The 67165-nt window shown below is 39.6% G+C and overlaps 1 protein-coding gene across 1 annotated transcript; it reads left to right on the forward strand.

Annotated features, from left to right (window-relative positions):
- Positions 1 to 3520: 3520 nt before the first annotated feature.
- Positions 3521 to 42098, forward strand: LOC107722173 (BAH and coiled-coil domain-containing protein 1-like). Its single transcript, XM_016530426.1, has 27 exons — positions 3521 to 3581; positions 4302 to 4424; positions 4508 to 6493; positions 7066 to 7180; positions 7339 to 7529; positions 7720 to 7878; positions 11042 to 11238; positions 11806 to 12163; positions 14386 to 15171; positions 20569 to 20726; positions 21086 to 21222; positions 21577 to 21684; positions 28334 to 28448; positions 29468 to 29705; positions 29835 to 30029; positions 31676 to 31840; positions 31952 to 32187; positions 32286 to 32363; positions 33229 to 33376; positions 33507 to 33624; positions 33765 to 33840; positions 36480 to 36588; positions 36760 to 36876; positions 37005 to 37154; positions 38024 to 39237; positions 39333 to 39569; positions 39659 to 42098. The coding sequence occupies exons 1-27, from the start codon at positions 3521 to 3523 to the stop codon at positions 39866 to 39868; spliced, it is 7785 nt and encodes a 2594-aa protein (XP_016385912.1). The 3' UTR covers positions 39869 to 42098.
- Positions 42099 to 67165: the final 25067 nt, after the last annotated feature.

The raw sequence follows: 67165 nt of genomic DNA on the forward strand, positions 1-67165 counted from the left end.
TATATATATATATGTATATATATATATATAGGAAAGCAGGAAATCAGCATATTAGAATGATTTCTGAAGTTAGTGTTAATGGCTACTGAAAATTCAGCTTCGCTGTCCCAGGAATAAATTACATTTTAGAATATATGAAGATAGAATACAGTTAGAATATTCTGAAATAGAAAACAGTTAGCACCAAGTTTTTTTTAAATGCCTTGATAAATCAGTTCAGCTGCATGTTATCTCATTCCATTGTTCTCCAACTAGATTTTTTATTATGTGAATGATCCCTTAGGCTAATGAACTATATAACTTGCTAAAAAATAATGGTTTATTTCAATTATAATCATTATTATCATGCAACAATAAATGTAATAATTTATTGAACATTTGCATCTTTTATTGTGTTGGTCTTCTTGCCGTTTTATTAAAGCAATAAGGCACCTGAGGCCTTACGTTACAGTGGTTTTACCAAAGATTTTGAAGTAAAGTGGCCTTGTGTGGCTTTATTGCATCTTTTTTTTCCTGCAACCAAAGTGGCCACATTCTGTAGCTGTTGATTCAGCACATCTCACAATTAATGGAGCTGACAAGATCCCCTCCTCTCCTTCTCCTCTTCGCCTCTCTGTTCTGCTCTCTCCTCCCTCGGTCTGCCTGCTTCGTTCTGCCGCTTCGCTTCAATTAGAGGGTTAGATGGGCATGTTAGAGACAGTCCTGTTTTCTTTTTATATTGTATTCCTTTCTTTCTCTTGATATCAGTTTCAATGACAAACTTTTATTTTCATGACAAAATATGTATTGCAAAAATAAAATGCCAATAACAATATTTGCGTTACAAATAAAAATAAATACATTTAAAAAAAATATTTTTAATTAACAATTATCAATTAAGTAAAACAAAATAAGTTAAGTCAATTAAGTAAAAGCAAATCAGCAAGAAATAGATTATCAAGATAACAAATATTAAATATCTATAAAATGAGAAAGTTAAAGAAAAGGTGCGGTAATAATGAACTGTAACAGAGACATGTGTCTCTCTCACAGTCTCTCACTCCCTTTTCTTTGTCAGGAATCTTTGTTCACATATATATGATTAGAGAGGTGTGTGTGTGTCTCCATTGTCCTCTTCCAGTGGGTCGCACGACATGCAGTGGGTTTTGTACTGTACATGGATGCTGAATTTGTCATGCACATGACAGGCTGTAATCTGATGCGCTTTATTGTGCCTTACATGTAAAGGCATATAACTGTGTCATGGGTGCCGGTAGAACTGGTATTGAGTTACACAGGGAGATTCTTAATGATTGGAACAGATTGACTAGTTATTACCAATCCATATTTTTATTTTATTTTATTTTATTTTATTTTTTTATTTTATTTTATTTTATTTTATCACTGGTACTTTTTTCTTTCAGTGATTTAATTCTTTATATTAAACAGTCATGGGAATAAAATATTTTGAAATTAAAATGAGTACTATTTTAGAGAGAAAGGGGGGTAGGTAAGGTATGGAGTGGCAGCAAATAATTTGTTAATAATTTCTCATAGATTAAAAAGAAAACGACCTCCCTAAAATAAACATTGTTGCTCAGCTCACCAGTGTTAAGGTCTGTAGGTATATGATTGAATGGGTAGTTCTGTGTGGCTCCATTCCAGTACTCTCTCACTCTCTTTCTCATACACTCACACACACACACACACACACACACACACACAACCAACCACAGATCCTCTTTGACTTTGTTTGGGATACTGTCCAACTCTCCCCACCTGTACTTTTCACTGCTTCTCAGTCTTACAGAACAAAAACAGTGTCTTGGCTTCTGATCCGAATCTCAGTTTGATCTGGCACACTGAGCTCCTGTGGCTCCATCATTCTTCATTTAGATGAATACAGTTTTCATTCAGACTGGGGAGCTGTAGTTTACAATACGTGTGTTTGATTAGTTATGTGTGTGTATGTGTGTGTCTCGTCTCTCTGTAATGGTCTGTGCTGGACTGCGTTTATTGCTCATCATTAGAGTGTGATTGCTTTCAGACTGCCGTGCCGCTCTCCTCTAATTGTTGGCATTTAAATTAATTGTGGAAGCGAGGGTGGTGATTGTTGCCTCCTCTTCTTTTCTCTCCTCTGGTCTGACCTCAACTGTGGTGGTCTGGTCTTGTCTGGTCTGGTCTACTCAGTTCTCATATCCTTTCTGTCTCCTTTTTAAGACTGCACATACCGTTCAAATGTTTGGGGTCAGTAAGACTCTTTTTGAAATAAATTAATAATTTTATTCGGCAATGATGCATTAAGTAACATTAACGACTTTACATTACATTGTTACAAAAAAAAAAATCTATTTCAAATGAATGCTATTCTTTTGAAGTTTCTATTTATCCTGAAAAAATGTATCACAGTTTCCACAAAAATATTAAACAGCTGTTTTCAACATTGATAATAGTAAGAAATGTTCCTTGAGCACCAAATCAGCATATTAGAATGATTTCTGAAGGATCATATGGCATTGAAGAGAGGAGAATTGGCTTCTGAAAATTCAGCTCTGCCTTTTCTATTAAAATAGAAAACATTTATTTTAAAGTGTAATAATATTTCACAATATTAATGTTTTACTGTATTTTTTGGTAAATTAAATGCAGCCTTGTTGAGCATAAGAGTCTTTTTTCAAAAACATTTAAAAAATCTTATCAACTCCAAATGTTTGAACACTAGTGTAAACATACATATATGCACTCAAGCACACGCGTAATTACAAATGACTGTGCTAACCGTCCCTCGTCTTGCATGTTCACGGTTAATGTGTGCATCTCTCTGTATCTGCACATGCTGCAGGAGCTTGTGTATGTGTGTGCGCATCATGTATGTGTGTGTAGATAAAATTGAAATTCTGTGGCTGTAGGAAACAGGTGCAGCCAGAAGGCCTGATATTACACATCTGGACTCCCCTGTGATGTCACTGTCAGCAGGACGCTCCACTGGTGTCAATTAGTAAGAGAGGCAGGAAAGGGGGAGATCTCCTTCCCTACTCCTTTGTCTCTCAATCGCTCTCTCTCTCTTTCAGACACACTCACACATGTACCTACAGACACTTACGGTCTGTCTCTCATAATCTGCCTCTCTAAATGATATGCTCCGTCTCTATCACACTCGCACTCCCTTGTTCACATCTCTCTTTCTCACTTTTTCCCTCTTGCTCGTTATTGATATATGTGTTACACAAAGGTTTAATTCATGAGCCAAATGTCTGTTACTGTAATGAAATTCTTAATAAAGGTTCAGAACATGTGCATTCAACAGTTTCACCAACCACAAAACGGTCAGCCTAGACTGGTTCATGCTGGTTAATACTAAAGATAAAAGAACATGCACAATTAACTATCCAATATTGACGGTTACAAAAAAAAGAATCTCTAATATCGGCTGAAGATTCATTGGTACTGATATATTGTGCATTCATTTGTCCATTTGTCTTCCAAAGTGTCAAGTCAGATAGGGTCATGACAGTGTGTGTGTATTGTAGGCTATGGGACAATGGCTCTGTGGAATGCTGAGGATGAGCATTATGGACTGCTGTTTACTTTGGCCCCAGACCGTTAAACTTTTAACTGCATCCAATTAAACTGTGTGCAAGGACAGGTTCTCAAACAAATACATGCACAAACACAGGAACACACACTCAAAAAGACACCAGGATACTCTACCCTTACTTGGACTACCATTTTACTGACAGACAGAAGCACCCCCCGCCCCCCACCCCCACAGATGGCTATAATAGCTCTGTGATGTGGGCTGCTTAAGCGCATGACCCTTGTGTGCCTGGCCATTGACCTCTGCTGCTCTGTGGTTGGGTTTCAGCCATGTGCTTAGTTTAAACATAAATACACCCCACTGTAGCCTTCACTATCTCAGGACACAGTTCAGTGTCCTTGAAGATACAGAGTCAAACTGAGTGGCCATTTAGCTCCATCTGAACCAGTGGGATGTGCATGCATAGCTGTTAAAAGAGCATCTTGTATTACTGTGTATGTCTCTTTGTCTTTTATATATATATATATATATATATATAAAGGCTGTAATATTAAATAATTGTAAAAAGGAAGTTCTAAAAGCTCTTGTTTAGTTGAACTACTCATAAATGTCGAGTAAAGAACTGAACTTTTTTGTGCAGGGGTTTCTGGGAAAGGTTGTACCATGCTGTAGGGCTTCATGAACCTGCATCCAGCCACAGCAAAAGGCCAAAACTGTCACTCTCTTTTGTTACATTTGTTTATCCTGACAATATTCTCTCCCCTCTTTCCTTTCTCTCTCTCAGCCCCAGGGTATCCCCGCTTTTCAGGGAGTCTAGCCCACACCTTCCTGCCCATGAGCCCCCTGGATCACCATGGCAACAGCAGCATACTCTATGGACAGCACTGTTTCTATGATTCTCAGAAAGGTGAGTGAGGTTCCATTTCTTCTGTCAAGCAACAATAAACAGACTTTGCAAACGTATTTGTCTAAATTTATTTCTTTTCTAAGATTTCTATCTACGAAGCCTCCCATCGCAGCCCCACCTTCTCTCCACAAATCACAACCTCCCATCACTATCTAGGACTGCCCCTGCCCACCCACTGGACTCCTGCAGTCATGAGAGGGAGCCTGGGAGCACAGCTTCCCAAAAGAGCTCCAAAGAGATGGGTGCAGTGGAGCGAAGAGTAGCACCCGGAGGAAAAGAAAAAGAAAAGAGTAAACAAGAGTCCAAGCAGGATCGGCATCATCACGGTCCTCCCATCCTTCACCACCAGCACCAGCACCATCCTCAAGGCCTAGAAGAGGACTTCCGGCACAAAGACGACCCCAAGCACCTTAGTTCATGCCTGCTTAGCACCAAGACCCAGAATGGCTCTGATCCAGGGGCCACCACCAGGGGTTCCCTGCCCAGTTGTGTGGGGCCGGGGGCCTCTGTTCTGGGGACTGGCAGGCAGACAAGTGGAGAGAGTCACTGTTGCAAGGAGGGGGTCAGTGGAGAGATGCGAATTAGCGAGCCACCCTCAGACTGTCTTCGCCGCAGTGCCGTGCTGGGCCATGTCCATCCAGTGCCCTATTCCATGCCCCCTCCCCTGGGCCTAGGCTCTGCCGTGGGAGGATCCTGGCTGCACCCAAGTCATCCGCACCATCACCATCCTCATCATCCCCACCCTGATCTTTTCTGCCCACCACCCCCTGCTCCACTAACCATGCCCACTGCTCAGGAAAAGAGGCTTGGCAGGGACTCTGAGGTGACAGGGTCTACCTTTGTGCCCTCTGTGGGGCCACAGGGAGACAAAACCAGTGGACCGTTCCAGCTGGGGAACCCTCACTGTCGAGGTGTGGGAGGTGGGATGGTTGCGGTTGGGGGCAGTGTGGGGAAAGAAACGAAAATAAACAGCAGTAGCAGTGGAAGTCGAGTAGCTACCCTACTGCCTCCTCCGAGTAGCTGTCAAAGAAAATCTTCCCAGCAGCAACATGCATATAGCAAAGCAGACAAGAGCCCAGACTGGCCCCCAGGCCCCCATTCACGCACAAACGAGGTTCAACACAGTCAGAATCAGCATCCCCACACAGCTCGTTCATGTAGCTTGGACAGCAGTGAGGAATCTGATGCATTCCGTCCCTCTCTGCCACAGGGGACAAAGGGTGGCCACCAAGCTAAGAGTAGCATTTATGCCAGCACTCCACCTTTCCGGGACTGTTCCCACTCAGGTCCGTCAAACAGGACGTCATCCGAAGGTAAAGGTGCCACAGAAGCTGAGTGTACTCTTCAAAGGAACAGTCAGAGAGTTGCACGGATACGTCATCAGCAGCACAGTAACAGGGCTAGCACTGGTGGACAGGGTCCAGAGTTGGAGCCTGGCAACGGCACACAAGACAAGGGGAAGATGGACATGGAGTCAACATCACAGGGATACAGCGGGCATCAGACCGGCACTCATCCCTCCTCAGAGGTGCGAGGACACCCGGCTCGACTGGATGAAGAACCGCACAAGGCTTACAACTCTCTGGGTGCTGCTTCCCAGACTTCACATGGGGACCAAGGGCCTCCTCCTCCTCTAATTGCCCCACAGGAGGCCACACTGCGCCCACAGGGACCTGAAAGCAATGCCATGAGGAGTTTGATGAAATATAGCAGCCAGCAACCACTGCTGTTCTCTCAGAAGAGCCCGTTTGGTGGCCTAGGCTGCCTCAAGCAGGGGGCAGTTACTGGGGAGAGGAGAGAAAGGAATGAGAGAAACGGCAAAAGTGGAAGTGGTTTGAGCTATGCTCTTCAGGAGGCGAAGCAGACCCTGCCCCCCAGGAGAGCCTCGTCATCTGGGGAGAATGAGCGGGCAGGCAAGGACTCAGGGGACGTTCAGGGGGAGGGAGAGGTGCGACAGCCCCCTGTAGGGATAGCAGTGGCCGTTGCCAGGCAGAGAGAGCCCCCGTGCCGCCTGCCAGACGGGCATCCCACCCACAGCCACCATAGTAGAGTGATGCCCAGCATGAAGGGTAAGCGACTCTCAACGGGAGGTCTGGTGTTTGTGTGTGTGTACAAGTGTGTGTTCTAACAAGCTATATATAAATTTTCAGTTTACTGGATATACTTGATGAACTTTTGGAAACTTCATAGAAAAACAAGCTTGTGATTAAAAGAATGGTCACAAACAAGATATTTTTGGTTGTTTATCCAAATTATTTGTCATCCCTTGATATTTTGTAGGTATAACCTTACCATATTGGGTATTTTAGGTGTTACCGTGAATGCCAAATTGCTCTTATACTCTTACAGCCACCTGTTTAAAACACTGAGTAGCTATCGCCCAGTTGCAACACCTAATCTGTCTGATATCTGAAAATGCTGCTTTTTCAGGCAGTATACAGAGATAGAATGACAACAAGGCATGAATCTGAATCTAATAAGTGTATCTTTCTGTACCTTTGATATCCCGCTATCCTATATGTGTGATTTAGCATTTTATTGAAAAGAATATAAATGGTGTGTGCACCAGTGAAATTAGAAAATAAATTAGTTTAATCATTGGCGGGTTTCTAGATTGTGGTGCTGAACTATTCTGTGTTAGGTGTTGGACGCCCAATGTACCCGTTGGAGCGGGAGGTGGATGAAGACACGAAAAGAGTCTGTGAGGAACAGCTTGGACTGCCTCCATATGACAGAGAGCGAGAACTCATCCTCAGGTAAGGCTGTTAGTCAAATTGATCTTTCCAGTTGAATTTCTGTATTTACCACAATTAGTTGAATATAAACAAAGACCAACCTGAAGAGTTAGCATGCTGCACTGTAGTTGTAATGCCATAGAGATTAACTTTGTGCCATTTTGATGGCTTCCCTTCAGGGAAAACAAAAGCAGAGTTGACTTTGCCAGGATCCACCCCTCCAGTAGTTGCCATGGAGATTTGACCTCACACCTTATTGTGCCAGGCGGTAGCCAATTAGGCGCTGAGCCATCTGCTCACGCCCATCCCGCCCATCATCACTGGATGCCTCGGACAGCAAGTCCCTCCCTCTGGATGGGACACTCTTATGGTAAGCAAATGCCGTCTGTTTTTGCTATTTTGATGATATTAGATTACAATATACTTCACTGTCTTGTTGAATTTCTGCATGTGTTGGTTAATTAGTTTTACCCTACTAAATAATCAATGAATTGCCCATTAGTATTGAAACATAAGATAAAATCTTTCATCATTAAGCAGCTTTCCATGTCTCTGTTCAGGTCTCAATCATGCAGCATTGCACCAGAACTTGACCCCCGGCTTCTCTGCGACCATGCCCAGCCCCTTGCAACCAGTTTTGCCCCTGCCTCAGGACCCCTCTGCCGCCCTGGTGGTATTGCCTACTGAGCCAGCAGCCCACCCTGTCACCCATCACCTTGGTACACTGCCCAAAATTACTGGTATTTTATTTGGTTGTTGTAGAAACAATGTTATTAGGTTAAAGTACGGAGCAGTATGGAGGGTATTCAACTCCACATATTCTTTTTTTTCCATTTTATGTTTATTGTGAACATTCATTTGAGTACAATCATATAGCATATTTCAAGTCAGCTCCACAAATTCAATGACATATTCATATTCATTTTCATGAATTTTTTTTCACTCTGAAATATTTTTTAATTATTTGGTGCAGTCAACTTTTTTCCAGTGGAACACAAAAGATGATTTTTGAAGAATCTTCACCATGCTTTCCCCCCCCCCCATAAAATGATCAATTAATAACTAGAAATAAATAGAGATTTAATGTTTGGGTGAACTTTTACTTTTACAACCAGACAGTTACAGCAATTTGATCCATAGTCATTCTGTCCACTTTTTCTGTTCTGGAATTCGACACTGAATTCTCTTCCCCTTGGGTCTAATGTCCCTTCCCCCTCTGTACAGTTCCATCTCATCCCCTTCTGCCCCTGTATCATTCTGTAATCATTATTGTGAAACGCTTCACTAAGCCAAGCAGGCATTTACAGCACATTGTGGTATGGACTTAATGGGAACAGTTTCACAAGCAGCCCTAATGCACACTCTGAACGCACAAATTGGAATTATTCGAACTGTTTAAACAAATTATCATTTCAAGTAGATAGCTTGCGTATTTGACTTTGAGTGTGTGGGGAGGAGGGGGACGTATGCATAGATAAGCGTGTGCGAGCAAGAGAAATGGAGATCTAAAGTCACTGTGTGGGTGTACGTTTCAGGGTCTATTGGTTTAGATTAAATTTGTATGAATACGTTAGTGCTCGCACAGCAGCAGAATTGGCCCAGGTGGGTTTTTAGGAGTTTGTCTACTTTGCGTCAATGTGTGGAACCTGAGGAGGTAAGGGGCACAGGGGCACTGTGTTCGTTTAGCACAGTGGCACAGCATTTTTCTTACTTTAAATGTTTTTTTTTTTTTAGATTTTGGATTTACTTGTTGGTTAACATTATTTAATAGCCCGAGTGGCCTAGATGATGTCAACGGAAAAGGAAAATCATTTTAGTAGTTGTGGTAGTTAAATTTTTTTATAGTTAGTATTTACAGTAGTTACATTTTTCAGAAAGATTATGAAGGCAAATGTATTTTATTTTGGAATAAGTTATTATGCACTTTAAAACCAAAGGAATATTTAGGATCAGCTCATGCCAGCAGGTTGTGTCATTCTCTGATGCGCCATGCCATCTGAGCAAAGTTTGGATGTGGTATTCTTAGCATCTCTTTAATGGTTTTAAACTATACTGCGCTGTGCCTTGTCATGCCATGCTGTGCTCGGTTGTGCTATTGTGTCTGCACAGTTCTGGTATTGTGCTTTGATTTGTTGTGCATCTCTGAATGTCTTTCCACCCTATTATACTGTGCCTTGCTGTCCGGCGCATCATCGCATGGCTTTTTGCAGTATTGTGCTGTGCTCTGCTGTCCTGTGCTGTGCGCCTCTGTTCGGCATTTCTCCTCCCCACACTGGCTGTGAAATTTAATTAGCTCTCTGCTCCTTAGCGTCACACTCCCCTTTCCGCAACAAAGAAGGGAAGTGCATCCATTGGATCCCTCCCTAGGGAAACATAACCCTGTCCCAGTAATCTTTCCCAAACAAAGGTCCTTGCCATACATCAGAGAAGGAGGGGCGGAGAATATGCAGCATGCAAAACCGAATGGCTGAAAGAAAAACATATTGTGTTGAAATTTCTGTGGGCTGAGGCTCAAGGCTGAGACTAAGTGCTTTGCACAGCTGCGCTTCATCTCTCTACACTCTCTCCCTCTCTCTCCCCCTTCCTCCATCCTTACTATCTGATCAGCTCGTTTCAGAAATGACAGACTCCTTTCAAATATCCTGCTTGCTTAGCGATTAAACAGCACAAAAGTGCATCTGTGAGATGCCTAGTCACATGTAGGCAGACTTTGAAAGTCTGGTCTACCTTTCAGTTTATCTAATTAAAGGGATAGTTCACATAAAAGTGAAAGTTCTGGCATGATTTACTCACACTCACGTCATTCCAAAAAAACAGATGACATTTTGAAGAACTGGTTTTGTCCATATAATGAACATATTTCATTGTATTTCTTCGAAATAACTTCCCTTGTGTACCACAAAAGAAAGTCATACTAGTTTGGAACAACATGAGGGTGAGTAAATGGTGGCAGGTTTTTAATTTTTGGCTGAATTTTTGAAATATTTGATGTCACAAACATGGCAAATTTTGCCAAATCCAATTATTTATTTCATCCTCAAAACAAAAACGTTCCTTGTACCTTGTAAACAACTTTGTTTCCAGTTAAGTTATTTTGCATCACTAAGTTAGATTGGAACTGGCTATTTGAAGTTAAAGCATGCCATTTTTGCATGCAATATGCATCAGGCGGCCAGTGGGCGCTGCCTTGTGAGGCCGAAACAACGGATGACCTCAACGCTTCCGTGTCTATCTCCCCTCCTCAAGAGTTAATCTCGGGGTATAACATTTTTGCTCCTTTTTAAGGCCAACACCCATCACCTAACCATTATTACAGGCATAATAACTCAGCCTCAGCTCTTGTGAATGAGCGAGACTTTTGGGAGTAGACCCTTCTTGCCCGCCGCTCTCAGCAGGCTGTCAGGAAGATCTTGTCAGAGGAGCCACATTCATGTGACAGTTTGAGACAGCAGCGCTGAATTGTCTTGACTGGCACTGCGGCGTGCACAAGCCAGAGATCAGGCAAGTGTGGCTGGTGAGCTCACTGGTGACCGTCGTTTTGCGTTAATCCGCTGAGATATGACTAACGGTGAGTGCGAGGGACAGACATTGAAAAAAGGAGGCAGTTTGCATTCTCTCTTCGCCCACGGGTTGAGTGCGCTACATGATGAGGAAAGGGTTGTGGAAATGTAAGGGTTTTTTGCCCTGGGGACGGAGGATGACTTTTGGAAAGAAAAGAGAGAGTGGAAGAATAGAGGGACAGAAAAGGAGTGGAATCTTTTAGCCGTAAATCAATAGGCCTTCAGAGCGATAAGTGAGACTTGCCATGAGGCAAAAGAAAAACCTTTGTTCATTCTTTTCTCATTCCTTTCTCTTTCTCTCTCTCGGTCTCACTCTCTGTAGATGTAATGGAGCAGCAGGGACTGTGGCCCCCTGTTTACGGAGCCCGAGGGCCCGCCTCACACATGCAGCATCCTGCTGTCTACTCCCGCTGCCAGTTTCTACGGCAACAGGAACTCTATGCGCTGCAGCAACATCAGCACCAGCAGCACCGCGCGGCACAGGCGATGGAGCTGGTGCACAGACACAGTCACTCGCAGGTAACACATGAAGGAAAAAGTGCACGTACATCTGGTTAGCCACATTTCCTCATACCCCTCAAGGTGATTTCCCAACAGTTATTTCTCTACAGAAGCCCGGCGCCTTTCAGCAGACCTACCCAGGGTGCCTGAAGTTGTGAAAGGCCTGTTATTCCTGCTTTTAGAAATTCATAGCAGTTATAGCCAAAGAATGGACGGCTTTCATTTTCAAAGCACATCTTAATGTTGGAAGTTTTGAAAGAGTGGGATTCTTCTCAGGAACGGGGCAGTATTCGGGCTTTTATCTGACTGCTTTTGTACAAAGAAGCAGAGCAGAATGCAAGTGTACGATGGATCATTAGCACCCATTGTACTGCTTCCCTGGTGCCTGTCTTTACGCAAGAAACCTGAGATGACTGAATCATAACTAGCTCCATGTTAGCATCCTTTTTCCATTATAAATGCATTTCAGTTGTGAGGAAACTGGGAATAATATTGATATGCGTGATGTTTGACTTCCCAGTGTTGGTGTAGTACTCTGTGTTATACAGTCTCTGAAGCCTGTTTGAATTTCTTGTGTTTTTGCAGAGGAAACCTGAGGATCCCCCCATCGATCTGGTTGAGGAATCGTCTGAGCTCCGCACGTCCAATCACACTAGGCCTTTCTCCGTTGGCCCCTCCGCTAAACTGCCCCCCTCCTCCTCGTCCCCAGGGGGCTGCACTTCTCGCCTTTCGCCCTGCTGTCGCTTGCCCGCCCCACGGTCCCACCTCAAGAGTACGCCCTGCACGCCTTGCTCTGAGCCCAGCCCAGCTGTGGCTGCCCCTCGCTCCCCAGCACTCAGCCCCCCCCACGCCACCCCTCGCCACCTGCCAAAACCTGCAGAGTCTCAGGACAAGAGGAGCGAGGGCCAGCCACCACAGGACTACCCTCAGTCGCTGGAGCCTGGTGAGTGGGAAAATGGCAGCATTCATGTCTGTAATTTCAGTAGGATGAATGGTAAATGTATTTAGTGTACATACAGAAACAAACATGCATTGTAGAAGCCTGTAGTTTAACCTGTACCTGTAGAAACGTAGTTTCTAGCTCAGATGAGTACAATTGTGAATGCGACAGGGATATAGAAATTAAATAAAAAGTGTAAGGAAGACTCATTATGAGCCCTATAAGCTGGGCTCATTAATATTAATTAGGTTTTGTTATGGTGGCACAACTTATTTACTGAAAGGCAAATGCTAGTAAGTTAGCATTAGCCATAACATATCAAAGCATAAAATAAAATAAAATATAACATTAAAAAATATAAAATATAACAAAATATGATTATTTACATAAGCATGCAAGATATGCTTATGGTCACATCAGTATCATTTGATAAATTTGCTGATACAACCCAATAAATTATAGCCAATTGACAATGGGACTTCAACTATTTCTAATTGGCTTAGCTGTTGTTAAACTCATATAAAACAAAATGTTTACTCAGAGTCTGTAATATTTTTTTTATCCATGATACACTAGTATTTTGTAAGTTCTATTTTCCATTTGACTTGTATAAAGTAAAACCAGAAATTAAATGATCGTTACATAGAAATCTGTACTTTTAAAACAGATTTATATCTAATATCAGTCAATTGACAATCAGTTATTGACATAAAAATATTAATAATTATCAGCATCAGTTTCTGACAAAATTTCCATATTGATGAAGCCCTGCTTATTTCCCAAAAAGAGGGAGAACATACTTTGAAATTGCTAAAATAATGTTTGCTATGCCCCTGTATGGGCTTAGTATTTAAATCAGAACACATTCTAACATGAGTCCGATGATAAAAAAGCAGTGGATTGGTTTATTTGGACTAATAATCCAGTCTGAAAAAAGGGGTGAACAGAATAAAGCAAATAATAAAAGCCAGAATAGTGCTTTTCTCTAACACGCTTCCTATCCCAATGCCCTCGCATTTGAGTCTAAAAAAAACAGCGACTAGAGGAAAGAGGCTGGAACATTTCATTTCATTCTCAAGGTTAGGATCTTGCCATCGTGTCTGGCTCCACAAGCCCCTGGGGGAGAGGGAGTGAAGTGGAGGAGAGAAGGAAAAAAAGAAGAGAAGAGATGGTTGAATAGAAAAAAAGACCCTGACCACAGGGACAGTAAACAGAAGAGAGAGATATTTTGCTGCAGATAAGATGCGCAGGGCCTTTGAAGGACTTGTTGCCTTTGATTACCGAAGACAATCAATCTGTTAATGTGAATGGAAGAGTAAGCACTGACTTTTCACTTTGTGTCGAGTCTTTGCACCATTGTATCCATTTGTGACACATTTGTATGTGCAAGAAAGCATAGATGCCGTAGGGAGCGGCTTGCCGTACAGTGTGAGAGAGAGACAGACAGAAAACAGTAGGGAGGTCAGTGAGACAGCAGATAGGGCCTCTCTTATCCTTCAGAGGTCCTTGAGTGCTGGCTGGCGAAGGGATATGCATTCATCTGGCGGATGGATACCATCAATAATACAGCACTGAGGTGACAGGGCTGGCTGTGCAATCACACCCAGACACCATGCTGTCATCAATATACCCGGCTATGCTACAGATCTCATATAGACACACACACACAAACACACACACTCTCGCCCTTTCATGCAAGCAACGTGTCCTGTGCAATCGTTTTCAATCGCACGGCGGACGAGACGAATACACACTCTCACTTAAAGACTAATTTATACAAAAACATTCCTCCATGCACTCCTTCTCTCTCTTGCACACACTGCATCCATAACAACTTGAACATAATTCAATATTCATGGAAAATTTGCTCATGCCTGCTCTATAGCCTTTATGGCGCCGGTTCCATTATGTGTGTGAGTTATACTAGATAAACGCAACGAATGGTACACACTGTCGCTAATGCTTCTGTATACAGCATATATATCACCCCTCTCTGAACTTCAGCAGCAGGGGGCCATGCCCCTTAACTCACAAGGTCATATTGTGATGTGTATCACAAATGAATGGTAATGGCTTGCTGGTTCGCTGTGTGCTGAAGTGTGTTTCAGGAGCAGTTAAATCTTTATGCTTGTAATAGAGTGACTTCAAACAAGGTTGAGGAGCCCAAACCAACATCAATGTTTATGGAAACACTCAATCAGTTTTATTCCCATTTTTTCCTATAGATCTCCCTCCTGGCTACACTTACCCCGCCATCGCCATGGGTTACAAAGGTGGCCCCTCCCCTCAAGAAGTCCAATTGGCTGAGCATGCAGACATGGAGGCGGAGCAAGCAGAACCTGCTGAACCTGCGCCCCAGCACCACCCCCTTTTTCCCAAAGGGGAGGAGCCTGTGTGCCACACTGGAGTGGGTTCTCCCATTAGAACGTCCCAGGAAGTAGATGATGTAGAGGATGAGGGAGGAGTAATAGAAGCGGACGGACAGGTAGATGAAGGACAGGTGGATGCCACTCTCTCACAAACTTCCCTTTGCCCCGTTACTGACTCTACCGTAGTGGACCCCCTTCCAGAAGGAGCGACTATGATCCCCAACAGCCAGGCGAGTGGAATGGAGAGTCCAGCAACAGCTGAAGACAACAAGGAGCAGGTTGAGGAGCTACAAGACTTAGCTGTGACCACCACCCAGGATTCTCAGTCTGTGGGACCTACTGCGCAGGATCCAGAGAGGACTGCTAAGGATGAGTGCACGTCACCCACTGACTCATCCTCGCCGCCTTTCTCCCCCTGCCCCGTGCCCTCTGCCCTGGGCAGTCAGTACCCTGGGAGCTGCATTTGGAGCCTGGAGCTGCTCATCGCAGCAGCACTGTGTGCCACTCGAGATGCCTGTATGGCGGCCCCTGTGCCTGTGTCTGGGAACGCAGTGGCCCCAAATTATGGTATAGAGTTACTGAGTGAACTGGCAGAGCTGGAGCAATGCCAACAGCAGAGGAACAACACAGAAGAGGACAGAGGTAAGGATGAACATGCATGAGCCCCCCCCCATTATTCAGAATACCAATTGATCAAGGTTTTCAATGGGAAATTCATAAATTGTTGCTATGTTTTCATTCTCTGTGCAAAGTTTCAATGACTTTCAGGGGATGTCTGCTTTTGTACAGGAGTTGGTATAGGATATATTTGGCTGGCAATGCTAAGGTTAATCTTGGCAAAATGGGTTGTGTTGTCCCAACACAGTTAGCCAAATATTTAAATGAAAGACTTTTAAACTGAAGTTTTATGAAAATCATGATTATGCATTTGAATGTTTTTCATCCAATAATAATATGAAAAGGACGCAAAGTTCTTGAGGTGCCAAAAGACAGTTTGAGTTGCACAAGATGAATCCCCAAAAATTCCCTTTAGAAATTATTTTAGAAAAGAACAAAAAGTTCTTAAATGGTCAGCCGTTGCTACGGTTACCTCCTCAGGCAAACAATTTCTGTTCATGAGCATCTATTTACTGTTGTTGTGCAAGATCCTGTCCATGTGGAAGCTGTTTGTAATAGCTGAAACAAAGCATATGATTGCAATATTATGTTCTAGCTTATGGAACAGAAGTAGCAATAGACCTTCTCTTACATATTGTTACGTACATCCAAGTGAAACGAGTTTTCAAAAAAGAAAAAAAAAATGTAGGACTGGGACTTGGTTATATCCATTGGTTGTTGATGGGATGGATTCAGATCTGAATGTAAGTTTGATGTGGATTGTAAAAAAGGGAGTTTAAGAGGACTAAATGATTGGAAAAGTCTAGCATACGTCACCAGAGAGAAGTCTGCTGTTTCCCCGAAAGATCGAGTTATGAAATTTTGATAAAAAATTACATGTATGCAAAAATTAAACATAAGCATGGATGAATCGTTCACTATAAGATCACTAACAAGCATTTAGAAAGTAGATTTTTAATTTCATGCCGACTTTAACCAATTAGTTCTATGCTAAGATAGTAAAATTAACAGTTTGCTTGCTAACATATGTGGTTATTGAAATATGTTGAAAAAGACCTTTTATATACATACTTACAAGTACTTTTAAGACCCTCCCAACCTTTTGTTCTGGCTCCCTTTGGCCTTAATTATTTGCACCCCAATCTTATTCGGTTACATCCTGCCCAATGTACACAAACACCATATTGACTCCCACAATTTCAGAAGACTGTCCATCTTGTAACATTTCCAGCACCAACAGGTTTACAAAAGGTAGTTAAAAAGACAGCCGTTCTGTTCTTTCTTATCACAATAGAAAGCACACCCAATCACACACATGATTTAATTCCTCATCAGTGATTTGCATGAGCGGTCTTGTAGCGCTGTGATACAGGCGACAGGGGAAGACCATGACAGAGGCATTCATTTTGTTTTGTTTTTTTCTCTCCTCACAAAAAGAGGTGCAAAAAATAGGGTTTTCAGTCCAGCCAGATCTCCAGGCTTTGTGTGAAGGAAAGATAACAAAGCCTCCCCCCATACCACCATCCCGACAATACGTGCAGAGACAAACCAAAATACACACAAATGCTAACTCTCAGCTGACTGTCCAGCTTTCCACTTTCATAGGAACACACACACACACACACACACACACACACACACTCACGCACTCAACTGTGCACAAGCTCGCACTCTTGCCTTCTTTTCCTGCCTAAAGATCAAATGCTCCCCATCCTTTTGGGGCTCAGCACTTCCTGTGGGAGAGAATAAGATGGAGCGGTGAGGAGGGGGCCGTGTTTTTAAAGGGCTTTAGTCTGTCTTAAAAGGCAGCTCTAATGATAGCTAGTTCCCCCCGGGTCCGCCGGATTGGACTGTGTCCACTCACTCATCCTGAGGGATGGCTCCCCTGCCCCTGCTCCTCAAACCTGTTTGATCAATTTTATATGCCTCATTTTAGATGGAAAAAAGCCCCGGCGCTTTCCCACAGCTTTCTGAGTCCCTCAGTGCGAAGTTGATGAAATAGTAAAAACAGCTGATCTTTTTCCTCTCAGGACGATAGCGTTTTCGTCGGCTAATTAGGCCCTATTGTTGTGAGTGTTGTTTTAAAGGCTTGTTGCTTTTCCAGGGACTGTTTAGGGTCTCCCTGCCAAAGGATGTTTTTATTTACGCCAGTATCCTCTAGCAGCTGAGAAATCCCCAACGCTCACACCACATGGGGAAAAAAAATATCTAACCGCATTTGGCGGCGTGCATCGTTTTAGCTTTTAGTGTGTATGTTTTCCACCCATATTAAAATAGGGATGTAATCTGCTGTGTTCTTGTCTAAGCAAGCTGCACTAAAGGGACTAAGAAAATATGATGAAGCTCTTTGCAGCAGGGAAGAAGTCATCAATAAACACGCCCGCCGCTGAATTATTAAAGAACTGGAGGTGAGGCGGCCGCGCGGGCTGTCAGGACAGGGTCTCTCGCCGGCTAAAGATTTCATATGCGATTGGGTTTACTCATCAAGTGATTTACAGATTTGATTTCAAGCATTCTTATCTGTGGCAGACGTCTCGGGTGTTCTGCTAAAATTCCTTGTGGTGATTTGGGCATTGTGAAGTACGGACAAATAACATGTGATAAAATTATATAGATTTTGAGAGGTTCTTTGAAGTATTGTTGGTAGTTGTTATTGATTGGTCAGTGATACCACAGCGTTCCTGCTCTTTTTTTCCCACAGATCTCTAGGCTAAATGCTCTCAGAGAGCGTTATCTGTCTTCTCTCCTTCCATCTCTCATTTTCATTTCTTTTTCGGGCCTCAGCTTTTCCATCCCCCTTGTACATCTTGCTTTCATGCTATCACTCTATCCATGTGCCGTTCCTGTGGCTTCGGTCCCCACTGGCCTCGTTACGGCAGGCCGATGGGCATCGATTTCAAAAAGACCACCACAGGGCTAAAAGTGGCACGATGATTTCAGCCAGGTGGGAAACTGAAGACCCTCCCAGACCACCATAATCCAGTCTTCCTCGTCTTGTCTTTCTGTCTTTTTTTTTCTTTCTGTTCACTTGTCTCTCTCACTTTCCGTTTCAGCTGAGAGATTTCCTTCATGCAGCTATAATTCTTTTAAAGCCTGTACAATTTTCAAGTCTTTCTTCTACAAGTCTTTCTTCCTTTTTTTGGTGAATCTCACAGAATTTGTCAAGAACTTGTCTAGGTCACATTAGAGACCAAACGCAAAAAGAAAAAAATTTACTATTATTTTATTTATTTTATAAATAAATATAATTTTTTTAGTCTCAAATTCATTTATAAAATTAAGCCTATTTTAGGACCATTTTTTAAACATTTGTTACATTAACATTTTACATTAAGAATATTTTCCTTCAGTTCTCATTACTGTAATGCTAAAATGTATTATTATTATTTTAAATTGTAAATGATTCAGTATGTAAAGTATTAAATCAGCGTTAATTAAAGGAAAATAATACAATTTTGAAATTAAAAGTATTTGCCTTTTAAGTGTTTATTTATTTAAATAAATATATAAATATATCCTTTATAATGTGAAATTTGGGTGAAAATGTGTTTAATTTTCATGAAAAAAACATCTATTTATTCAGTATGTATTAAATCAGTGTAAATTAAAGAAATTCTACCCTGAGGATTACAGTAATTTTTCAATTCCATATATCACTGTTCATAAATAGAATCACCATTGAGAATAATGGGGAAAAACATAAAATGTGAAACATTGTGATACTGAGAATTTGTGGGGAAAATGTGCTTAATTGTCATTAAAAAATCTTCTCACACATCTTTCTTTGTAAATGTGCTAGACTGATCTCTTTGACTGTTGTCATATCTCGTGGCTTGAGCGCTGCATGTTTAAGTTAAAAGAAATTCAACTTTTATAAAATGTCTCAAGACACCTGATCTAATGATCCTAAAAATTGGCTTAATTTTTTTATACTAAAAGCTTTTTTTCTTTTAATTTTGTGTTGAAATGTGATCTGATGGTTTTTGTGAGATTTACCGTTTTCTCCCCTCACTTCTCCTGTCTTCTCATCTGGTTTTGATCTCCTCCTGCTCTCTGCCCTATGCGCGCAGGTCTGCTCGTGCGCCGTGCATTTCCCCTCGGAGGAGAAAATTGGATTCTTTCCATGTTAGTAATGAGGGGATGTTTGCGAATAAATAGATAGCTCAATAAACACTTTACTTCTTATTGCCTGTCTCCCCTCCCTCCCTCTTTCCCCCCTTATTCAGTTTCTCTCTTCGCCGATCCCGTACTGTGCCCCTGCTTTGCTGTGACGCAACAAAATAGCGAGCCGTGGACGCCCAGACACAGACACAGCCACTCACACATACACACTCATGCAGTCTTCTCAGTATCCCCAGGCCAGCTTTGGCTGACATGAATATTCAAGCCTCATTGGCTGAGTGGAGACTGAGCATGTGGCCTGCCCTAATGACAGTGATAAATGTTGAGAATTCGCCCTTCTTCATCTCTCTCTCTCTCTCCCTCTCTCTCTTTCTCTCTGTAACATGGCTCCTGGCATCTAAGCTTCATGTACAGAAATAAGCTCTCTGTTTAATAGCTATCATCATTGCTCATTCAGCCTCTGAAAGCACAAAGTGCTGTCAGGAAACAGCGGCGTGCTTAGAGGCGGCTTTGTATCGTTTGAGGCTTTCCTCTTTCTCTCTCTCTCTCTCTCTCTCTCTCTTCCACTCTCTTTTTATTTTTACTCCTTTACAGGTTTTTCCGCTTGCATCTTCTGGGAACAGGCTGGATGTCTGTTTTGCTAGGTCACTTTTTAATATACATGGAGAGACAGAGGCCTCTGTTTACACCTGATATTAACATCTGTCTCAAGTGATTCCCGCTAAATACATGTGTAAACAGGGTCCATCACTTAAACCACATTTTATAAGGGTCAAAAAACATGTGACACCATAAGGATAGTTCACCCAAAAACTAACATTCTGTCATAATTTACTCACCCGCATGACTGACTTTCTTCTGTGGAACACAAAAGAAGATATTTGGAAAAATGTCTTTTTTTTTTTTTTTTGTTACCAACATTTTTCAAAACATCTTCTTTTGTGTTCCACAGAAGAAAGTAAGTCATACAGGTTTGAAACGACATGAAGTTGAGTAAGTGATGACAGAATTTTCAATTTTGGGTGAAATATCCCTTTAATAATTGCGCTTTGGGTTTTGAACTTTGGCTTCAAATGAACTTGCTCCATATATCATTAAATACATCTGAACCAGTTAATCAAGGTCTTCAGAATTATTAGAAGCTTCCAGGTTTGAGCTTGGCTCTGCAGGAAGTTGGCCTTCTATGAACAGGCCCGGACATCCCATCCTAGATGGATAACTATTCTTCTTCTCTGTCATTGTAAGATCAGATGATGTGATTTCTCCTTGAATTCCTTTATTTCTTCTCATTCTGTGCAGAAGAAGACATGTTGACCTTTGACCTCCAAAGTTTGGCGACCCTAGCTGCTGCCCGGGCCTTGGAACTGGCCCCACCCATTCTAGCAGACTCAACTCCACCCATTCGCAGAATCCTCAATCTGCGCAGGAAATGCAAGTGGACGCCACGTCACGAACCGGTACACGTAACTCATGTTCATTTATTAACATTGCATTGCAAATATGAATTAAGAACTATGAAAATGCGAAAAGATTTAAATTCAGTTTGTTCCTCACACACAAATTGTATTGGTTTCAAAAGACTTGAAATATAAAGCAATAGTCGTATGGACCAATTTTATGATATTTTTATGATGTGTTTTAGGCTTTTTTAAAGGTCAATCACTGAATGCTTTCACTGTATGGAAAAGAGCATTGTGAACATTCAAAATATCTCCATTTGTGTTCTGCGGAAGAAACATAATCCTACGAAGCGGCACAATGTTGTCTGTAATTTAGATGCTCTAAACTCACTGGAGATTATTCGTTCCATGTGTAGGTGTGTTCTGTTAAGGGTACCATGGAAACGCTGGACCGGGAGGAGCTAGCGATACGTGTACGGCTGGCAGAACTGCAGCGGCGTTACAAGGAAAAACAGAGGGAGCTGGCCAAGCTACAGAGAAAACATGACCACCAGTGAGCAAACCACAGACCACTTTCACAAATACACAGCCTCCACATATAAATGCACTCCGCACACCTTTCAAAACCCATTTACACACATGCACAGAGAGATCGAACTCACTTCGATCCTTCAGGACACACACTCTCACAGTCTCTCTCTAGGTCTTTCTCTGTCCCCTCGCAACGCTCTGCTGAGACCACCCAGTGTGTGCTGAGCCCTCTTTGCATAAGCCTGAGCTGTGCTTAAGTCTTTCCTCTAGTCCACTCTCACAATTAGGATGGCTTAGTGTTTCGTTCCATTCAACATCATTAATGTGAATTAGAGTGATTGACAGGCTGTGTGTGTGCGTGTTTGTGTGTTTACAGGAAAGAAGAGACCTCACACAGTCCGGCTCGTCGAGGCCCCGGAAGGCCACGGAAGCGCAAATCCATGTCGGCACCCCTTATCCCCACTGATGCCCCTAAAAAAGTCAAGTGAGTGTTTCCTTTTGAGCTTGTTTCACTGTTCTTACAGACTCTACATGTTTGTGAGGGCCAAAATCCTGAAATGCAGTACAAATGCAGTACAACTGACTTGCAGAAACCTTCCTTGATAGACGAAAGGTTCATGAATTGGCCAGATTTTGTTTTAATTAAATGTATTGATACAAATCTAGGCTGCCATACTTCTAAGAAGTCGAACTTGAGATTTTACCCTGGCAAATGATAAAAAGAACTTACATTTAAAGTGACAGAGGGCCATATCTAGAGATGAGAACAGGATATATACACCTTAAAATCTGCATCTGTGCATGTTTAATTTTTTTTTTATTTTGACCTTCTAATATTTCATAAAAATGGAAAAAATTCAAAAAAATAATTTTTTTTTTTTGATAACCCGTTACATTCATCACAATACAGAAAAAAAAAAATCTGCCACTACTTTCAATGAGACTTTAAGCAATGGCTTAGCGAATACTGGAGTATTCATTACTAGTTAACAAGAATCTTGTTATAATTAGCTTTATGTAAGTGCTATATAAGTATATGGGAGGTTCTCACAAGATGTATACGCTTTATGAGGACTGTTTACACTTAGAATCATATAATCCTGCAGAGCAGTAAATAAAGTGTTATTGTTCTATTGCTCTTTTACAGTAATAATGAAAACAGTTCCACAGTTTCTAGAGCAAGAGAGTTGGGATTACATTAGAGCTTTACTGCGACCAGTAATAAGCTTAGCTCAGGAAACAATTCCTTACCTGTAATAACAGTCTAGATAGGAGATTTTTTGAAAGATTATGTTTGTGAACTCATTTCGTTCGTGTATGCGCAGTCCGACTCTACCACGTATTATGTGTATGTAAATAAGTCTAGAAGGTTCCTATCAGTACATACAAGGCAGAGTACTTAATCAGTGCGAAGAGCTGTCATTAATCATATTTACAACTTCCATTGATTATCTACAAGTGTTGCGACTCCCTTCTAACCCATGACGCGTCTGCGATATTAATTTGATAAAGCGCGGAAACCAATTGCCTGCACCAAGTCAGGGTTTTGAGTTATCACTGATGGATGAGCATTTTCCCCTGAGATACACCTTTGTTTACGCCAGGCCTTAGACATTTTGATAAACTCTGTCAAATCAAGTTTACCCTACCTGATTAACAAAACTCCCATTTTATTACTAGCCTGGTTGATTAGCAGCGTGCTAATGAAAAGCAGGAGCCAGAGCTTAATTACACATGTTATACCCAGCGCACATTTATCCCTGTCGTTAATAAAGCTCCCCTGCCAAATAAAACAAATGACAACTTTCCCCCACTAAAATTTATCCGAGTTGTACAAAGTCATTTTTAGAGTCCCTTTAGGGAATGGCAGAGAGAAGCCGATGTTTGACTTTCTCATCATGGTTTACGTCAGTTTGATGGCAGACAACATGAATTGTTGAGTAATTGAACGATAACTTTTATTGTGGTGTTTGTCAGCATTATTGGATTTGAGGTTATGTGTTGGGTATGTGGGTTTTTTTCAGTCTCTCACTTCTCACATTTGTGTACTAAAAAGTGTAACATCCTTCGGCGTCAGGCCAAATCTGTTTGAGGTCAAAGGTCATTAGACAAGGTTAAGGGTGTTGACGGGTCGTTGTGGCATTGCCAAAAGGATCAAATCCCATCTGAGTGTGAGGAGAGGACTTGTCATGTGATGTGTTCGGGAACACGCTGGGCATCTTGCTCCAGTGCATAATGGAGCATGGGTTGGAGACCTGCATGTACTGCAGATTTTAGACCGGACCACACCTAACCCTGTGTCCGAATATCGTTGGTTTCCTTTGATAGACACTTTACTGTCCCAAGAGGCCATGGGAGTAGGCTTGTTTGACCACTTTTCCAGTAAACATTTTTTAAAAATCATTAAAACAAACAAATAGAAAATGCAAAAAAATTTTTACTTTTGATGCAACCCTGGTGAAGATATTAAGACTTGTTTTCATAGATTATATCTTGAATGCAAGTGTGTTTTATCTGGCTGCACTTTTAGATTGTTGCACTTTTTGAATTGTTTATAGTGTTTGTGCAGACAAAATACACTTGTATTAAAAGTACATTCCCTGAAAATAAGTCATATGTCTTATGTAGTGTTGCTTCTCAGGTAATTTTATTGTGTTCAAAGATTTTTATTTATTTATTTATTTAAAACATGTATTTATTTGAAACAGTTATTTTAGGTTGCAATAATATTTCACAAAATTGCTGTTTTTACTGTATTTTTAATCAAATAAATGCAGCTTTGGTGAGCATTAGATACTTCTTTCAAAAATGTATAAAATATCGTACCATCTTTTAAATGGTACATGAGATACAAAATATCTCATGTACCAAATATTAGGAATATTATTAATATTAATATTAGGAAACTTAAAAATGTGTAAATATTATTCCATTAGCTAACACAACATTAAACCATTAAACATTTTATTTTAAGGAAATTAAATTTAAAGGCATTTAAAGAAAATTAGGATATGTATACATTTTAAGCAAGTTTGTTTGGTTTAAAATTACAAAACATATACTATTCAAAATGAAAACAAATCATATTTGGACACTTCATGGTTGTCAAATGGTTTCCTGCATATGAAAACACAGCAGAGTGCTCATACGCTGGGATTTATGCCGATATATATTCATTTGCCGGAATGATTGAGGGTTTCAATGGTAGCAACATTCAGCATCTTTTCCAGTGAAAGAATGCCAGAATTTGATTATTGGACTGTGAAGGAGACCATGGCAGGAACACTCACACACACATGACCGTTTTCTCTTGCTCTCTTTTGCTGTCCCACCCCCCTCTTTTTCTCTCTCTTCTTGATGATTGTGTCTTGCTAATCAATGCCCTTCCCTGAATAGCATTACTGTGTAATCCTGACCTCTTTGAGGGGAAGGGGTTTGTAATTAGAGGACTGTGAATTCTCCTACCAGCATACTCGCTCAAGTACACATACACATATGCACACACACACACACACACACACACACACACACACTCTCTCTCTCTCTCTCTCTCTCTCTCTCTCTCTCTCTCAACAGCAGGAATGTGACATGGAGTTGACACAAGGACTAGAGGGGCCTTTCGGGGTCAGGAGGTCAGAAGGTCGCCTTTGGGTGGTGACAGGCAGAGCGGAGAGGAGGGCGGGGGCTGTCAGCTCTGCTCTTTAATAGACGCCCAAGCCACAGTCCTCATCAAGCTTAAGCAACCGCACACCAAACCCTGCCTCGGACCTGGTGTCGGGTTACTAATCAGGTTTCCACGGTTACCTGGTTTCCCAAGCCTTGGGGGTTTTTGAGACTGTGGCATTTAAATGCAGTAGAAGTGAATCGGAGATGCACACGGTCTGGGAGAAAAGTACCTCTCTGCTACAGACCAAAGCTTTATTCTCTGTTTTGACAAAACAGGGCCTTTATTAAGGCCCTTAACAACTTCATAAGGCTGTAGTTGAGGATCTGTAGATAGATACACTTGTGCCACAAGGAGGAGAGAGGGAAGTGCACTCAACACTCTCTTTACTCTGTTCAGAGCTGAACAGTTTACTCTTGGTAATGCTTTTGTTCTTTAAGATATTTTCTACAGTTCCCATCAGTTTTGTTGTGCTCAGTGCATCGTCTCCCAAAAAACAATAATTAATCTCCAGGTGTCTTCTGAAGGGGGGTTTGGAATAGGGATTTTGGGTAATATGGTAATATGATGTTTTTGGATGAATTTATCGGATGCTGATGTGGAGAATGGGGTGTAGATGGGCATGTTCACGTTGCATGTAGTTGTTGGTCGATAGAGGTTAGTGTCCATTGATCCAGCTCCGGTCAGTCGAGTGACTCCCTCTGGATTGCGCACTCTCTCTTTCTCTTCTTTCTTTCACTTCACTACATCAGTTGTTCTCATTTGTGTCCACTTTGATCTTGAACTATTTCTCTTTCTCTGTAATATCGTTTGGGTGTGCTTCTGGCTTTTGTAGTTTTGTTCAAGCTTGCAAAATTGCATTTGTCCATAGTAATGCTAATTTTCATAAAAACTTTTATTTACACAAATAAATTACAAATTTATATGTAAATACAGATATATAAATAATGTGTGTGTGTGTGTACACACACACACACACACACACACACACACATACTACCGTTCAAAAGTTCTGGGTCAGTTGGATTTTAGCATTGACTCATTAAATTGATCAAGTGACAGTGAAGACTTTTACGTTGTTACAAAAATGTCTATTTCAAATAAAGGTTGCTCTTTTAATCATTATATTCATCAAAGAATCCTGAAAAAAAATCCATCACAACTATTGAGCAGCACAACTGTTTGATGAGAATAAGAAATGTTGCTTGAGCACCAAATCAGCATATTGGAATGATTTCTGAAGGATCATGTGACACTGAAGACTGGAGTAATGGCTGCTGAAAATTCAACCGTTGGAAAATGTATATATTCAGATATTTTAAATTGTATTTATATTTTTACAGTAATACTGTTTTTACTGTATTTCTGATTCAAGTAAATGCTTAGGGATCATAAAAGAAATTTATTTATTCAAAGAAATGTATTTATTAAATATCTATATTTGCAGATGTGTATTTGGCAACTTTGAAGAGCATTAGACTTTTTCATATTAGGTCTGAAAACCCAATTTCTATATCTGAATTTGTAATGCATTCTAAGAAAGTTGCAGTGTACAAATCTGAACGACTTTTTACGCACAAACATGTTTGTAGACCAGAACTTTTCTGCTGAGGATTTTGGACCATGGTCTGTGTTTTTCCATCCATCTGTCCTGGTCATATATCTGTGCCTCTCTGTCTCTGCGGGATCCTCCCTCCATCTCCAGATAAAGCAGGAGCTCTTTGTATTGAGGAGGAGGCCTGGAGTCTATGTGTTGGGGACACTGATTCTTTCTGACAGCACCAGCCAGAGTAAAGGGCAGACAGCCGGTGTCCAGACAGCTGAAAGGAAGAGTGGAACACAACACAGGCAGTGCTGGGCCTGTGAAGTGAATGTGTATACGAATGTGTGTCTATGTAAGCAAATGTCTTCACGCATGTATATATGAATCATACATTTCTGCCAGGTCTTCTTCTAATTGGTTGAGTAATCCTGAAAAATCATATGTATTTATTTTGGTTTGATGTATTTATCCTTCGCGAATGCATGCCAAACTATGCTTCTTCTTCTTCAGCAGCCTTTTTATTTAGCTGCGAGGTGTATGGAAAGCCAAATGCTCCAAAAGTGGGACGAGACTGTGCTATTCAGCTGAGCAAATTATTCAGTATTTCATTATTCATTAATTAATTATTTTTGTATGAATTATTAATGACAAATTATCCATGTGTGATCCAGTGGGCAGTGCAGATCGGTTCTGCGCGGATCAGTGCTGCACTATTAGTGGGTCACGCAAGTAAACAATCCGCCCAGTTGGGACATGCCATGCAAATTTTATGGTGCAGAATTATATGATATATAAATGAGGAGATGTTGCCGTGAGCAGTTTTTTAAAATGAGAATTTCTGCAGAATAGGAACATGACACCTTGTAACAAGTGTATATTGAAAAATGAAGGTTTTCAACCTTACAGCTCTTAACATCATACACATCATTAAGGTAAAAAATACATTTTAACTCAATGTAGTTGCGCAAAATGCAGTAAACATCAAGTACAGTAAACAATGAGGCAGTAATTGATTTATGCATACTGTGGTGCATGCTGGGAAACAGTCCAACATCCGACATCGCAGAAATCATGGGGTCAATTTGGTGATGTGGCACCTCGATTAGCAAGAAAAATTAAAAATGTCTTCATGGCTTGATTCGGGAGTGACTTTGCGAGTGACTGACTATAGCTGTCACTAGGACACAGAAGGGAGGCTGGAATTCACCAACCACACGTCGACATGGCTTCCAACACTCACATGCCAATCATCCCGGTGACTGACAGGCCAGCTGATGTCTGCGCCGCCAACCCCCGCCCCGAGCACGACTAAGGTAGCCTGTAGCGGGGTTTGAAGTAGCTGTCTGCTTCTCCAGAGTAAAAACACTGATGCTTACACAATACAAAACAAGAGGCCGATTGCCGCAGAGTGAGTGTATGAGCCTTATTTCAGTGTAATAGGTCTGCTAGATGGTTGGCTACACACACACACACTCACTCTTGTTGCCCTCCTGAAGGCCTGTGCATTGTGCTGCTTTGTGCAGGAACAGATGCATTGATATGGTAATAAGACAGAGAAGGTTTTTTTTTATTAATGTAATGCTGGAATTCACAGCCCCAAAACCATTGGCACAGAGTGGAAAAGGAGTAAGCAGAGACGGAGAGACTGAGACGAGGGAGAGCAAAAAAAAGAACAAACAAAATTATGAGTGGGAGGTTGCTTTACCAGCACTTCTCTCAGATATTTCTCAGTTTGGCGTCAGATCCCAATTTTTCAAGCGTGCAGCGGGGAACCAGGCCCCTGCCTCTCCATTCATCAAAGCCTGAAAAAAAGGTTATTAGAGAGCCACAGAGAGGGAAGGCAAGCCCTTCGCTCGCCTCTGATCTCTCCTTTTCATCCTTCGTTCTTCTCTTCCCTCATGAATACCTCTCTGTTGTGATGGACAGGTCGGCTGGAGCGGGGGCGGGGCCGGGCCTGCTTACAGCAGAGGACTTGACTGGAGGCGGAGACAGGAAGAGGAGGATGACCAGTAGCCCTTACCACCATCTCAGTAGCACACAGGTTTGTAGCTAATCGCTCCTAAACTGCTGAAAAACATGTGTTATGTTTTTGGAAATGTCATCTTAAATATGCTGTTATCGTGACACTCAACACTGTTTACTGTGTGTTGGGTAGTTGGCTCTCTGTCACATGGTTAAATATATGTAAAAAAGAAAGACCTATCACATTTTAGCATTTAGCTAAATGCAAGAAAAAGACCAGACACAACTCAGTGTGCAAATATCACAATTATGTCATTGCTGTCAGGTAGATTTTGAATGTCAGATATTCTAAATATTTTTCAAACTTGAATTTAAAATGAATTTAAATAGTAAAGTAAATTCTTGATGTTTTTTGAAATGTCACCTTAAACTTTGCTATTATCTTGACACTCCACACTGTTTTCTGTCAGTTTGGTCAGTTGTTTGTCTCCCATGGTTAAATACATGTATAAAAATAAAGACCCATCACAATTTAGCATTCAAATTAATGCAAGAAAGACACCAATCACAGTTTATGTTATCGTTGTTGGTTTGTTTTTAAATGCCAAAGATTTGTAGTGTAAGTCATATTTTTAAATTTGAGTTTTACATTTCTTTAAAAAATAAAGTCAATTCTTACTGTTTTTTTAAATGCCACCTTAAACATTGCTGTTGTCATCATGCTTAACACTGTTTTCTGTCTATTGGTTAGTTGTTTTCTCTCTTGAATGGTTAAATACAGGTAAAAATGTAAATACCCATGACAATTTAGCATTCAAATAAATAGAAGAAACAAGACCAATCACAAGTCAGTTGGCCAATATCACAGTTATGTCACCGTTGTCGGTTAGATTTTAAATGCTAAACATTCTTAAACTGGAAGTCAAATTATTTTAAATTGAATTTTAGTGAAAGAGACAAGCATGCGGTTATGACACAATTAAAATTTTTATTGAATGATTGGTTGAGGAACATCAATACAGTGCTGCCTTGCAAGCATTGTAATAGTGCAACTCAAATTTTGCGTGTGGTTTAATTCTCTTCCTATCTTTGTTTCAGATGAAGGCTCACTGTAGACCAAGAGGCAGGCCAAGACTGCTGAGCACAAAGTTTAAACAGAAAGCTTGCTCACAGCTGAAGCAGAAAGCCAAAGCCAAGCATGGATCGAGACTGGCGAACTTGTTGTGTCACAGAGAAACCAATACACCAAGCGCTATTACAGAACATCTGTCCCGAGAGCACAGTGGAAAAGAAGAACACACACATAGTAGTAAAACTGGAGAGCACATTGACACAGGTAAACAATAATATATGCTTGATGTATATGACACAAGTATTTGAATTGCATTAATATGTAGATGACTTTAGATTATTTAGAATTTTTTGCTGTACCAAGGCTTTGATGAACATTTTTTTTCTGTCCCAGCAGGCAGTGGGGCAGCAGTCCACCAGGGATCAGATGGGAAGGGGACTATGATGAGAAGAGGTGCAAGGTCAAAGGCCATCCTGAGCTCCTCACTCCTGCCTACCCGAACTCAGCAGCTGCTATGCAATACAGCTGTGACCTATAGCAAGCTGGAAGCTACCGAGAAGGGCATCTCTCCCTCCGACAGCGACACAGGTGAGTTATGGGCTGAGAGAGATGCATCCCACCATGACGATCAGCGGATCCTCTCATTTCCCTGCTCAACTGTCATGGCATTAAAAAAAATGAACGACACCTCCTCAGGCATGCATTGGGTAAAACCCAATCCGTACTGCTAGCCTGCGTCATGCTGTGTTCAAGAATGCCACACCTACAGGGAAAAAAGAGATACACTCCCACCACTGCCCCAGTTCTGCTACATGTTTTAGTTCACATTCCCTGCAAACACACTTCTGTAAGTGAACAAAGTGGAGATGAAATAACACTGATAATGAATGTTAATGTGAGCTACGCCTGAGGTTGAGCTAGGCGGTGTTGTCGCCGCTCTGTTAATTGCCCTGAAAGTTATCCTTTTCACATTTCACGAGCTTGCGAGAGTGTTGACGAGTGCCTTGTAAGTGACAAGTGTGTCAGCACTGTGTTGACACCCGACACTGCTGCCACTGTGCCATCTATGCGAGACACATAGCCCACAGATGGCATCTGCCAATACGTATCTGTGACACCGAAGCATGCGAGTATGACTTTGTGTGCGTATATTACAGGTAAAAAAAATTGAAATCACAAATGTATTTGTATGTTTTTGAAAGAAATTCAAATTTATGTGATCAAAAATACAGTACAAATTACAAAATGATAAAAAAAACAGTGCCACAGAAAGCATGAGATGTAACTTTATCTGAATATCTTAATTAACTGACAGCTAGAATGCATAAGGTGTCATTCATGTTACAAACTTATATCAAGAGAGCAATATCATCACTTCTGGGGAAATTGGTACAAAATTGAAATAGAATTTTTAGGCATTCGGGAAACAGTGTTATTTTAAAGATTATTTATATACTATCATAGTATTTATTAACATTTTGAATTAGCTTATTTTATTTTCATATTTTCAGTTTTCAGTTTAATTTTAGTTTTAGTCATTTTAGCTTTAGTAATTTTAGCACTTCTACTTACACTTTATTTCAGGTAGTTGCCAGGTTTCAGTTTCAATTTGATCACTTTAAGGTTTTCATCTAGTATTTATAATTTAAAATTATATAAATCACTTAATGTATTCTTACTGAATAAAAATGTATCCATCTCAAGTCCGCGTATAAGTTTCAGAAAATGTTATACTTTTTTTTCATCTTGGTGTTTCCATTTAGCAATTTGTGTGTAATATCCCAAAATTCATTAGAATGTTTGAAGAACACAATTTATTTGAAATAGAAATACATGTAATCAGTTGCCATTTTTGACCAATTTAATGCATCTTTGCTGACTTTATGTATCAGTTTCTTTCAAAAACATTTTTTGTAGTGATTCCAAAGCTGTGAATCGTCGTGTATGTGTAGCTGTAAACAGGAATCAGACATTAGGGCAGGCACTTGTGGGAAGCAGAGGTCTGGTGGTCAAACCTGTCAGTGACTAGACTTCTCTGACTGCTACAGTTCCTGTGAACATTGACAGTCACAGCCACATTTGGCACCCATTTCATGAACTTTGCTAAATATCGAACAAATCATACAGTGAGAGAAATCGTCAGGCTGTGTTCACCATGACTGATTCAGATGCCCGCTGTGAACTGTAGCCCAGTCAAGATGTCAATGCATTCAATCGATCTATCATTTTCACAGAGGAGGAAGATGACGGCATCTATGACAGCGAGGAAGGGGCAGAGGGCTTCAAGAATCTATCATCTAAAGAGCAACTGTCTGGAGTCGGCCGTCCTTCACAGTGCTCCATCGTGAAGCTTGAGGCCAATCAGAAAGCCAAGAACAAAATGGAAAGACAAGGATTCGGTAAATGTTACATCCTTATTTAATTAGACAGTAGGGATTGACAGATATCACCTTAGTTCACAAACACTAATTTTTCACCGTCACACTTAATGTTTTTTGTGTTCCCTCCAGGTTCTATGAGTGTGTCCGTCAATAAAGAAGAGGTGAAGAGAAGGAAGGCCCCCTGTAGGCCGGCCCTGGTCAGTGCTGACCATTATCACTCAGAACAGGAGGTGGAGAGGAGATTGACTGGCTCCAAGTGGAGAGAGGGGTCAAGGGAGAACACCTTTGATCATACTAGGGTTCTCAAGACCTCACCTACTCCACGAGAAAAGACCACCAGGAAGAGCGCTGTGCTTCTTGGAAAGGTATATCTATGTTTTGTTGCAATACTTCGATAAATAAGCTACAAACAAGGCCTTGTGGAGGTCTTACTGTGCTAACATGTTCCCTATGGTTGTTTCAGAGGAAAAGCCGTTGGTTAGAATTGCTGTCGTCTCAGTATGATGAGATCACATGGAGCAGACGAATCAGAAACAAGCAGGTATGGAATGTGCTCACTTTCCATGAAAACTGGATTACCAGCATGGTCCCTTTGTTAAAAGTCTTTGCTGGTTAGGCTAAGCTAGTTAAAACATCTAGTAGGTATCCAAAACACAATATTTACTGGTGAACAGCAATGCAAGGTACTTCTGAGCTCATTTATTAGAGTTTTACTGAAAGTTGGTGTGATGTAGCGAGGCTGCAGCGTCACATAGCGAATTACCCCCTAGAGGCCTAGATCTGTCTGCCTTGCCCTCTTGGCACCCATAAAAAGTCATCCCTCCCAGAAGGATTATGCAATCTCGCGTGGTTTGTCCTGTCAGGGGCTCTCGTAAATCTGCTCACAATAAAGATAAGATGGGATCCGCCTGCTAATTCCCAGGCTGAATCATGCATTGTCTAAATAAAACAGTCAATAGTTTTGAAAGGATTTACACCATAGGCGTCAAGGCTGTCACCGTCGGCCCTTTGTGAGGTCATCAGCGAGGCATGCGAGGGGACTTTGCCTGCCTAATCAGCGGGCGGGGAAAATCGACGCTCCGCTCAAAGAGCGCGATAGAGAACAAAGACACGCATCATTCTTCACCTTGGCCTCACCCTAGAGACACACTTGTAAAATGAAAACCGAACAGCATCACCCCAAGTGACGAAACCTCCATCACATTAATATATGACAGCTTTTTGAGCAATGTTAAGTACCAAGGGCTGTGCACAAGAATGGACCTGTTAAGGTGCGAGAGGTTATGATATATTTGGATGGGAGTTTGAATGAATGTTGGAGCCCTGAATCACTCTCTCCGGGGCCATTACGGGTGTGTGAGAGAGAGAGAGAGAGAGAGACTCACATGCCATTTCGTGACTGTTAGCAGGCTAAGGGGCGTGCAGTCAGTCGTTTGCTGGAGAGCTTTGCTGCCGATGAGGGATTCCGGATAGATGACAACAGCAGCTTTTCAGAGGGAGAGGAAGAAGAAGAGGAGGAGGAGGAACCAGAGCCGATGGGCAGTGCAGTACTGAGTAAGATATATACAAATAGACATGCATAATGCTGTTACATTTATATGCAACTGGATGCATGTCGAGACAGGATATGCATGTGGTAAAAAGAGGATGCCCTCTCACTTTAATATGTCTTTGTCACAACCAGCCCTGCCCAACTGCATTCTCACCAATGAAATTCTGAGGGATGGGCTGAAAGTGTTAATATCAAAAGAGGACGAGTTACTGTACGCTGCCTATGTACATACTCTGGACCCGCCTGATATGTAAGGCAACAACCCTGTATTTTCAATAAAACATGGATGGATGAATGAATGGATGGGACATTGGATGGAACGATGGATGGATGGATGGTTGATTACATTTAAAATAATTTAAAAATCTTTCTTTATTTCTGTCTCTTCAGCTATAGTGTTGTTGTTGAAGGAGAGCGCAGAAACAGGCAGAGCATCTACTCTCTGGAGCAGCTGCTTCAGGAAGCGGTGAGACCCTTTAAAAAGCTTCTTCAGGGGCTCGTTCCCCTGAAGACCTCCTCCATCTTCCCATACAGGCCTTGGGCCAAACCAGCTCCTCAGGCCACCCTTACAGGCTTTCACAGACCCCTTGTTCTCCCCCCCAGAGCCCCATCAGCTCAAGGCTGAATCCAGCCCAGCTCTGTGACTTTCTCTGCTAAAGCAATTAAGAACATAGCATCTGGGGTTGTGTGAGTGTGTGTGAGTTGGTTGTCCTCCGATAGGCAGTTACTTAGCCATGAAGCGTGTAAACTGCTATGATCGGTGTGTGAGGGACTCTAGTCCAACTTTAGGCATCCTTTCACATTTGTGTCTTTTATTGCTTTTTTTTAATCTCATTGAGCATCAAATTCATCTGTAAAGGATCAGCATGTGGTTGTGATAGAGGGAAGTAGACAACCCAAGGAACTCGCTAATATAGCCTTTTTTAGGCAGTACTCTTCGTTAGCTGCTCCTAATGCGGTCAAGCAGTCAAGTAGATTCTGCATATACAGTTTCACGTTGTGACTGTATATAACTGTTGCTTATTAGTTCTGCGTGGCCCCCCAGGAGGACATACAGAAGAGCATGTTTTATCCCTGTTTTATTTATTTATCTTCTTATTTAGGAACATCTTTGGGGCTGAACTGCAGGTTACACTTACACGCATAGTTTATCTAAGCCGACGGGGAAAAAGGGAGTTGATTACACACCGTAAACCAACAGCTCTTTGTCGGCATGCATTCATTTGAATACATTACATGTGTTGCTTCTCTCATTCATCTCTCTCAGTATCATAGTCTGAAAAAAAGTGTCTCACTGCCTAGGGACCGCCTATCGCAAGCTCTACCCACCCGTCCCCAGTTTCCCTCAAAGACGTATTAATGAGCATGCTCTGTGCAACTCTCAAATTCAGTACAGTACACAAAACATCTGAAGATATCTCTTCTTGATACAATCCACAAGCTGCAACACAAAAAGCTCTTGATTGTTCACAAAATTCAAAACAAAGAGAGGAGGTTGTCATTTGTGTCAGTGTTGTATGTGATTGTGCATAGTTGTGGGAGAGATAAAGCTGGGAGAACAGAAAGAACAAGAGAGCTAATGCTATATTCTCATCGAAGGCTAGCACAGTAAAAGCTTTGACATTGAACGCTACACTCTACTCTAACAAATTAGACTCACCCATAAGCCTTCAGCATTGTTCCTATGTGTATGTTTGTGTATCAGTATTACTGGAACTAGTGTGGAATTACAAAGTAAGTACAGCTCAGGTTTACATAAACTTAGTCAACATGAAACCAAAATTTTCCTTATTTATTTCCTTAATTCTCCATTTTGGTGTGTAAATCCCACTTTTCACAGTCCAATCCGTTAAAAAATCTTTTTTTTTTCTTGATGATGTTGACTTTGAAGGGATAGTCCACCCAAAAATTTAAATGAAACTTATCCTCCTGTTGTTTTCACACCTGTATGAATATCTTTCTTCTATATGTCCTTTGACTTCCATTGTATTTTTTGTGCATGCACTGGAATTCAATGGGAATCGAAACTGTTTAGTTATCAGCTTTCTTCAAAATATCATCTTTTACATTCAGCAGAAGAAAGAAATACAGAAGAATACACATTTACAATGACTTGAGGGCAAGTAAATGATGACAGAATTTTCATTTTGGTGTGGAATGTACACATTTTCATGCACAAACAGGTGTTATTTCTTACATTGGATTGCACACCTATGTTCCCATTCTGTATTACTGACCATTTTCTCTGGACTTCAAGATGAAATTTGTCATATCTGCACCAAGTGAATTACATACAGTATATAATGACTGTATTCAAACAGGTTGCCTAAGCATTGCCATTGGTCAGATAAACAGATAAACAGTCATGTCCCAAACGCATGTCATTGGTTGAAGCAATGTTTGGGCCTGATTGCACACTCAAATACTCAAACGGGTCTTCTCAAATAGCAGTGTCTTGATGGAGACTACAACTGTTTAAAGTTTTCAGGGGAATCAAACTACAAAAAAAGACACTGCTAACCACTAGCATTAGCCCCCCCAGTGCAGTGATTCCTTCTTTTTTCCTCTGCTGCTTTTAAGACTTCTTATCAGTCGTTTGCTTCAAACACCACTACCTGCATATCCCAGCCAAAAACTTCCCGGATCGCCATTTGCTCTGTCTGCCAGAAAGGCTGTATCTACAGAAGACCCATTTGAACTGGACCTGAAAGAGCCCTCAGTGCATGTGCTCTGTGTAGTGGGAGGGGAGCTGGCAGCCTCACAATAAAGTCATCGATTTAGGCCTTTTTCACCTCTCTGCTCTTTTATTCCATTATTTCAAAGCAGACGCCCCATTCAGTAATGCTGATTTCCTCTCTTTTTATTCTGGTTCAGTATGAGAAACTGTCTATGGGAACAAAATCAAACAACAGAGTCTCTTGAGAAAGGTATACCCATGGTTGTAATTGCCTTACGGGGATGGCCTCAAAGATATCTATGCTTTTGCTAAGTGGACGTCTCATGTTCTGCACGTGTGTCTTTTAACTAAATCAACTTGTTATGCTTGATAAGCTGCCTCTCTGCGAGATATGTAGGTTAATTTTTAAAGTCATCCATGTGTTTCAGGTTTTAGATGTGCAGCCAGATACGGTGGAAATTCTGACAGCTGGAACAAGAGTGTGCGCTTACTGGAGTGAACGCTCCCGCTGTCTGTATCCTGGATATGTCCGTAAAGGTGAGATCATTCTCACACACACACGAAACAAGTCTCCATCAATGTTTAAAAGCAACCTAGATACTTATAACGATAGATAGATAGATAGATCTAAAAACATTTAGAAACATTTTTAACATTACTATTTTTTTATGTATGTGGTTTAGAGCTGTACAGTTGTGTTTTCCACAGGTGGTCCAGGTGAGGAACAGAAGGAGGACAGCATCATGGTAGAGTTTGATGATGGAGACCGGGGATGGATTTCTCTTTCAAATATTCGCCTGCTTCCACCAGGCTACCAAATCCACTGTACGTTTCTGCAGATAAACACATTTCATCTCCAATATAAACAAAGAGTCTAGTGTTTAGTAATGCTAGACATTGTGCCAAGTTTCCATGCTTGTCATTAAGCCTGTGGCATTGTTGATATACTGCAGGTGCAGAGCCATCACCAGTCCACCTGGTCTCACCTAGCTGCCGCAGGAGGAAGACCTCCGCTCTAGAGAAGATGACTCAACAGGCTGATGTGTCCTCAGAGTGTTCCGCTAACACAGAGCCCAGGAAGATTGTTATGAAATCCAAGCCAGGTGCGAGTTGACAGCTGCATCATTCACATTCTTACGGTTTCCCACATTCCACATTGACTGGATTAAAACTATTTTGGGTTACATGTCTTAAACTGATGCTTTTTGCATTCTAAGATTAAAATCTCTCATAATTCACATACATCCATAAGGTGTTATGTTTGACCTGCAATGAAAGAAATAAAAATGTTGTTTCAAAAGGCGTGTTAAGAAATATCTATCGAACAAGTTTCCACAACAGGTTTTGTGATTTATTGTTTTACACACTAATCACAAGGACTGTCAAGGAAACTTGCTGGGTAGATGTTTCTCAACCTGTTTGTCCCTAAGGACACGCTTCATTACTTTTCCTGGTTCTTGTTCCTGGAACTGACACTCCCAAAAAATGATTTATTTAATGTTTGTCAAGAGCCATAAACATCTTATCAGATGTAAGGTTGGTTAATCTGTATAAATGAGAAAGATTTTTTTTTTTTTTGCTCCTTACATTTAATGACCATGTGCAATTAACACATCAGCATTGATGAGATCAGTGCTTGGTTGATTAATGGAATGAGATGTATTTGAATGAACAAATCGATGAAGGAAACTGGCATCAAGGTTGAACGCCACTTAACTATAGAGTCCTACTTAAAGCCCTGAACTACCAGTCCAGCAGCTCTAACTTATCAGATGTTATCTGCAATAATACAACAACATGGAGTCATCAGATGTTCCACTGTCAGGCATATCTGTTTGTATCTGTTTTCACTAAGGGGCTAAAGGTAGTATCGTAGGAAGTGGAGCTTGGAAAATGCAAGTAAGTTATCATTGAATGGAGGGTTGTTTTCCTGCATCCCCATAGCAATACCTTTGTTTGTCTCCCTCAACAGGAAGGCCCAAATCCGTCAATGCATTATCAAAGAGCTGTGCATCTGAGAATGTGACTGGAACTGCGTCCCCTCTTCTTGGCTGGCCGGTTGCTGCCATGTCCAGGAGGAAACCCTCCATGGATTTGTTCCAGTTTAATGGGTTAACAATGAAAGCTCTGAGGGGAAAGGAGTCAGACATGTTCCCCTTACTTAGCTGTACCATGACCACTCCAGCCAAAGGCATATTCAGCACTTCCTTTGAGGTGGACTCCTTCAGCAGCATTGCAAATGGTTGTACTTCCTTTGGAAATCAGCAGTTGGCAACAGGTCTGCCTCTTAGTCACAAGGGCGTCCCTGGATTACGGGGTAGAAAGTCAGGAGACAGGAAGGAATTTCTGGTCAAACTGGACCACGAAGGAGTAACGTCCCCCAAGACTAAGAACGGAAAAGCATTGTTGCTTCTTGGAAACCCAGAGGTACAAAGAGGTGGACGAATGGAAAAGGGCTTTGGGGCCAAAGGAAAAGGAGAACTGACCTCAACAATGGGCTATTCCCAGTCTGTTCTTCTAGTCAAAGATGCCAAAAGGAACAGTTGCCATCTTCTCAAAAGTTCCTCAGACATGTGTAAACACCCTCAGGGTCTCGGGCTTAGTGAATATGCAGATTATGGGCCAAACTGCCACAGCGACTGCCTAAGCTCCTATTCAGATATGGATGAAGATGAAGACGAAGAAGAAGATGCCAGAAGGGCAGCAATGCACACCTCGGGACGCTTTCTGTCTCGTCTTTCTGTTTCATCATCATCCTCAGGGTCCTCCAGCGCATCTAGTTCAGGCTCATTGTCTAGCTCCAGCATATGTTCATCTGACAATGACTCGTCCTACAGTTCGGATGAAGAGGAGGCATCACGGCTTCTGCTTCAGGGTTGCCTTTCTTCTCATCACACATTGCTTCAACAACAACAGCAGCATCCTGAACCTCCGAACGCCCCACCACGACACACTTTCGGAGCCAAAACGTTGACTATCTCGAATTCAAAGACTGCAGTCAGTAGTACTACAGGAAAACCTCAGAGGAGAAAGGAGATTGCCAACAAATCTTCCTCTGTAGTGCAGTCCAAATCTTCCAAAGATTTCCCTAAAAAACAGAAGATACCATCTTCAGAGGGTCCACCCAACTCATCCTCATTCATGCCAGGAAGGCAGCTGTGGAAGTGGTCTGGGAACCCCACTCAGGTAATTTCTTGTCCCAATTTTTCTGTTTTAATGCCAGTCCAAAATGGTTGTAGTTTCTGAAAGAGTCCCTTAAACTTTACTTTTTCTGTCATCAGAGACGGGGTTTGAAAGGAAAAGCCCGGAAGCTCTTCTACAAGGCCATTGTTCGGGGGAAAGACACCGTCCGAGTTGGCGACTGTGCAGTTTTCCTCTCAGCTGGTCGACCCCATCTCCCCTTCATTGGTCGCATTGAGAGTCTTTGGGAATCCTGGTCCAGCAACATGGTAGTCAAAGTAAAGTGGTTCTACCACCCTGAGGAGACTAAGCTTGGAAAAAGGCACCGGGATGGGAAGGTACAGTAGTCACCAGAAGTCTTGTTTGGTTTTGATTGACTTTAGGTAGATATTGCACACCTAAACCTACTTTTCTTCTCTCTTCACAGCATGCCCTGTACCAAAGTTCCCATGAGGATGAAAATGACGTCCAGACCATCTCCCATAAGTGCCAGGTGGTAAGCCGAGCTGAATACGAGCGCCTGAGCCGTATCAGGAAACCCAACAGCAACAGTCAAGATCTTTACTACCTGGCTGGAACCTACGACCCCACCAGTGGCCAGCTGGTGACGGCCGAGGGAGAGTCGATCATCTGTTAACGTTAGAAAATGGCTGAATCCACTACTGAATGAAATCGTGAGATACAAGAAATGGCTGATAATCAGGCCACTCTTACAAAACTAGCATGATATAGAAAGTGAGTTTAACCCACAGCCATGGGTTTCTGCAGCCACTTTCATCTCTGCTCTTGGAGAAACAGTAGATTATTGAATGGATTGTGGGGAGGACAACTCGTGGTGATCACTCTATGAAGGTTCCACAGACATGGAATGATTTTTTTTATCTTTTAGTGAAAAAGGCACTGGACTCGTTCAGAGTAGGATATATAGACTGACGAACATGAATCAGAGCTTAAAAACACTGACTGTATTTTTGGATTTGTGGAAAGTTGTGCAAACTGATGTCCCCAGGACTTTTTGATATCCTAGCAGGACCAAATACACTGTTACTTTGAGCTGTGGTATGATCTGTTTGTTTGTTTGTGTCTTTGCATGAGAGGAGATGTGAATGAGAGGGTAATTTTTTGCTGTATGCAAATATGTGAACAACCATGTTTGTATGTAGAGATCAGCCACAAAAAAGACAAACCAATCAAACAGGAATGGGCGTTAACCTGGAGATTAGAGGCCTAACTGGTGTTTTAAATTGAATGATGCTTTCACACGTGTACAGTCTAATGACCTCTTTTGACAATACCAGGGATTTTTTTTTTTTGTTCTTTTTATTTTGGCGCTAATGATTACGTCAGTATATTAGGAAGTTGGTTTATGAGCAAACAAAAACAAACACAGACAAAAAAACAAAAGGAATGTTTTTCCAGTCAAGCCATACACTTCTGTACCTCTTGCTTATCCTCTCATTCAGGTGTATAGTTGTACAATTGATTTATTTGATGTATGTAAATATATAAATATATATTAAAAACTACAAACTGTAAATATAATATAAATGAAGAGAGAACTCTATTCCTCTTTATTGCTCTTGCTTGTGTTATTTTTTTATAATGAATTAACTGTTCTGATTGGGAGGTTTGTTTTGGGGACAGGCATGATTTGTGAGACCTTAGTTACTGAATACCCTCTTCACTGTTGTATAGGAGGGAAGGGAGGGTTGGGAGATGTTCTGCTCATGGAGCAAACAGTAGAACCGACACAATGCAGTCCAGTCAGAGGAAACAGGCTGTCTGTGTACGCTCTTTCATCTTTCTTTTGGAGTTTGATTTTGGCTTTGAAAGAATGGTTTGTTTCTATTGCAGTTCATCGTCTTTGTGTGATCTAATTGGTAACAATTTGCGTAAAAAGCTAACACTCTGTAGTTAAAAGTCCCAGGTCCGTATAGCACATGTGGAGGTGGTTTTACCGTCCGGAAATTCTTTTTAAATACTGTCTGAAGGAATCTGGCCTCCAAAATGTCAAACCAAAGTATGTCCTTGGAATTACTATACTTCCAGCTGCAATAAATATGTAGACTGAATCATAAACAAGGGGCACTTGCAATGTTTTTGCCTGATGTACTTTAGATGACTGACAACTAATTTTGCAGATAGCTTTCTAAATGCTTTTGTGTTTGAAAACAGCTGAAATGTTCTCACAATATTTCAGCAATGTTGTAGCTAAGTGTCGGCCAAGGATTTTATGTCTGCAAGGAGTGGGTATGGAAATGCAAAGAGTGAACAGACGCTTCCAGCACTTGAAGCCTCCTGCTGTCCTGTGTCACATGATCATGAAGGACAATCATAACCTGTAAGTGAGAGCAGTTTAAAACAGATCTAATCTAAAATATTGCCTCTTGTCACTTTTTCTTCCTGCTTTGCCAAAAATTGTTCTGTTTGTTTTTTTGTTTTCATTGTCAATGTTGTACTCTTATTTGTTCAATATGCAAGCCTGTACAGATTGTTCCGTGTTGGAATTGTGAAAAAGGACAGATATGCCTTTCAATCCTAAAGGATGACTTACTTTTTTAATGACATTGTTGCTGTTACACTGCAGAAGCTAAAGCTTTAAGAAATCTGATGTGAAAATAAATGTAATGTCACTTTCTGGGTCTATAAAAAAAGAAAAAGAAAATTTGTATTTTTGTAAACAAACACTGGATTCAACGCTTGATATGGTAGCACTGGCACCACCAGCATGCCAGGAAGTTGGCCAAGCCTCAAAGGAAATAGAATCATTGTGTAACCTGAATTTAAGACCCACTTGGAACTGATTTTTACGGTTGATGTTCTTTTTGACCTTGTGGGGAATATAACTCTAAGATATTTCCACTGTTAAAACATGTTATTTATCTTAATTTTATTGCATTCGTGTTGCATTTAATTAAAAAATAATAATCTAAATTACCATGCCTTAGTGTATTTTATTCAAGCTTGTTTGATAAATGTATATTGAAATCATTGATTTACATGAATGTATATGCATTTTATATTAAACTGTCTATTTAAATTTTCACCTTAACCTGATTAACTGTCTGCAAACGCCAAATAATGTTAAAAATTATGTTTTGAAAAGTCATCCAGAGTATCGACTGATCTATTGTTGTTCAGTTTGAACTCAGCAGTTTTGCAGCAAGAGCAGACAGCTGGCTAACTAAGGTCATGAACACATGCAGGTCATTTTCCTCCAATACCTCTTTGAGAATGGAGAGTTAAAGAAAGAGAGATGTTGAAAGGAGAAACAGAGGACATGGAAAAATATAGAGATATAAAGTCTGCAAACAATGGTACACTACAAATTTTACAGGTTATTAAAGGTAATTAAAAAAAGCTTGAATAGTAAAAAAGATTAGAAGGTTGAATGTTGGAAATATGTTATATATTCATATATTCATGTAAATTACACATTAATCATGATAATTACTCCTATTTTTTGAAAAAAATAAAATAAAACAGGCTTTATGCAAAATTTCATTTACTATGTTTTGATTTTGTTGGGAAAAATTACCTGGACAGAGTATTTGTGTGGATTCACTCACCTACACTAAACATAAAGGCTCTTTGTAGCACCTTAGGTACAACAAAAATAATTTATGACTTGGCTTTATGGTTTTCTGGAGATTTTAAAAAAAGGTCTTGATGTTGCATTAGGCTATAGGTTTTTCAGTGTATTGGTTCTGGAAAAATTAAAACGTTTTGGTTTCTTTGAAGCACCATAGATGGCTTTCAAAAGAACCATTTAAAAAGTTTTTATATGCATCAGGCAGTAAAACCATTTTGAAAGCTTTTGTGTGTGTGTGTGTGTGTGTGTGTAATGTAATTGTAATATTATTGTATTACGGACACCTTCACAATGCAGGAAGAAGAAAGCTAAAAGTGCAACCAGTAGAAGATTGTTCTGCATCCTGTGTGTGATTTACGTTCTTGATAACTCCTTATTTTTGGAAAGGGGGTTTTTCCTAAGCAAAACTGATTAAGCTTTTTGGAGACACCAGTACATTAATATTTAAAACACAGAAGGAACACTTCTGTTACAATTCCGTTTTTTGCTGCCCTTTCATGTCTAATTGTGTTTCCTCAAAGTGTTATCTTATGCGTTATGAAGTCAGAGAAAAAAAAAAAAAACTATGCCTAATTTTAACGTTTTATATACACTACCTGTTAAAAGTTTGGAATAATTACGTTTTTTTTTTTTTATGTTGTTGGAAGTCTCATACTCACCAAGGCTGCATTTATTTGGTAAAAAATACAGTTATATTGTGAAATATTGTAATATATTTTAAAACGTTATTTATTCCTGGCAAAGCTGAATGTTCAGCAGCCATTACTTCAGTCTGCAGTGTCACATGATCCTTCAGAAATAATTCTAGTATACTGATTTGGTGCTTAATAAACATTTATTATTATCATTTTAAAATCAGTTCTTCTGACCTTTCTATTCATCAAAGAATCCTGAAAAAATGTATCATTATTTCCACAAAAATATTAAGCAGCAAAAACTGTTTTCAACATGTAATTGAGTACATTAATAAATGATGTATATTAATGTATATTAATATTGATGTATGTATATTGATGTATATTTTTTTCAGTTACTGTCTCTTAACCTTTATTTTCAGGCAAGGTTTCCATGTTTGCCATGTCACCTCGGTGAGAGAGGAATGTTTGGGATGCTTGTGACTACTTTAGTACTGGAGGGAGAGGCTGACCCAAAGAACCAGAGTTAATGAGCGCACATCAGTCAAACCTGGAGCCGGAGGCCCGTTATGCATCAGACGCATGTGAACACTGAGGGAGGGAATTTTTTTAGCAGTTTGTTCACTGTAAAGGCTGTTTACGTTTACAGTATCTTTTGGGCAACACTCCAGGATTCGATCGTGTTTAGCTCACTGACACGAATACTGACACAAATAAACAAATATTCTGTTTTTGCTAGCTGTATCAGACACGGACAACTATTCCAGCAACTCGCTGAACCTGAAACTTTAAACCTGAAAGAGCAGAAGCCAGACCGTGTCAATGCCACCGTGTGTTTTTGTGAGAGAAGGCAAATATCTACACCTCATAAATGTCCTGCCCTCAGCATGACCTCTTCTGGCCCGCCTGCTGAGTGGCTCTCAGGAGGATGAGAGGAGAGTGTGTGGAGCGGGATGGGGTGGGGTGAGGGTTTGGCATTCTGAATGAGGTGCTGGTGGGGACATGGAGAGCACACACAGACCCCTCCTATGGTGGGGTTGGTTTGAAGGTCCGAGAGCTCATCCATCATGCAATGTCATGCTGCTCTAGGGTCCCAAACCTGTCGGTGTGTGAAAGGCCCAAACAGAGAGCAGACACATACATGGAGATGTGTGTGAGAAAGACAGTCTAACCTGATACTGCTTCAGCAGTACAAATACACCATCATTTGCCATGCAAGTAAAGCACATTGAAGTACAGAGAAACAAAAAGCGTGCCGAACAATGAAAAATTTTCCTTATTGATGGAAATCAAGGATTGTTGTGTATTAGCAGCACAGCCTGTGTCTGGACACCTGGTGGACAATAAAATGGGTTAAAAAATAAACCAAAACACTTTCATTGAAAGAGGGACCCATTGTCATTAATATATACAGTGGGTACGGAAAGTATTCAGACCCCCTTAAATTTTGGTAAGTATATTTTAAGTAATAAACATTTTAGCAATACAATACAAATATAGGCTATGAATATTTGATAAGCCAATAAAGCACATAAAACATCTAGCCTATATACAATAAGAGCAGTGACATAAAATAATAAAAAAATATATCAGTAATACAAGATAATACAAATACATATTTTGTTCCGCATCCCTGTCCTCAAATTTGACAACAGAACTGCACATTTCACTTTGTTTGCATTAACCCACACAGGGCTTATTGCAGATTATTGCTGCGATCAGATTTGTTTAGCTTTTTTAATTTCGCTTAAGAACAGACGCAAGAAGTATGATTTTCTCTGCAGCGGATTTCCGGAACATATTCTCTCTCGATGCGGGTTTCTCTCACCAGTGAAAAATAAAACCCGGAGTGTATTTCATAAATGAGCGATTACTGAACGCTTCTTAGCTCCATGCATACTCATAGTTCCAGGCCCATGTTTAGTCTGTACGTTGCTTGGCGACTATCAAAGCATGTAACTTTGGCCTAATGTATGGAACTTTTCGGTTGGCGAAGAAGAAATAGGAGCTAACTGGCCACTTCATAAGTTAAATATAAGTTATTAAGTCATTAAATATAAATTTCTTGGTAAATAAATGTTGTATAAAAGCATTGCCACCATTATAATTGCGTTGTGGCATTGAATATCTGAATTTGTGTGCCCTAATACTGTTCTCATGTTTGTGGTTCAGTAGATTTTTTTTAAATTATTATTCATACTTCTGCTTAGCAGGGATGCATTAAAATGATCAAAAGTGACAGAAAATACATTATAATGCTATTTATAAAGAAGATGGTGCCGCGCATTGCTGCCTTGGTTTGTAGCTCCTTGGTACTTTTACTATTTTTGTTTGTTTGTCCTGTTTTAAGTAACTTTTTCCCAATTAGTTTTACTAGGGACGAGCTCCTATACATCAGAAATAGCACACCAAATAGCTTTTTGCCCACTTTTGAGCATTCAGGCGTTTTACTGGACATTCTAGTAAGAAGAGCTGCCATCTATACAAGCGCTCCAAGCAACGCAAATGAGCGAAGCGCACTGGTGTGCTGGTGAAATTCTGATAGCGCCGTTTTAGGACTCCGTTTTCCTCCTTTATTCTGGTGAGTGGATACATTCCTCCTGACGCATGTGTGAGCGTGGCGGTAGAACAGGAGCTGATCAGATCACACACACAGAACAGCATTACCCGGACTCTTTCATTATCATTCTCGGTTATTTTAATAAAGCTAATCTCACCCGCGAACTGCCTAAATACAGACAGCACATCACATGCCCTACCAGGGACAGCAATAAACTGGACCATTGCTACACAGTTTTAAAGGATGCATACCACTATGTCCCCCGAGCGGTTCTGGGACTCTCTGATCACTGTTTGGTCCATCTTCTACAAGCAGAAACTTAAATCTACTAAACCTGTAGTAAGAACTGTAAAGTGATGGACTATTGAAGCAGAGTGGGATTTACAAGCCTGCTTCGACTGCAGTGATTGGAGTGTTGAGGCTGCAGCCACTGATCTGGATGAGCTCACAGACACTGTGACATCCTACATCAGTTTCTGTGAGGACATGTGTGTTCCAACCAGGACTTATTTAACATTAAACAATGACAAACCTTGGTTCAGTGCAAAATTCAAATAGCTTTGCCAGGCCAAAGAGGATGCCTACTGGAGTGGGGACAAAGCCTTGTACAAACAGGCCAAAAACACACTGAATAGGGAGATAAGAGTAGCTAAGACAAGTTTTCAAGCAATGACCCTACATTAGTGTGGAAGGGCCTGAAAGCCATCACCAGCTACAAGAAGCCATCCCCCAGCACTGTGAAGAATCAACTTTTAGCCGATTGTTTGAATGATTTTTACTGCAGGTGTGCTATCCAGCTGTCATCCATCTACACACCGATCTTCAGCAGATCACTGGAGCTGTGTGAAGTCCCCTCTTGCTTCGAATGCTCCACCATTATCCCTGTACCTAAGAAACCAAAAATCACGGGACTAAATGACTACAGACTTTAACGTCTGTGGTCATGAAGTCATTTGAGAGACTGCTGTTGACCTACTTGAAGGACATTACTGGACCCTTGCTGGACCCCCTGGAGTTTGCTTATCGAGCAAACTGGTCTGTGGATGATGCAGTCAACATGGGACTGCACTACATCCTCCAACATCTGGACAAACCAGGGACTTATGCAAGGATCCTGTTTGTGGACTTCAGCTCCGCTTTCAACACCATCATCCTGGATACCCTCCTGATTAAACTGACACAGCTCTCTGTGCCCACCTCCATCTGTCAGTGGATCATCAGCTTCATGACAGACAGGCAGCAGCTAGTGAGGCTGGGAAAAATTACATCAAACATCCACACCATCAGCACTGGAGCTCCTCAGGGGTGTGTGCTCTCCCCACTGCTCTTCTCCCTCTACACAAATGACTGCACCTCTAAAGATCCCTCTGTCAAGCTCCTGAAGTTTGCAGATGATACCACAGTCATCGGTCTCATCCAGGACGGCGATGAGTCTGTTTACAGACAAGAGGTTTAGCAGCTACCTGTCTGGTGCAGTCACAACAACCTGGAGCTGAACACACTCAAAACTGTGGAGATGATTGTGGACTTTAGGAGAAACCCCTGCACTCCCCCCACTCACCATCATGAACAGCCCTGTGGCTGCAGTAGAGTCATTCAGGTTCCTGGGCACCACCATCTCTCAGGACCTAAAGTGGGACATTCACATTGACTCCATTGTAAAAAAGGCCCAGCAGAGGGTGTACTTCCTTCGTCAACTGAAAAAGTTCAACCTTTCACAGGCGCAGATGACACAGTTTTACTCAGCTGATTGAGTCAGTTCTGTGCACTTCTATAACTGTCTGGTTTGGGTCAGCCAGAAATTAGATATAAGAAGACTGCAAAGGACTGTTAGGACAGCTGAAAGGATTATTGGTGTGCACCTGCCCAACCTACAGGACTTGTACAACTCCAGAGTGAAGAAACGGGCAGGTAACATCATCACAGACCACTCTCACCCCAGCCACAACCTGTTTGCACTTCTCCCCCACAGGCAGACGTTACAGATCTCTGTGCAATAGAACATCTAGGCATAAAAACATTTTTTTCCCCCATGCCATCTCCAGCTTAAACAGCTAACACAGAAATTACCACCTGTCTTCTATAATTCATTTCGTAATAACTTATTATTGCCTCTCTCTCAAGTATTATGAAAAAATATATATTTTTATTTATACAGCTGTATATACAGTAATGCACAAATCTGTACATAAATCTTCTGTTCCAGAATACAAATAGTAAGAAATGTTTCTTGAGCACAAATCATCATATTAGAATGATTTCTGAAGGATCATATGGCACTGAACATTGGAAGAGTGGCTTACAATTGTCATCACAAGAATAAGTTGCAGTTTAAAATATATTAAAATGCAAAACAGTTACTTTAAATTGTAATAGTGTTTCTCAATATTTGATCAAATAAATGCAGCCTTAGTGTGCATAAAAGATTAATAATTTTTTATAATAATAATTTTTTAAAGCTGCCACGTTAGCTGGAATTACTTGTTTGGTTTGCTTTTATAAAAATATACTGCTTCATTTTGTTGCAATCCAGATAAGTGCAGAAACTAGGCAGATAAATAACAGTGCTCAAGCTAACAAACAAAAGCAGACACTGAGACAGTAAATGAGATTTATGTATAGATTATGCCATCAGGCTCCTGTAATCAGAGCATCCAGAATATTTAGGGATTTAAGAATTAAACATAGCAATTGCACAGGCAGAAAAACATGAACATATGTTAGATAGCTAAATTAGAGTAAAAATCCCCTGTCTTTATGTTGTCTGTCAACACACTCTATAACTTAAAAAACATTTGCAACAGTGACTATCAGTGTCTTTGTGCGCTCCCAGATTACCTCATGTGCATATCCATACACTGCATATCCCTAAACCGCTAACTCCCTAAATCCACTATCCACCTGCCACTTATCACTTCTGACATTTACTGAATTTCTGATGCACTGGATTTGAGGATGCCTTTAACCTGGAATTACACCGGATTAGGCAGTTTCCTGAACAGATATACTGGCAAAATCTTCTCTAATGCTGGAATAGACATCATTTCTATGGTGTAATACATGATCTGGAGCTATTTGCTCATATTTGACATTAAGTTTTGTGTGTATGGAAAATATTAAATATTAACATGGTTACAGAGGGGCTACTGTTGTAAATTAGTTTTACTGTCTTTCAGTTTATGTTGGCAGTCACATTGATATGTGAATACTTGGTGTTATCTACGGATCCTTTTGTTGACCCAACTGAAATGTTTGTGAAGGACAAGATGTCTTCAGCTGTACATCACCAGCGTTTATAAGTAAGAAGTACATGTCATGTTTTAAATTTAAGCCATATGCTTCTGAAAAAAAGTCTTAAACCAGCCTAAGCTTGTTTTCTGGTCTTAACTGGTTTAAGATGGTCTCACAGCCTGGACAGACGACAGATGTGTCCCAGATGAAAAGTACACAAAAAAATCCTCTAAAATGGCCAACAGACCAACCTGACCAGGCTGGAAGGCCAGCTGGAGGACCTGTTTAGGCTGTTTTAAGTTGTTGTTTGTTTTCTGCAGAAAATGTATTTGGAGTACTATTGAAAGTAACGTTTCCCAACACGGCATCTCTTTTTCTAACCCCCATTCCATTCTAAATTCAATGCATCACTCTATGAGCCACGTGTGTAAATGAATGGCTGTCAGCTGCATGAAAGTGCTGGATATGGTGAGCCAGACCAATGCCGCGGAGGTTGAGGAGGGGGATTAAGGGCATGGAACCCGTCCAGCTCACCCCATCTATCCCTCTTACAGCCGGGGCCCCTGTGCACACAACATATCCATCCACAGCACATTCAGTGTGAGCTTTCAGGTCAATGCGCGGAACGATGTGCCAGCGATTATTGAACACTGCATTTGTTGATGTTTTTTCTTGTCTCTATCTTTTCCCCTTTGTATAATGACATTGTGAGACCCTCTCATTTTTTCACGAGATTTGCTTGGAAGTCGGGATAGAGCAGTGGTTTAAATTGGAGTGATAACCAGTATTGTTATTGTTAAATAAAACAATTGAAAATTGTTTTTGTTAATTGAAATAAAGCTGAATTAAAATAAAATATAAATATTAGACAAAACTTTTTTTTTTTTTATGTAAAAGTTAGAAATGTCAAATAAAGTAGAAGTTGCTAAAACTGAAATAAAAATAATATAAAAATAATATTTGAATATTAGGGGGAAAAAACGAATTATCAATGACATAAAAGCACATAACCAAACAAGTTTAAACTAAAATTAAAGTGCTAACTAAAAAATCCTATATACATATTTTTTGAATGGTATATCACAGTTTACACAAAAAATATTAAGCAACAAAAAATGTTTTTAACATTTAATAATAAGAAATGTTTCTTGAGCAGCAAAGCAGCATATTAAGGATCATGAGACAATGAACAGCTTTGCCATCACAAGAATAAATTCCATTTCAAAATTGTTTTTGTTAATCAAATAAATGCAGCCATCATGAGCCATGAAGAGACTTCTTTCAAAAACATCCGAAAATTGTATTACTTTTAACTGTATTTCAGTTTTATGTACGATAGTATATATTTATATTAACATGACAAGTTCCACAAGTCACGATTAATTTTATCTTATTAATTGCATTTCACTTTGTTTTTTGCCCTGTCTGACCTACCAGTTGAGAATCACCGGGGTAGATTTTTTTCTTTTATGTAAAGCTGAAATATAAAGAGAAGGGTGTAATTTAAAACACAGTAACAGGACTCCCGAGTCCAGCTCCCTAAAATGATCTGATAGACGGTTCAGTGCCGCCTGACTCCAGGTGAACCAGTTTTACTGTGGACATTTTACGGGGGTGTATTTGAATCCACACCCTGTAAATCCTGTTTAAGAGGTAGCTGGTGAATGTGTCAGTGTGAGGCAGACAGTTTTTGCGATCTGTGTTTGTAAATATATATTCACCTGCTGTCTCCAAGGCAGAGTAAGACTCTTGGCAAGACCACTTCTGTAACCCCCCACAAACTCTAATTTATCAGTATGTGTGCGAATGCTTGTGCTCGAACCACACTGGTTTTTCACCTGCATAGTATCCATCAGGAACCCGAGACTGTTCCCCTCTAAATGCCCCGCACCCAGTATGTTTTCCATCATAACTCCTACTGCTGCCAACAACTCCGATAATAAAAAGCATATATAAATATATGCATCCACCTGCTGTAAACATCATGCCTACTGCATCTTTATGTTGACTTTATGTAAGCAGGTGCGTTGCCCCTACATATGGAGCCCGGGCAGGCGTGTTGGTGTCAGGGTGGCCGTCAAGCAGCTGGGGACCCCTGCAGGGTGCTGTAAATCAGGTGGACGTCATGCAGGATGGGAAGATCTGGCAGAGTTGGGCAGCCATGGCACAGAGCACTCATTCTTGCGCATACCTCTTTTGGCCAAACAACACACACAACACACACATCTCTGTCTGTCAGACAAGCCAGCTATGCAGATTTACCCATGTCCCTCAGGCAGGAGGTCCAAGGCCCGCAGAGACAACGCAGGGGAGACAAGAGGGAAGGGGCTCATATGGGAACTTGGGCAGACACCTGGAGAGACATTAGTAGCTCTGCTTGGAGAAGCAACCACATAAGCATAATGCATAGGCTTATTCTTCTTAAAGGAATAGGTCACCTATATATGAACATTCAGTTTTCATTTAATTGTGTCATTACAGACCTGCATGACTTTCATTCTTCTGTGGAACACAATAGAAGATATTTTGCAGAGCCCGTGACATTTGACAAAAAATACATTTGAGACATTTTTTTTTTTTTAATTTTATTTTGTGTTCTGCAAAAGAAAGAAGGTAATGCAAGTTTGAGTAAATGATTACAGAATTTTCATTTTCTAGGGGCTGTCAAGCAATTTTATTTATTTTGTAATGAGAACACACCAAGCTTGATGCAAAAGGGATGCTGCCTCCTGAAGTTTTATCTGCTTGTGTTGCTGTTTGACAGTATATAACAATAAAAATAAGTGCTTTACACACTGTTTGATTTAATATTTTGTAATATATCGTTTTATTGCTGCACTGTTTTAATGATTTAATTATTACATTTAAACAATATTTTTTATTTTATTTTCATATTTTTTCAATTCCTGTCAAACAATGTCAAGCTCCAAAAGGAAAACAAAACAAAACAAAAAAACAATAAAAGTAGTACTATTTTCCAAGTCTTCTGAAGCCATATGATAGCTTTGAAAAACCAGCAAGTACTAATGACATTTGGCATCATTCATTGACATAAAAGTTTGCAAGAATAATGTAGAAGGAAAAATTAGAATTTTCAGAATATTTCATAGGACTTAAATTTTGCTCTGTTCGTCACACATAGCCAAATTATAAAATTATAAAATATACATATCCAGAAGACATGAAATATAATGCATGAGTCATATAGACAACTTTGATGATATGGTTCCTTTTTTGGGTACAGTTCGCCCCCATTTACTCGCTCAGGCAGTAATAGGGGCGTCAGACGGACCAGCATGCACTGCCTGTATTTTGTCTCTGTGATAATATGAGTGTGACCCAGGGGCAGATTTAGTGAATTGGGGGACCCAAGAAAAATATAGGAATGGGGCCCTATACATTTGCACACATTTTCCTAGATCAACCTGGAGGTTCCTTTTTTGTTGTGATGCTTGCTGCTGCACAGTGGTTCCCCATAGTTGTGTCCAATATTTCTACATTTTTCATGTACATGTTATAATGGCTTTCTTTCATGTTGCAGACCACGAAATACTGAAAAAATATAGCCTATATTGACGAGTAAAGTCCACTAATGTGTTACCAGCGTAAGCCTGTGTGCAAAGGCTGTCTAATTCTAAACTTTAAAATGCATTTATTTTTAGTTATTTTAACTACAAATTTAAATAAAACTGAAAAAAATTATGAAAAAGGCAACTACTTGGTTCCTTCTCATAAATTAATAAGCGGCATTTAAAACAATTATAAACATATAATACACACTGTTTCTCAATATTTAATTACAGCTTCAGATGCATGATATTTTCATCTCCTCCAAGCAGGATACACAAAAAGGACGTTCAACTCGGACAGTTGTCGTGGTAATAAATGCCGTAAACAACAACCGTTCGCGTGTCAGCGCTTAATGCGCATCTCCTATATGAAAAGAATTTTAGGGGGCCCTTGGCTTTTGGGGGCCCAAGGCGGTCACCTACCTTTGCCTAATGGGTAAGTCCGCCCCTGGTGTGACCATGAAACCTCACTCTGCTTACTCACCGCTCTGCATTTTGAAAGCCTCCATTGGGGTGAGATGCACAAACAAAGTGATAAATCTATCTCTATTTCTCTTTTGTCTATGTGTGTGTTCTCAGATTGTGGTTGAATGTGAGAGGGACAAAATGGGGAAAGGAGAAGTCTGAGTTTCCTACTTGGCAGGGGGATTTCCTATGCATACATGCAGGTGTGCATTCGTGCATGTGAGCAGTGGATATGATCTGCCGCAGTGGTGTGTGGTGGACTTCTAAATATATTCAATTTTAATTTGATGTTCACACAGTTTTCTCGTCAAAGACAGCATTTAGGCTACTTTCAAAATCTGATTGTTTTATTTCACTCAAAGATGATTTGTGTTTTTTCTTTAGTGTGTGTGTTCTGTGTGTCTGGCAGGTGTGTGTCTTATAGAGAGTGCTGTATGTGTTAGGGAAGGCTACTGTCTTTCTCATCCATCACAGTTTTTGTCTGATGTCTGAAGTATTCTATAAGTAAACAGGTTATTTTTCAGACAGGTGAAACCCAATACACACCTTTGCCTGTCCTAGGCTGTATAGTGAGTACTTGTACCTGCGGATGTGTGTGCTTGTTTGCATGTGTATTGCACTGTGCTGGTAAAAGCCAGGGAGTCATGGATGAAAGGAAGAAAAAAAGCATAAGAGAGGAATTCAAAACACAACAAAGCTGTCACTTGGTTACTAGTTTTCTCTGTTTTGTTCCTTTTCTTGCTCTCTCACCTCTCCATCCTGAAGTAACTGAGCAGGATTGAATGCCACAATGAAGGTCTGAAATTTATAATAAACACTGCAATATTAGAATTGTCCATTTTGATTAATTGGCAAATTTAAGGCTAAACATGCAAACCTTAATCCACTGATTTAGAGACAGGAGGGGGCAAGGCCAGGCTTCAATCTCACACCACTCAGAATTTTCTCACGGTCTCCTACACTTGTTGGCTGAATGATATCACACATATAAAATTCCGACAGGACCAAATTCTAAAATCGACATTGTGCGCTGCATGCCTCTCCTTGCATTGCACTGCAACAGTGTGTGTGTGATTGTATATGTGAGTGCACACGTGTACGCTTCTGATGACAGACGATTTCCTCCCACTGGGTTTGGCTGACAAAATCCAGATGGAAGCTGATATTAATGGGAGGAGGCTGCAGCCTCTGCGGACTTTTCACAAGTGAATATTTGATCTCGCACACACTCCTCGTCCATGTAACTGTAACTCCACGTGCTGCCCAGGGGATGGTCAGGATTGCAGCTCCATCAACACACCATGGCTCTGTGCTCCTTTCCTCTCCCTCTTCCCTGATCTGCAAAACTAAAAATACATTTATCGTAAACTTAGACTGGAAATCCACTCCTTACAGGAAGCCACAAACAATGCATATGACATCATGGAAGTGATCATTTTTTTATATATCTACTGTAGCTGCTTATTTTTATGATTACATATAAAGGGATAGTTCATCCAAAAATGAAAATCTGCCATCATTTAATCACTCTCATTTTGTTCCAAACCCATATAACTTTTTGCTCGTTGGAACACAAAAGGAGAGATTGTTCACACTGCTCTTTGCTATAAAACAGAAGTCTGTTTCATACTTTTAAAAGCACTGAAAAAGAATCATGTTCTTCTCAGTTTATTTTCCATGGAGGGAAGGTCACATTAATTTGGAATGACATTAGAGTAAGTAAATGATAAAAGATATGTAGTTTTAAATGTGTTTCATATGTGTGTAGCAGTGTCTTGTCTGGGTTGATACATAAATATTCACGTGCGCACAATATTGTTTTCTCAGACAAGTGAAAGTGAATTTGTTTGTTTGAGGGTTGGAAAAAAAATCTGTTAGCACTTGTGACAAGGGATCTCTGTTTGTGTGTACATAAGCTTTCGCCTCTGGCATCGATATTGCCCATGCTAAGCTCATCTGGTGGTAGCTGATCTTTGTAACCACTTACACATGTTGGTACAGTCTAGCCGAACACGCCTGATGCTCCCCCTGCAGTGCCATGCTGATGCTCCATGGGGGAAGAAGCATCTTGCAACTGCAGTATCTCGCAAACTGGCCCAGATAAGCTTTCCCAGACATCTGCCTCTCCAAAGCCTCTCCTGCCTGCTGTGCTCTGCTGACGAAGCCCCACTTCACATCAGAGGAGAGCTTCAAAATCAAACTAGAAAAGGAAAGTTCGTCAAGACAAACTTTGATGTTGGCTTGATAAAACCTTGTCTAAGAGTAAAAAAAACGAAGGTTAAAACTATTAAAATTTTAATTAAATTAGATACATTATATGCCAGTTAATTAATCGAATTAATTACAATTAATTGCATACATCAATAATGACTGAGACCCCATATGAAGAAAATTACATTTATTATGGCAGATGAGTGAAGCATTGAATAGACATTAAAAATGAGGGCGTTGGAAGTGAATATTGTTGCTTTATTTCGATATGCCAGTTAATTAATCGAATTAATTACAATTAATTGCATACATCAATAATGACTGAGACCCCATATGAAGAAAATTGGATGAGTGAAGCATTGAATAGACATTAAAAATGAGGGCGTTGGAAGTGAATATTGTTGCTTTATTTCCATATTATTGAACATACTGAACAATAGTCCACAGTACTCAATTTTGCAGTCAAGTTTGTCAGTCAGTCTGAGGTAGACTTGAGAGCTATTGAGTCAGGATGCATTTTCTCTGTCTGTGATAATATTGTACTTTTTTTTTTTTTTTGAATTTTTATTTACATTTTATTTCTTTAAATTGTTAGACTGTGATTATGGAGGACTAGGACTGCCACTTAAAAATAAATTGAAGGAATCAATTATCAGTTAATGAATAAATGAGTGACATATATATATATATATATATATATATATATAAATTGCATTTAAAACAATTGGCAATTGCTTTGCTTAGTCTGTTTGCTTGTCCAATATTTGTTTTCTAATCTATTGGCAAATGAAAAAAAAAGCTTTTTGTAAAAGGATAATGAAACGCAAACGGAAATGATTAATAAAAATGCATTTTAAATGTTGCAGGGAACTGGCTGCAGGACTGTGCTGAGTTTGGTGGATGTAGCTTAAAATCTCTAGGTTGTAGATAGTCAGAAATTTTGTCTAGATAGACTGGCTCTGTCAAGCCTAATGAAGTTAAAAAAACTGAGTGGACAGATCACTTTTTTTTTCACATGCACCTGTCACAACAACAGACCAAAACCAGACTAGCAATCAGTTTTTTGGTAAATAATTGTAGAGATGATCAGTCTGGTCGTAGTAAAGATTTCCACATTGCAGCTGAGGCTAATAAACCACAGTCATGTCGGCTTTGTTTACTGTCCCTATGTTTGTAAGCCATGAAAGGATTTGTATATTCTGTTTACTGTTCCACATGTTTATCTGTCTCACTGTCTCTCTCCTGTGTATCCAGCTGTTGCTATCCCGTTCCACTCACCACATTCTTCAGGACGGGGTGTGTGACGTGTGTTGTGTGTATGATGGAGAGGAGAGATGGACCTGCAAGCCCCCTTATGAGAGACAGATGGCTGATGATGAAGCAAGTGTAGAAAAGACAGAGAGAGAAATGTATGCAAACAGAGAACAAATACGTAGAACATCTGGACCGGACTAATGAGTAGGTGTTAAGATAGTGTTGATTGAAAGTAATAGGCATCTCTTCAAAGCGATTCAACAGTGACGTACAGATCTCTTTTTCTGTTTTTTTTTTGTTTGTTTTTTTACAAACAACACTGATGTTTTAAATATAATTGAGCATACCAGCATTTTCAAGGCGACTGGTGCAACAGTCGTCTTGTCTCAGAAGTCTGTCATTATTCAGAAGGGGTGTGCCCAGGATCAATGTGAAACCATGGCAATATTGAACATTTTGGGAAGAGATGTGTTCTGGGTCACATTTGCTTCTTTTAAAAGTGTAGCTCGAAAAGGAAAGGAAGCACGCTCTCTGGCACTTCAAAAAGGCTTTTATCTGTGTAAGTGTATCATGAGTGCTCCTCCAAATTATGCCAGGCACACATACACCAGGAGGGTCAAGGTTTAGCTGGTTAGCTTCAGCAGTTAGGCAGTGTTGGTAGATGCCATAACTACATCACTATGCAGGGGGAAAAAAAAGTGTTTCTCTGACAACAATTCAGAAGGTGCTGTGTATTCTGACAGATTTTTTGACAGATTATTGCATTATGTTAAAGTAGATCATTAATTAATATAATTCAGTTATGTTTAATAATTATTATTTTTTATTATGTGTTATATATTTCTATGAAAAGTATGAATTTTTTGTTGCAGCTTTGTTATATATATATATATAGAGAGAGAGAGAGAGAGAGAGAGAGAGAAAGAGAATAGAATAGATAGATAATATAGAATAGGATATATGAAATATATAATTATTTATTAATTTATTTAAAAGTTTAGAATTTATTAAAATTCTAACAATCCCAAAGTTGATTCAAAAGTTTGGGATTGTTAGATTTTTTTTTTTTTTTCAAGTCTCTTATGTTCACCAAGGCTGCATTTATTTAAACAAAAATAGTTATTTTGTGAAATATTAGTACAATTTTGTAGCTTGCAGTTGTGGAAACCATGAAATCTTTTTTCTCTTTTTTTTCATGCCAAAGAGGTTCAAAAGAACAGCATTTATTTAAAATAGAAATGTTTTGTAAGATTATAAATGCCTTTTTTGTCACTTTTGATCAATTTTAACGTGTCCGTGCTGCATAAAATATTTATTTATTTATTTATTTATTTTTCTGACCCCAAACCTTTGAACAGTATTGTATAACATTTTACAAAAAAAAAAAAAGAGAGAGGACTTTTTAATTACTTTTTAAGTACTTGGCCTTTAACGGCTCAGTCAATTGGCTGAAATAAACTGAGGGGAAAAAATTGTTTTCAGAATTGAGTGACAGAAAGCAGCATCCAGGTCACATACTTTGGTGGCTGCATGTGCCAGTGGAGCAACTGCCTTTGAGAAGAATGTCAATGCTAACGGATAGCTCTCCACAGGTACTACAGTCCTCCTTGACACATACACGCACACACAGAATATAGCTTATTTAGCACATGCTTTCACAGGCACACACAAATATACAGTCCATGCGAGTGTGACAATGACACTGAGAGAGAGTATATAGAGAGAAAGACAGCGCATTGTCTGCATTGTGTGTGTGTGTTCTTGTGCGCAGCTGACAGTGAGCCAATGAAGAATGTGTCGGCAGCATCAGCGTGGCAAGAAAGCCTTCAGCCCTCGGCGGTCTGCTGTGCACTCAGCTGACGGGGGGCTGACCGTGTATTTGTGTGCGACTCTGTCTGCATGCTGAGTCAGTACAGAGAGCGTAAAGCCCTCAGCCATTCTACTCCATTTTCATTCTTTGGTGTCGGCAGACTCACTCTCAGGGCCATACAATCAATCAATATGAGTATGACAGGTGTGTACGAGTGTGTGTGCGTGGTTGTCACGTGATGTGCATAAATGTGTGTATGTGCACTGTGACATGATTAGAGACCATTAAAGGGATAGTTCACCCAAAAATTTCAATTCTGTCATCATTTGTTCACTCCATTGTCGTAGGTATTTAGCATGATATCCAGGCTGCTTTTTTGCATAAAATGAAAGTGAATGTTTTAATTCTAAATATTGTTTTTGAAAAAAAAGTGATTGATCAGTATACTCCAGTAAAAATTGAATAATTACAGTTTTTTAATGTTGTTAAAAGAAGTCTCTTTTGCACACCAAGACTGGGTTTATTTGATTAAAAATACAGTAAAAACAGTAAGATGTTGATATATTATAATTATTAGAATATTTTAAAATGTAATTTATTCCTCTGATTTAGCAGCTATTACTCCAGTTTTCAGTGTCACATGATCCTTCAGAAATTATAATGTACTGATTTGGTCATAAGAAACATTTCTTATTTTCAGTGTTGAAAGCAGTTTTTGCTGGTTAATATTTTTGTGGAAACCGTAATACACTGCCTTTTAAAAGAGGTAAGTAAGATTTAAATAAATAAATACTTTTATTCAGCACTGATGCATTCAAATGATCAAAAGTAACAGTAAAGACATTTATAATGTAAAAACATTTATAATGTCACGAAAGATTTCTATTAAAATAAATATTGTTCCTTTGAACGTTCTATTCATCAGAGAATCCTAAAAAATAATAATTTCCACAAAAATATTAAGCAGAAAAAATGCTTTCAACAACAACAAGAAGAACCATTAATAATAATTGAGTACCAACAATAATTGAGCAGCAAATCAGCATATTAAAGTAATTTCTGAAGGATCTTGCTGAAAAAATTAAGCTTTTCACCACAGGAATAAATTACGTTTTAAAGCATAGTCAAATATAAAATAGTTATTTTACATTTGTAATAATATTTCACAGTATTACTGTTTTTACCGTATTGTGATCAAATAAATGCAGCCTTGGAGAGATTAAGAGACTTCTTATGAAAACTTTAAAAAATCGTAATTATTCCAAACTTTTGATGGGTCATGTATCGCATATAATTTGCCACACTATGAGATGTAGAGGGTCACAGATTTTGAAAGTCATAACGTGTGTGTGTGTGTGTGGTGAGCGAGGACTCCCCATCCTTTCATCTCACTGAATCACTCACAGCTCCATCAATCACTCCCTCTGACGTCTTCTCATCAACAAAGGGTCCAGCTTTGAATGATAAGATTTGTCCACACGTACACACAAACACACACACACACACACACACACACATGCCTCTATCACATGACACACACAAAGAACAAACACGCTGCCATCAAACACACATACATGCACGGACACACACACATCACCTACAAGCTCTTGATGGTGTGAGACTGTATGTTCTGCAGTTGTTATGATGCCTGCATTCTAATGTATGGGAGAAACCATCTCCCACCACACCCCTTCATTAAACTCCCACTCAGCAGTGGCCATCACCATGAGCAGTTTCCATAGCAACATACCAGCAAACACTGATAACAGACACAAAAAAAAAAAGACCCCTTGCGGGGCTTTGGCCATTTACTTTCTAAGGGGAACAGAGGAAGACTTTCTCTTTCTACTGTAATGGAGGTGTGACCAGAACTGGCATCTAAACTTTTTAACCTCCCCTTAGAATTATGCAACCATTCTTTTTTAAGGCCAAATAAAATCAATGTGATGTATTATATAGTGGCCCCAAAGAGTATATGGATGCTTGAGCCTCACTTAAATTCTGAATGTCATTGCATTAGGAAGTGCCATCTGCAAATAAATGATGTTGGCCATTTCTCAGAACTTAAATACAGATTTTTTTTTTTCTGTTTGTCAGTTCTCACAGCTGTAATATTTGACAACCAGAAAGTGTCTAAACCCTTTTTGTGTTAATGTGGAACATTTGTTGTTTTCTAATTTAATATATATTTTACAAAATGACTTTTATTCAGCAAGGATTCGTTCAATTAATCAAAAGATTTTTACATAGTTTCAAAAGATTTCTATTTCTAATAATTGCTGTTATTTTCTACTTCTGTTCATCAGAGAATTGTTTTCAGCATTGATAATTTACATTTACATTTAGTCATTTTGCAGATGCTTTTATCCAAAGCGACTTACAATTGTGGAATACATAAAGCGATTCTTCTTAAAGAGGCAAACAGACACAGGAAGTGCTTGTAATACCAAGTTTTAGGCATTGTTCAAATAAGTACAAGCTAGAAAGAAATGAGAAATGTTAGAAATAAGAAATGTTTCTTGAGCACCAAATCAATTAGAATGATTTCTGAAGGATCATGTGACTCTGAAAACTGGAGTAAACTGCTGAACATTCATCTTTATTTTTTTAAAAGTATATTAAAGTAGGAAACAGTTGTTTTAAATTGTAATAATATATTACAATATTATTGTTTTACCGTATTTTTGACCAAATAAATGCAGCTTTTTTGCATGAGACTTTCAAAAACATTTAAAAGTCTTACCGCGTTTAAAAATAGTGTATATCTGTTGTTTTACAGTTTACTCATTTACTCACCCTCATGTTGTTTCAAACCTGTATGACTTTTTTCTTCTGTGAAACACCAAAGATTTTTTAAAGTCTCTTTTTTTCCCATACAATGAAAATCAGTGGGATTTGTTTTGACCTCACTGATATTCATTGCATAATCAAAAACAGTGGAAACATTTTTGGAGTATCTGCTTTTGTGTTTTACAGAAGAGAGAAATGAGATTGTAACAGGTGAGTAAATGATGACAGAATTTCCATTTTTGGATGAACAATCCCTTTGTGTGTCCAGATACTTTCTGTGGCTGTTGTATTATATTGTGCAGTTACTTCAAGCTTAGTATTATATTAGTAAATCTGATTGATTTATATTACAAGGAATCTGTTAATTGACTCACAAGGAGCAAGTGAGACTAATGACATACTGTCTGCACAATTGCTTTAGTGTTGAGACTACACTTCGACGACATCTGTTCCACTAAGCTTGAGTTACAAGCATCCACAGTTAGACTGCAGTAAGAGCTCGACTCTTCAGTAAAGCTAAACTCTGTGAGGTTGATTTGAGCCAGTGTCGCCCTTTAAACAAACAGCATCTCTGTCATCTTCGTATTCTGCGTAACCTTCTCGTATATCACGGCTAGTTCTTTCATGATGAAAGTGTGAGGCCATTTTTGATGGAAGGCTGGAGTGTCAAATCTCTCACGCAAATAGTTTACCATGAACTCATGAGTCATTTCCTTTCTGCAGGTTGGGCTCAGTTGGTGGATTCCAGAGATATCATAGGGTAAACTTGAAGCTTGCAGTTTGCCGGGCCATGGATTTCAGACCTACATTAGCCAAAACTCATGAAGAGCCAATGTAATAATAGTGTTTCAAAACTATACAGTCACATCTCAGACTATGAAATGTTGTTTTTTTATTAAATAGTCTGACCATGTTCCCAGCCCATTCTTAGAAAACTGTGTAAAAAGCTTCAAAAATTTTAATTTGATGTATTTATTTTTTTCTTACCTCAGGCCCAAAATACCATGTTTGTCATAGAGGGGAAAATTTCCCCTCAATATTAATATTAGTGGTCAACCGATATAGTTTTTAATGGCTTATATTTAATCTATTATCATCAAATATGTAGCTATAGCCTAAAACTTATACATTTGTGGTTGTAGCCTCATAAAGTACCACTATTATTTATCACTACTAACCCTAAAGTATAACTTAAACTCAATCACAGTAAGTTTTAATGTGAACAGATAATAGATGTTCTGGTAATAAGTAATGATGTAATGAGTGTGTTCAGATAGTATCAGTTTTAATAAATGATAAAACCATGTCTTAATTTTTCAACTAAATGAAATGTATTCAAATTGGCTAATATTAAAATGAAAAACAATTATTTTAAAATATTTTTGGCATTACACACTACATCTATTATAGAAAAACCTTTTAAAGGGGTCATATGATGCTGCTAAAAAGAACATTATTTTGTGTATTTGGTGTAATGAAATGTGTTTATGCGGTTTAAAGGAGAAAGGAAAAAATGAAATTGCATCATATGACCCCTTTAAATGTTTTTAACTGTTAACTATAAATTCTGTAATTAATGTTTCAAAGGGGCTCAAAGGGCACCATGTCCCGAGAATAGCCCTCTCACGCTATACTTACAATTATTTTTTAACTTAATAAAAACTATAAAAAGAGTGACAAGAACATATAATTTGCACAACTAAGAGACAAATATAAAATGTCAAAACAAGGCGCATTGGAAATTATTTAACTTAAAAAGATTAGCATTTCTCTCCAGAGAGTTGCAAAACAAGAGCATGCAACATGTGTATTAAAAATATTACTCATACTAAGTTCTTATGTTTCAAATAAATGGAAAATTTTGCAAAGGTCTGAAAATAAATGTGGGTGTAATGGTCATATTTCATATTTACTGAACTTTATACATGATTGTACAATCTAAAGTTAAGAATATGCCAGTGGTTGCACATTGTAAACAATAAAAACTCTGTCTGTGTGGGCTTTAAACTGTCTTTTTTGTCTCTAGGGTTTTTATTTTTATTTCTGAACACAACAGCCGGTTGTCTCAGTTTTTGTCTTGTGTTTGGGAATGGGCGATAGGGTTCATTGTGACTACTGCTGCTGGTTTCAGTCACTCTGTCTCGTTTTTTTTTAAACCATAAAGCCTTCCCTAGGGTTCAGCTCTCCCGTCGCTGACAAACACAGGCCCCCATCCCCTCCACAGCAAGCATGTGGAACATGTCATACAGCTTTTTTAATGGGAGTACGTTAAGCTGTCAGTCACTCGCTCCCAAGGGGGTGTAACCAAGATCCCCCCTCACCACCTGCTGATCTCCCGTCCCGTCTCGGTGCTGTCCAGGCCTAGTGTAGTCCATCTCAGCACATCCCTCTGCCTGAGACATGTCTAAATTAAACTTTATATGGCAGATTTTAAAATATGACAGATACAGGGCCGTAAGACTGATGCACAACATCACGTGCAGTATATGCCACTCTTCTCAACGATTTGTAAATCAGTGCAATATGCTTAATGACACACCTGGTGTGAAATGACACATTGTGAAGTATCAGTGTGACACATAGGGCTGTGAATGATATTTTGTGAAATTGTCTTTACGTCACTTAGAGATACATTACATTTGCCTATATTTTATATATATATATATATATATATATAAACACACACATACTAATAGTTTAATAACAGTAGAAATCTTGTCGATACTGGAAATTTAAGTTTTTGTGCTTATTTCTACATTTTTACATTTAAATTATATTTGCCTATATATATTATACTTTATATTAGAATATCTGTATGTAGCTTACTATAATTTATATAAATTATATTATGTTTATATTTACTAATAATTTAACAAAGTACAATGTAAAAGTATAGTAGAATCTTTAACAAATCTCAAAATTAATGTTTTTCATACTTTACATTATAATATTGACATTATAACTTTGTAGCATTTAAAGCGATTGATTAAAATGTATAATAATTTATTTTACATTTACTTTAAATGTATCATATTATTATATTATATTCTAATTTTTATTTTTTATTTTAATATGGGCTATTTATCAGTTATCAGACATAAGATTAAATAAATTTCCGGCCTATTTGCAACCCATAACCTGATTTATGATAGTGTATTATGAAGACAAAGATTTTTTCTTTAATATGCACTGATGAATTTTGCACAATAAGATAAGATCATCTATTAAAGTAATTAGGCTCAATTTTGCTTTCATGTTGATATATAAAGAGCTGTCATTAAAGCAACATATATGTATCACCCTCCCTACAGTGTGTTGTGTCTGTGTGTCGATGTGACTGTGGGAGACGAGGAAGCAGAGGTGTCGGTGACACAGGGAGAGGAACGGAGAGAGAGACGATAGATACGGAGGGAGCGAGATGGTGAGAACAACAGACCTGCAGGAGGGAGGGCGTGCATGAAGAGAGCGGAGTTCGACGAGCAAGAGAAAAAGGGGAAGGAGCGAGACAGGACCCTGGTGAGAGTGGCAGGGGGAGTGGTGGAAAATGGAGAGAGAAGGGGAGGGGGTGATAGTGGAGGAGACCGCCTCAGGGAAGCACAGACAGAGAGGAGGTGGTAGGGAAGCGTAAACGCTCTTTGTCTATGTCCTCCTCGGGCACTACAATAAGCACTCTCAGAGAGAGGGAGAGAGAGAGAAAGGATTAAATGAAAGAGATAAAGAGGGAGAGAGAGATAAATGGAGACAAAACAGTTAAAACCGATGGAGCCAAAGATTAAGTGACGAAACGTAGAAGGGCGAAAGATACGGACAGTCATTGGGGAGCAAACAGAGAAGGTGTTGAGGAAGCTACTTTGAAACTGTAGTTTGAAAGGATACTCAGAATTTAAAGTCGTTAATGTCAAGCTATCCTTTAGAGAAAGTATCTACATTGCTATATTTTATTACATTAAAGATTGGCATTATCTTTTAAATGATGTAGCTATCAGATTCTATGACTTTTTATAGAACATTATTTGTCTGGCACAAAAACTATATCAATTTAAGATCACCAGTCCAATCTGCTATTTGCTGAAAAAAGTTGCTTGCCATTAAAAATTCTACCCTATGATGAGATCATAAGGTGTTTCTTATGAGCACATTTTGCCCTGGAAAATGGAGAGAGAAGGGGGGGTGGTGACAGTGGAGGAGACCGCCTCAGGGAAGCACAGACAGAGAGGAGGTGGTAGGGAAGCGTAAACGCTCTTTGTCTATGTCCTCCTCGGGCACTACAATAAGCACTCTCAGAGAGAGGGAGAGAGAGAGAAAGGATTAAATGAAAGAGATAAAGAGGGAGAGAGAGATAAATGGAGACAAAACAGTTAAAACCGATGGAGCCAAAGATTAAGTGACGAAACGTAGAAGGGCGAAAGATACGGACAGTCATTGGGGAGCAAACAGAGAAGGTGTTGAGGAAGCTACTTTGAAACTGTAGTTTGAAAGGATACTCAGAATTTAAAGTCGTTAATGTCAAGCTATCCTTTAGAGAAAGTATCTACATTGCTATATTTTATTACATTAAAGATTGGCATTATCTTTTAAATGATGTAGCTATCAGATTCTATGACTTTTTATAGAACATTATTTGTCTGGCACAAAAACTATATCAATTTAAGATCACCAGTCCAATCTGCTATTTGCTGAAAAAAGTTGCTTGCCATTAAAAATTCTACCCTATGATGAGATCATAAGGTGTTTCTTATGAGCACATTTTGCCCTATGGCAAACAACATTTCTCTCATTTTTATTAATTTGTCTACTAACATGTACAGCAATGTTAGTAGACATTTGATTTCTACCACATTGTCATTTCTGCCACATCCAAAATTATATGTCGTGTTTGATAACATTCTGTGTTAGAAATGACATTTTAAATGTTTTTCTGCATTTATTTGATCAAATACAGTAAAACAGTAATATTGTGAAATGTATTACAATTTAAACTAATTTTCTATTGTAATATATTTTAACATGTAATTTATTCCTGTGCTAGCAAAGCTGAATTTTCAGCAGCCACTACTGTATCACATGATCCTTCAGAAATAATTCTAATATACTGATTTATTAATTGTAAGTAGTGCACGCTAATGCCCATGTCAAAAGAACCCACATTTCCTTAAATATAAGTTTATGGGATTTTATTCCATTTATTTTATTATCCACCAGTCAAAAATTCTAAGTATGATCACTTGGACAAGTAGCAGTATATATCTCTACTAAATGTTATCACACATAACATAAGGTTCAGTGAGTGATCACAACACTTTCTGGACAGAATATATACACTGTATAGGCAGAATACAGCAGATCATACTGCAGTCTATCAAAGGAGATTAAAATTAAACAATCATAACCTTTGCGAAATGGAAATGTAACCATTTGGGAATGTTACTGTTTTAATAGCACTATCACAATTGAGGAATCTCCCGTGGCTTCACTGTGTCTCCATGGAAACGCTTCCCTCAAAAGCTGAAGGGACTGTTCAGGTTAAAGGGCTTTGCTGATGTAAATACATTTTAACCCCCATTTTCCATAAAAAGAAGAGGACAAATCCGCCCATATGTGAAAGATTGAACCGTTTCCCTGATATGATACATATGAAAAATCCAGATTTGATCTATTTAATATGTTTCAGAATCCAGATTTATGAACTTGCTCTTCACAGTTTGAAGCTCAAGTATATATTTGTAGAATTTTCCATTGCTATGCAGACATTTTATGTCTTTTATATTAATTTTTTCTGTGATTTTTTTTTTTTTTTTTTGCACACAAATAAATTAG

This window comes from Sinocyclocheilus rhinocerous, unplaced genomic scaffold (genome assembly GCF_001515625.1).
Source record: "Sinocyclocheilus rhinocerous isolate Xijiao unplaced genomic scaffold, SAMN03320098_v1.1 scaffold334, whole genome shotgun sequence".
Lineage (NCBI taxonomy): Eukaryota > Metazoa > Chordata > Actinopteri > Cypriniformes > Cyprinidae > Sinocyclocheilus > Sinocyclocheilus rhinocerous.

Excerpts from the sequence above, each read along its gene's own strand:
- LOC107722173 (XM_016530426.1), top strand. The coding sequence starts at position 3,521 with ATGGCTCTGTGGAATGCTGAGGATGAGCATTATGGACTGCTGTTTACT. Across the intron at positions 32,364-33,228 it reads GACGAATCAGAAACAAGCAG|CAGGCTAAGGGGCGTGCAGT; the intron begins GTATGGAATGTG and ends CGTGACTGTTAG. Across the intron at positions 37,155-38,023 it reads TGTTATGAAATCCAAGCCAG|GAAGGCCCAAATCCGTCAAT; the intron begins GTGCGAGTTGAC and ends CTCCCTCAACAG.